Here is a 72,089-nt window from a genome sequence, read left to right as displayed (position 1 = left end):
CAGGAGAACACTGCTAAAGAGTTACAAGTCCTTAAGGACTTGTTTTTCTTTAAAGAAAAACAGGAAAACACAACCAAACAGGTAGAAGTCCTTATAGAAAAACAGGAAAACACATCCAAACAGGTGATGGAAATGAACAAAACCATACTAGACCTAAAAAGAGAAGTAGACACAATAAAGAAAACCCAAAGTGAGGCAATGCTGGAGATAGAAACCCTAGGAAAGAAATCTGGAAACATTGATGCAAGCATCAGCAACAGAATACAAGAGATGGAAGAGAGAATCTCAGGTGCAGAAGACTCCAAAGAGAACATCAGCACAACAATCAAAGAAAATGGAAAATGCAAAAAGATCTGAACTCAAAACACCCAGGAAATCCAGGACACAATGAGAAGACCAAACCTATGGATAATAGGAGTGGATGAGAATGAAGATTTTCAACTCAAAGGATCAGCAAACATCTTCAACAAAATTATTGAAGAAAACTTCCTAAACCTAAAGAAAGAGATGCCCATGAACATATAAGAAGCCTACAGAACTCCAAATAGACTGGACCAAAAAAGAAATTCCTCCCGACACATAATAATCAGAACATCAAATGCACTAAATAAAGATAGAATACTAAAAGCAGTAAGGGAAAAATGTCAAGTAACATATAAAGGCAAGCCTATCAGAATTACACCAGATTTTTCACAAGAGGCGATGAAAGCCAGAAGAGCCTGGACAGATGTTATACAGACATTAAGAGAACACAAATGCCAGCCCAGGCTACTATACCCAGCCAAACTCTCAATTACCATAGATGGAGAAACCAAAGTATTCCACGACAAAACTAAATTCACCCATTATCTCTCCACGAATCCAGCCCTTCAAAGGATAATAACAGAAAAAAAACAATACAAGGACGGGAACCATGCCCTAGAAAAAACAAGAAGATAATCCCTCAACAAACCTAAAAGAAGACAGCCACAAGAACAGAATGCCAACTTTAACAACAAAAATAAAAGGAAGCAACAATTACTTTTCCTTAATATCTCTTAATATCAATGGACTCAATTCCCCAATAAAAAGACATAGACTAACAGACTGGCTACACAAACAGGACCCAATATTCTGCTGCTTACAGGAAACCCATCTCAGGGAAAAAGACAGACACTACCTCAGAGTGAAAGGCTTGAAAACAATTTTCCAAGCAAATGGTCTGAAGAAACAGGCTGGAGTAGCCATTCTAATATCGGATAAAATCGACTTCCAACCCAAAGTTATCAAAAAAGACAAGGAGGGACACTTCATACTCATCAAAGGTAAAATCCTCCAAAGGAACTCTCAATTATGAATATCTATGCTCCAAATGCAAAGGCAGCCACATTCATTAAAGACACTTTAGTAAAGCTCAAAGCACACATTGCACCTAACACAATAATAGTGGGAGACTTCAACACACCACTTTCATCAATGGACAGATCATGGAAACAGAAACTAAACAGGGACACAGTGAAACTAACAGAAGTTATGAAACAAATGGACCTGACAGATATCTACAGAACATTTTATCCTAAAACAAAAGGATATACCTTCTTCTCTACACCTCACGGGACCTTCTCCAAAATTGACCATATAATTGGTCACAAAACAGGCCTCAACAGATACAAAAATATTGAAATTGTCCCATGTATCCTATCAGACCACCATGGCCTAAGGCTGATCTTCAATAACAACATAAATAATGGAAAGCCAACATTCACGTGGAAACTGAACAACACTCTTCTCAATGACCTCTTGGTCAAGGAAGGAATAAAGAAAGAAATTAAAGACATTTTAGAGTTTAATGAAAATTAAGCCACAACGTACCCAAACCTTTGGAACACAATGAAAGCATTTCTAAGAGGGAAACTCATAGCTCTGAGTGCCTCCAAGAAGAAACGGGAGAGAGCACATGCTAGCAGCTTGACAACACATCTAAAAGCTCTAGAAAAAAAGGAAGCAAATTCACCCAAGAGGAGTAGATGGCAGGAAATAATCAAACTCAGAGGTGAAATCAACCAAGTGGAAACAAGAAGAACTAGTCAAAGAATTAACCAAATGAGGAGTTGGTTCTTTGAGAAAATCAACAAGATAGATAAACCCTTAGCTATACTCACTAGAGGGCACAGGGACAAAATCCTAATTAACAAAATCAGAAATGAAAAGGGAGACATAACAACAGATCCTGAAGAAATCCAAAACACCATCAGATCCTTCTACAAAAGGCTATACTCAACAAAACTGGAAAACCTGGACAAAATGGACAAATTTCTGGACAGATACCAGGTCCCAAAGTTGAATCAGGATCAAGTTGACCTTCTAAACAGTCCCATATCCCCTAAAGAAATAGAAGCAGTTTTTAATAGTCTCCCAGCCAAAAAAAAAGCCCAGGAACAGACAGGTTTAGTGCAGAGTTCTATCAGACCTTCAAAGAAGATCTAATTCCAGTTCTGCACAAACTATTTCACAAGATACAAGTAGAAGGTACTCTACCCAACTCATTTTATGAAGCCACTATTACTGTGATAACTAAACCACAGAAAGATCCAACAAAGATAGAGAACTTCAGACCAATTTCTCTTATGAATATCGATGCAAAAATCTTTAATAAAATTCTTGCTAACCGAATCCAAGAACACATCAAAACAATCATCCATCCTGACCAAGTAGGTTTTATTCCAGGGATGCAGGGATGGTTTAATATATGAAAATCCATCAATGTAATCCATTATATAAACAAACTCAAAGACAAAAACCACATGATCATCTCGTTAGATGCAGAAAAAGCGTTTGACAAAATCCAACACCCATTCATGATAAAAGTCTTGGAAAGATCAGGAATTCAAGGCCCATACCTAAACATGATAAAAGCAATCTACAGCAAACCAGTAGCCAACATCAAAGTGAATGGAGAGAAGCTGGAAGCAATCCCACTAAAATCAGGGACTAGACAAGGCTGCCCACTTTCTCCCTACCTTTTCAACATAGTACTTGAATTATTAGCCAGAGAAATTCCATAACAAAAGGAGATCAAGGGGATACAAATTGGAAAAGGGCAAGTCAAAATATCACTTTTTGCAGATGATATGATAGTATATATAAGTGACCCTAAAAATTCCACCAGAGAACTCCTAAACCTGATAGACAGCTTCGTTGAAGTAGCTGGATATAAAGTTAACTCAAACAAATCAATGGCCTTTCTCTACACAAAGAATAAACAGGCTGAGAAAGAAATTAGGGAAACAACACCCTTCTCAATAGTCACAAATAATATAAAATACCTCAGCGTGACTCTAACTAAGGAAGTGAAAGATCTGTATGATAAAAACTTCAAGTCCCTGAAGAAAGAAATTAAAGAAGATCTCAGAAGATGGAAAGATCTCCCATGCTCATGGATTGGCAGGATCAGCATTGTAAAAATGGCTATCTTGCCAAAAGCAATCTACAGATTCAATGCAATCCCCATCAAAATTCCAACTCAATTCTTCAACGAATTAGAAGGAGCAATTTGCAAATTCATCTGGAATAACAAAAAACCTAGGATAGCAAAAACTCTTCTCAAGGATAAAAAAACCTCTGGTGGAATCACCATGCCTGACCTAAAGCTTTACTACAGAGCAATTGTGATAAAAACTGCATGGTACTGGTATAGAGACAGACAAGTAGACCAATGGAATAGAATTGAAGACCCAGAAATGAACCCACACACCTATGGTCACTTGATCTTCGACAAGGGGGCTAAAACCATCCAGTGGAAGAAAGACAGCATTTTCAACAATTGGTGCTGGCACAACTTGTTGTTATCTTGTAGAAGAATGTGAATCGATCCATACTTATCTTCTTGTACTATGTTCAAATCTAAGTGGATCAAGGAACTTCACATAAAACCTTAGACACTGAAACTTATAGAGGAGTAAGTGGGGAAAAGCCTTGAAGATATGGGCATAGGGGAAAAATTCCTGAACAGAAGAGCAATGGCTTGTGCTGTAAGATCGAGAATTGACAAATGGGACCTAATGAAACTCCAAAGTTTCTGCAAGGCAAAAGACACCGTCAATAAGACAAAAAGAACACCAACAGATTGGGAAAGGATCTTTACCTATCCTAAATCACATAGGGGACTAATATCCAACATATATAAAGAACTCAAGAAGGTGGACTTCAGAAAATCAAATAACCCCATTAAAAAATGGGGCTCAGAACTGAACAAAGAATTCTCACCTGAGGAATACCGAATGGCAGAGAAGCACCTGAAAAAATGTTCAACATCCTTAATCATCAGGGAAATGCAAATCAAAATAATCCTGAGATTCCACCTCACACCAGTCAGAATGGCTAAGATCAAAAATTCAGGTGACAACAGATGCTGGCGTGGATGTGGAGAAAGAGGAACACTCCTCCATTGTTGGTGGGATTGCAGGCTTGTACAACCACTCTGGAAATCAGTTTGGTGGTTCCTCAGAAAATTGGACATAGTACTACCAGAGGATCTAGCAATACCTCTCCTGGGCATATATCCAGAAGATGCCCCAACTGGTAAGAATTACACATGCTCCACTATGTTCATAGCAGCCTTATTTATAATAGCCAGAAGCTGGAAGGAACCCAGATGCCCCTCAACAGAGGAATGGATACAGAAAATGTGGTACTTCTACACAATGGAGTACTACTCAGCTATTAATAAGAATGAATTTATGAAATTCCTAGCCAAATGGATGGACCTGGAGGGCATCATCCTGAGTGAGGTAACACATTCACAAAGGAACTCACACAATATGTACTCACTGATAAGTGGATATTAGCCCAAAACCTAAGATACCCAAGATATAAGATACAATTTCCTAAACACATGAAACTCAAGAAAAATGAAGACTGAAGTGTGGACACTATGCCCCTCCTTAGAAGTGGGAACAAAACACCCTTGGAAGGAGTTACAGAGACAAAGTTTGGAACTGAGATAAAAGGATGGACCATGTAGAGACTGCCATATCCAGGGATCCACCCCATAATCAGCATCCAAACGCTGACACCATTGCATACACTAGCAAGATTTTATTGAAAGGACCCAGATGTAGCTGTCTCTTGTGAGACTATGCCGGGGCCTAGCAAACACAGAAGTGGATGCTCACAGTCAGCTAATGGATGGATCACAGGGCTCCCAATGGAGGAGCTAGAGAATGTACCCAAGGAGCTAAAGGGATCTGCAACCCTATAGGTGGAACAACATTATGAACTAACCAGTACCCCAGAGCTCTTGACTCTAGCTGCATTTGTATCAAAAGATGGCCTAGTCGGCCATCACTGGCAAGAGAGGCCCATTGGACACGCAAACTTTATATGCCCCAGTACAGGGGAACGTCAGGGCAAAAAAAGGGGAGTGGGTGGGTAGGGGACTGGGGGTGGGTGGCTATGGGGGACTTTTGGTATAGCATTGGAAATGTAAATGAGCTAAATACCTAATAAAAAATGGAAAAGAAAAAAAATACTTTGAGAATTTCCAGGAATACAATTTGGTGTTTTCACCTCCAATATCCTCCCTGGTTCACTATTTCATACTACTCCAACTTTGTGTTCTCTTTTAAGATTATTTTAGTTTCTTAAAATAATTTCTTTTAGTTTTTTGAGATTTTAATATAATTGTACCATTTTTCCTTATCTTTCTTCTCTCTAAACCCTTTTTATACCCTCCTTTCTCTTTTTTCAAAACCATGAACTGTTTCTCATTATTTTTGCATACATATATGCTTATATGATTCTTTTGCACCTGCCAAGTCCAATTTCTCTTGCTTATATATATATATATATATATATATATATATATATATATATATGCTGGAAAGCACCAAATTGTTTCTCTTTGATTTTGTGCTGTCTTATATTGGAGAGAGAGAGAGAGAGAGAGAGAGAGAGAGAGAGAGAGAGAGAGAGAGAGAGAGAGAGAGAGAGGGAGAGAGGGAGAAAGAGAGAATGAGAATGAAGAAAATAGAAAAAAATGTATCAGAGGAGAAAAAGAGACATGGATTCAGGTATTCTTTATAGTGCCTCATTATGCTTGACACAACAGGCTCTGGATACATCACAGCCTCTGAAGTGTTCCTCAGTAGTAGATAGAGACAAACATCACAGTTTAATGAAACTTACAAAAGCATCTTTCCTGTGAACCCTGTGTCCTTCTTGGCTGGAAGTAATGGCCATTCTCCAAAGTTCTAGACTAAGAAGCCACCTTACCTACTTTCTCTTTCCTACTTGTATGTGATGTTTAGAATTAACTGCTCTTCTTTTGGTAAATATATATATATATATGTGTGTGTGTGTGTGTGTGTGTGTGTGTGTGTGTGTGTGTGTGTGTGTGTAGGAGGAGATCTTGGAGACTATTATTTCAAAATTCCAAATCCTTAAGTCTGTAGAATTAGAGGCTAGAAGAAGCAGAATTGGAACTTAAGGAAGGAAATTGGAACTGAAAGGAGAATGCATTGTTGCTTGATTCTATGTATATTCTGAAGTAACACTGTTTGGTTCAAGACATTCTGCAGTCATACCTGTGGCATCTTTGAGCAAAAAGACTGATGACAAGGTCAACAAGTAGCAGCAATGGAACTTGAACTTCATGCTTATTATGGGCAAAAGGGATTGGCACAGCAGACAGGAACACAGTGATGTATTATTAGAAGTTATTTAGAAAAGGTAGTAGCAAGTCATCAAGATGTCATGGGACATACAAATGTATCTTTATGACTTTCTAAAACACATCTATTTTCTTTCTTTAAATGCTTATATGAGGAAAAAATATAATTGTATTTTTCCATTTGGCCCCCAGCTCAGAGGATCTATCTGAACACAGTAGAATACCTTAAGTGACAGTGATTCCTAGCAATGAATCTATAACCAAATTGGGTTAGAAAGGAGAAAACTGACTCCCACTTTTACCTGCAGGTATTTACAAATTGGTGCCTAGCCTAATTATCATCAGAGTGGCTGCCACCAGCAGATAATGGGAGCAGATGCAGAGAACACAGCTAAACACTAGGCAGAGAGAGACAGCCCAAATTGGAGATCCCCATTGAGTCCTTCCTCTTGGATCTTAGAGAATCCCATAAAAGAGGGTAAAGAAGAATTGTAGGAGCCAGGGGGTTAAAGGACACTAGGTGAATAGAGCCCAGAGAATCAAGTAAGTGGGGCCATAGGGGCTCCCAAAGACTGAAGTGGCAATCACAGGGCCTGCATGGTCTGTGCTTGAACCTCTGGGTATGTGTTTTGGTTGTTAGCATGGTATTTTTGTGGGAAACTTATCAGTGGAAGTGGGGTGTCTCTGACTCTTTTGCCTATTCATTTTTTTCTAATGTATTGATATGAGGATTTGTGCCCAGTCTTGTTGTATCTTGTTTTGGCACTGTCAGTTGATATCTTGGTAGCCTGTTCATTTGTGAAGGCAAACAGAGGAGGAGAGGAATTGGGGAAGATGTTAAGGACTGGGAGGAATGGAGGGAGGGGGAAACTGATGTTGAGATGTATTGAAAACAAAACAAAACAAAACAAAACAAAAAAACCAAGAACAACAACAAATGCCAACCTACCAAGTAGCACCAAAATAACAACAAAAACCTGTCAGATGTTTTTGACAAATTCTGAGGATAAAAACAATTGGTATAAAGATAATACTCTATCTGTAGTTCAAATAATCCACACATGGATTTGGAAAACAGAAATATTATTTGTGGAAAATTATAATATGAAATAATAATTATAATCCCACTGGCGACTACTTATCAGTCTAGATAGGATGAATAGGTGTATATTCCTACTGATTCAAAATACATGGAAACCGGAATAGCAGGAATAAAAGTGAAGAGTATAAGAAAGGCAGAAATTGGAGGCGGGAATTTCGAAAGGAGGTTATGATTAAGATGAAAGTTATTTTTTCTTTAAGGTGAATTCCTGCATGACATTCCCTCTCGAGAAGATATTTAAGGGTAGAAAGAGACTCAGAACATCTTGAGACCTCCGAGTTTTAGAAACAGAATGATTATCCCAGGATCCCAGGAAAGTTGTCTGTCATCAATGAAGCATCTCAAGAACTCTCCAAGCCTGAACTCCTGTAAGTGAACAGACAGTTTTCTAAATCAAATGCTGCTTGTCTTCAGGCAGCTCACCATATGTAAAACAATAAAACAGGTCCTGAATGCCGCAGGCCCTCTGGTCCCCTGTGCCTGCGTAGGAAAGAGTCTCTAGAGTAGATGAGCAAAGATTAGGATGTATTGACAAGCAGTCAAACACACAAGAGAGGTGTTGAATCTGAATGTAATGTTCTGGTTGAGCTTCAGACTTATATTACAACGAATTATCAGAGGATACAAATCACAAAAAGACAAGATACACTGAGATTCACCAGTTACAGCAGAAAGGAATTTGCAGGGACTAATTAAATGTTTACATTAGGGATAACAAGCCCTGCCTAGGATCAACCTAAAAGCATCAGGGGGTTGTTAACTCTTGATAGGCCTTAAGAGTAGTGTGTTATCAGGAGCTCTAAATTCTTAGGTCTAGTAAAACTTATCCTGTCTGGAGAGTTCCCCCTTATCAGGGTAGTATATCAACTTATACTTGTCATGGAATGTAGCCTGTAGTAAAAGATTTCTATATCAGTGAGACTTTTAGTCTCTATCTACAGACAGCTGAGTAAATGACAGATGTTTTATTGTTTTATGGTAGAGCTTAATTAGTTACTGAATAGGTTAAGCTCCTTGCTGCTATCTGGAATCTAAGAACACTGGGAAAAGGCTTTAGCTATGTTAGAATACAATCTTAAAAGACATTTACTATAAGGTAATACTATATAGAGTGCACGTGGATCCATACACTAGACTAATGTGGATTTGGAAAATTAATTTTATGGGTTAGGGGAATAGCCAAAGATCCAGGAGTAAGTTTCCTTGAAACGCTTTCCTCATGAGAAAGCTTTCAGAATTTCATTTGACAAGCTGACTCCACCGGAGTCCCGTGACACCTGAACCATACATCATACACAAAATGGAGCATAATTCTATGCTGTTCTCTATTCCTGGAAATGCAAGTTCTGAAACTGTGATGCTGGGAGAGTTGGATGGAAATTTTTGAAATTTGCCTGATAATAGTGGGACAATATCTCTCTAATACCATATTTTTTTTCAAATAAAATCCCAGTTGAATTTTTGATAAATGATCTTATAGACCTCCCTAAATATTACTGGCTGTTGACATTGCTCTTGGTCCCCCCCCCAACACTTGCTAGTAAGACCTTTTGATGTAGTCACTAAGTACATGAGAAATAGTACACAGAGAAATCTAGGTAGTATTTATCTGGGGGCACTTTTATTATTGGATAATTGTCACAGAGCTACAAAGTTCTATACATGATATTTTGTGGTAGCATAATCAAAAGTTTTATGAGGCTATGAATGCTTCAGACTATGATAAGGCTAGCTCAGCAAGATATGCTCACTGTACAATAGTAGCACAAACATTATGGTAATAGTCAACTAATTTCTGTTTGAGCTTTAGATGAAAACACAAACTGGCACTGTCAACTGTGCCAAAAGCTCATGGGTGTGTAAGTTATAAGAGAGAAAATAACATTAAATTTTGCTACATGTACATAATTTAAACTATTGCCTAATTTCTTATCATTACAACTATAAATTAGCTTATCTCTAAACACTCTGAGGGAAGCTTCTTTTTACAGGACGTGGAAATTATTATAGAGCCCCATGACTGGTCAAGAGATAGAGAAATAAAGAAACCATGGACTTCTCAACGCTAAATGCAACATCTATATTTCACTGCTTTGCCTTTTCATCATCATGAAAGAGAGAGTGGAAAGATTGTAAGGTAGTGGGGATGAGCAGTAAAACTTTATTTGTTGGGACTGTGGCCACAGCATTTGTGAACCCATAGTGGTTGGGACTGCTTCTGTAAGACCTGCACAAAATCAAGTTATTGAGCATTCCAGCATAGATGAGGTAGTGACTCAAACACTATTGCTTCTGTCTAAGTGAGATCAGTTTTCTTCACAGATGTCATCTAAGACAGGTGATATTCTAGAAGATTGTCTTACATCAATGCACATACAAACAGCACTAAATGGATTCCATAGATTTATACAAAGTACATGGTGTTGGTGGGGTAAAGTGGTCAGGTTAGGGGAAGAGCTGTGAGAAAACCTAGGGGTCTGAAATTGTTCAGAACATCTTTTATATGAAAATTTCACACAGCATAAAATATAAAACATATTCCAGAGGTAACAACTTATTCCTCTTTCCACAGATTTCCAAGAGACCACATTTGTTTCCTATTTTAGTTATGTGATTTGTCTCAATAGACACAAAAATTGTGCTCAAGAGAGGACAAAATCTCAAACTATGCCATATCCGTGAAGTGTGCAGGGTTAACATGGCAGTGCTGAGGGACCTTGCACAGATGTGTGTTTCAGGATGTCCCAATACTCTTCTCTCCTTAATATTACACCTCCCAAGGGGCTTGTCTACTTCTGAATCTGATGGGTCTCCTGAGAATAGGGCTAACACATTAACAGCCATTGCCACCAACATGATCACTTGTTCTCACCTGCATGAAACAACCTGGTCTCATTTAATATAAGACATTGTTAGAGAGGAGATAAAAAGTCAAATGGGAAGGAAGATCCATGAATATTCCAGTGGTATTACATTTCTAGAATTCAGAACTGAGAATTTGATTGATTTTATTTGTTTGTAAGAATACAAATATTATGGAAGGTTTTACTGCTCAAGGATGAATTTTGACAATTTTGTTGCAGGAGTATATCTAGTTGTGTAAATCATTGCAGAAATAATGTCGACAAAACCCAGTTTATGGAGAAAAGAGAACTGAGAAGAAATTGAAATTTCGTGCAGTAAATCATATCTGTGGAAAGACAAGTGTTTCAGACACAAGGTGGAGAAAAATTTCAGATGCTTCTGAGGCTGAAGAAGATGGTAGAACTTCTGCTCTGTAAGAATTTATTGTATTATTATTGGAATTGTATAAATTCCTTTTGCAGTTATTTATTGACGAATGAGAATGACATCAGACACAAAGTTGAAAACACTTGCAGAATCACAAAGTTTAGAGATTCTTCACTTGTGTTTTCATAACACATTAAGATAAAATGGGCAGTGTATTAAAGGAAAGCTGCATCTAAATTCCCCAGTCTTTCGTATGAGTCATCTGCTCTCAACATGAGAGTTCTAGCAACAGACTGTGCCCAGGACTTCAGAAACAAATAATGTCACTGCTCAGGCCCTATGAGAGAATCAGTATTTTCTGAGTTTAGAAAGATGAAAATTCTGTCACCAAAAGGTAGAGGTTAGAGTAGTCCTGACAACTGCATGTGCTGAACTATAGTGCAGGGGGTTCCATTTAAAGTGAGCCTGGGGGAGAGATGTCTTGAGGGCCAAAGGGGTAAGCAGATCCCACTTCCAGCATTGTCTGCAAATCTGTGATTCCTGGACTCTGCCAAGAATCTTTTAGCAAAGGGAGTAAATTTCCCTTTTTCCAAGGCAGACTTCATAAAAGCAAACTTACTGAAATAATTAAGATTTTAACAACCAGGAAGAATTTTATTTATACACATTTCAAAAGTACCCTTTCTAAACTCTAGGTGATTTTACAATTACAACTTACAACTTAACATCATGTCTTGTAAGCTCCAACCAGGGTTTTATAAGGTTAATTCTTTCCAAATCAGATCAAAAGTAGAACTTTGCTTAATGTCTCTCCCAAGGTAAGTCTTACAAATAGCAGATGTTTGGTACATATATAAAACCATTATGTAATTGAAAGTTTAATGTTCATCGTTTGCCTTAATTTATTATCCCTAAGGCTATAACCTTCAATTGTGCACAGTGATTTCAACTCTAAATTATAGCTTATTGGTAAAAAAATAATTAAGCTATAAAATTTCACTCAATAACATAAACACTTTTTCTTTTTAATAAGAATATTTTAGAAATATTTTTACATCACCCCAGAATAGCAGGTTTTGCTGGTAAGTAAGAAAAAATAGTTTGTCTTTTTAAAAGTCTTAAACTATTAGGCAAGAAAGATTTTGCCCAGGAATATATATCTGAATAAAACTGTGTCATGAAGGGTGCAGGTAATGGTCCAAAATTTTCTGCTAGATTGAGGCTAGATCCCAGGAAGAACGATTCATGATAATTGTAAATGCCAGAAGACACAGTGAGAGCAGAAATGCTTGGGGCTGACAGGAAAGCGCTGAATGGTGAGTATTTCAGCTCTCCCCTCAGCAGGCAGGGAGAGCTGCTGCATTAGAGGAAGGGCTCAGGCTACAGATAAGAGGACATTGATATTTTAAAAAATATTTATGAAATTTTTCAAATAGGACAGTTTCAAGTAAAGTAGTCTCTAGCTGCTGGTAGATACACAGTAATTATTCCATTGAGCTGTGGCTCAGTTGCCACCTTCAGGAAAAACAACTCTGAAATGATCACCTTGCCTTTGCTTCCTTTGTGTTTGAAGCCCCTTTACAGGGACCTCTTCTGTTCAAGAGACTTTTTCTATATTATACACTGAAGATTCACACAATTTTGAAATGGAAATATGTATGATTTTCCTGTTTACAGTATAAAATGTGCTCTAGTTTACTTTTACAAATGATAAAGGATTTATGGCCATAATTTATATTCTTTGTTTTTTTCAGATCCTATTAGTGACTAAGTATTTAGCTACACTCAGGCTAAAATTATAATTTTAAAATGACAGAATATTCTTATATATGTTAAATAATGTGTAAAGTGAGTATTTTCATATCATTCCTGAATCTGATTTCTTTTCTTGAGAAGAAAATAACTGGCAACAATGATATTCATTATCTTATTACATATCTAGTACTGTACACAGAAAATAACTGGAGTTGAAATAAGCATTGAAACTTAGAAAAATAATTTCCTTTTCAGATTGAAATGCTAAACATTAAAGCATAAACCTATTTATTTTAGTATTTTCAGAAGTTTGGTTGAGACAGCCCTTCTTGGAAAGTGTTTTCAAGTGAACCTGGACCATGGAAGAACTTACAATGCTGTTTTCTGTTTATAGAATATTACCCTTGGTATTTTCTACCAAACATACAGCAAGTTGGATTTTAACATGGTAGGCAATATTACTCATCAACAGATTGCATCTTTCTTCCTGGTTGGTATTCCTGGCTTGGAGAATGTTCACTGTTGGATTGGCATCTCTGTTTGCCTCCTGTTTGTCCTGACCCTGCTGGGGAACAGCATAGTCATTGCTACTATCAAGCTGGAGCCAAGTCTCCACCAGCCTATGTATTTCTTCCTTTGCATGCTGGCAATGAATGATATGTGTCTTTCCTCTTCTGCAGCTCTGAAGATGCTTGGCATCTTCTGGTTTGATGCACACTGGATCAACTTTGATGCCTGTCTAACACAAATGTATTTTATCCATACGCTGTGCATCATGGAGTCAGCCATCCTAGTAGCCATGGCATTTGATCGCTTTGTGGCTATTTGCATCCCTCTTCATTATGCATCAATCCTGACAACATCTATGGTGATTAAACTAGGTCTAGTTGGCCTGATGAGATGTGTGCTCATGGTTTTGCCATGCCCTATTCTGATTAAGAGGCTGCCTTACTATACAAAATATGTCATCCCTCATACTTACTGTGAGCACATGGCTGTGGTGAAGTTGGCAAGTGCCAACACTCTCATTAACAGAGCATATGGAATTTCAGTGGCCCTTTCAGTGATAACCGTGGACCTAGGACTCATAGCAACATCTTATGTAAAAATCCTCCAGTCAGTGTTTCGGCTCTCTTCCCAGAATGCTCGTTCTAAAGCCCTGGGCACATGTGCTGCACATGTCTGCACTATCCTTGTCTCCTATATACCTGCACTGTTTAGCTTCCTATCTCATCGTATTGGCAAGAAGGTCCCTCCAAGCGTTCACATCATTTTTGCAAGCATGTACCTTTTAGTACCTTCTGCGGTTAATCCAGTGGTGTATGGTGTCAAGACCAAGCAAATTCGTGATCGAGTGATAGATCTTTTCTTTACACACAAGAAATTTTCTGAAAAGTAAAAAGTACCAAAACCCTTATTTTAGTAGATTATGTTTTGTGCAGCCAGGATACATTAACAATAATTAACTTTGTTTTCAAATTTTAATTTTATTTATCTAATATTTCTTTTTTTCTTTTCTTTTATTGTATTTTTTCTTTATTTACATTTCAAATGATATCCCATTTCCTGGTTTCCCCTCTGGAAATGCTCTACCCTATGCCCCCTTCTCACTGCTTCTATGAGGGTGCTCCCTCCCCCTCCCCCCCCAACCACTCTCACCTCCCTGCCCTGGCATTCCCCTACACTGGGGCATTGAGCTTTCACAGGACCAAGGGTCTCTCCTCCCATTGATGCCCAACAAGGCCATCCTCTGCTAAATATGTGGCTATAGTCATGGGTCGCTCCATGTGTACTATTCAGTTGGTGGTACAGTCCCTAGGAGCTCTGGGAAGTCAAGGACATAGTTCATGATTTAATATGCTGCTATATTCTCAACTTTATATTATATAAAATATTTATAAAATCGTATAAATTGCTTACCTCACTTTTTTCTCCCATTCCACCTAGATTCAACCCTTTTCCCCCACTTACCTAACTTTGCATCTTTATGTACATGTGTTTATATATATGTATATTTATGCATATGTGTATATATATATGTAAACATTAAGTTCATCTGGTGCTGCCCATATGCTCTTTGTGTGTGCATATCTATTGGAGTGTGGTCAGTGCACTAGGAGCTGTACACTGGACAAATTGTCAAAGAACCAATAAAAAAAGAAAATTCGAAAAATGTGTATAATTTATTTGACAAATTTAATAACTTTCATAAGTTTATCATAAATTGATTTAGAACTATCTACTTTCCATACTTTCTTTATTTCTGAATTTTTCTATAGTAATATTCAGGTCTCTATGAAAACTTTCCCGCCAATATATACATAGGATTGAAGTCATTACTCCTATCCTCAACACCATAAATTCAGTTTGAAAAATTTCTAAATCCAATGATGTTCTTTACTTTACCAGATAAAAATGGTTTTAAATTGCTACCTTAAAACACAGGGATAAGCAACGCAAAGGAATCATAGTCAAGTTTAAACGACAGGAGACAGGCAGCAGACCTGAACCTGAATGTTTTCTGTATATATGATATAAACAGCTGTCTGATATAAGAAACTGTATATTTCAAAAATATGGATCCAGGTTTAGTTAGAAATAAAATAAAAATAAACAAAGCCAGAGCAAAGGTTTGATTTTACTATTTTATTTAGCATGTAAGACATTATTCAAATCAGTCCTTGTCACAAACTATAAGTAATATGAAATGGGTATGAAGGATGAACATCATCAATGTTGTAATAGATAAAAGAGAGGACCTCCATCAAACAGTACCTTCTGGGTTACACTGTAATGGTATATGACTGTAGACTTAGTGATTTTTATCTGTATGTTAATAATACTAGAGCAAACTTTTAATATTTTAAAATTATAGATGATATTCAAATGCTAAATGTTAAAAATGTGGCAAAAAGCCCTAGGGATAACAAAAAAGAGAAAGGAAAATTTAATAAATTAGTATGTAGAAACATGTTTCAAATATTGCAGTAATTATTCAACTCTAAGGATAATCACAGTTAAAAAGAATTATCTAAATATACCTGAAAAGACAAGTATGTTTTCGGAGTGTATAAAATACAATACAAGCTGTGTAGACTGTACAGAGGACCCACTTTGTTTTTGAAAACTCTGTCCCCATTTTTAAAAGTTTTTATGAAACTATTGTGAAACATTAAATGCATGTGTAGTAGGGAAGGATACACATTCTGTGTGTGTATTTTTAACCTCAACTCTTTGTCCCCGAAAAAAATCCAATTTTTCTAAATCAAAGCTTTCAGAATCAACATGGTAAAAATAAGCAATGAAGGAAATTCTGCTTTCAATTTAATATTGTTTACAACAGATGTGGTGTAGAAGAATGCTCTACAATTTTGCATTATAGTAATTAATTCAAATCAATTGTACATGCTAATCTGAATATCCCAGAACATTTTAAAAATATATGATATATTAAAATAACCTATGTAATTTGGACTTATAATGTAGCTATTTGGCAGTATATGATAGGAGATTCACAAGTTCAAGATTTGTTTCAGCTACACAGTGTGTTCAAAGGTCAGCCTGGGCAAATGAGTGAACTCTTGTCTCAATAAACAGTTAAAAGCCTGGCTGAACTATGGAACCAGCAGTTAAGAGCACTTGTTGATCTTTCAGAGGATTCAGGTTTGATTCCCAATATATACATAGTGGCAGAAAATCATTAGTAACTTCAATGTCAGAGAATCTGATACTCTCATTGGAACTCTGAGGGCATTGTGCACACATAAACATACATGCAGGCAAATACTCATATATAAAGTAAGATGAATAAATTCAAATGCTTAAGGAAAAATAGATCACCAATACTCAGTTATTATATTAAAATGTTCATTAATTCCTAGGTAAGGAGTGACTGGCAGTTAATACCTTCAAGAGAGGAAGTGTCAGTTTTCATAATGGTGTGGTCCTCAAAAGGGTGACTAGGATCTGGTGGAAGACCAGATTATCTAAGAGTGTATGCACAGCACAAACTGTACTTGATGGGTTTAAAATAGAAAAGGGAATGATATTGGCTGGGCATGGATCTGTGAAGAATTGTGGTAAGGAGGTAAGTAAGATCAAAATACATTGTATGAGTTCTCAAAGAACCCAAAATAAAAGGTAAATGTAGAGATCATGGGGAAATGGCCACATGGATAAAATTCTTGCTAAAGGATGAGCATGTATCTGTTTCAAATACTTCTATGGATTTTGTACTGGGTAAGAAAATGCACCATAGAAACACACTTTCCTAAAATGTATGTCTTTGTTAATCCTAAATATAGCTTCTATCAAATTAGAACTAAAGATACTCATAGAGATACATTTGCGATTACAATTATGCATCTGATATGAAAACAAGGATGGATAATTTATATGATGTTAAAGCCAAAGTCAAAGAAGCAATTAATACAGATTACACTCACAGTAAAACCTCTTAGCAGTTTGGAGATTGCTTTTCTTAAGAGAATATTATAGGTTTTTATGAATTTGGGATTATGAATGACATTAATTTAAGGTATAGTTTTGTTAGTTTATTAGCATTAATTGATATTCTTGTTCTTGTAAAACCTGCTTGAGTATCATTCCACATTCTTTTTGTTTGTTTGTTTTGTTTTGTTTGCTGTTTTTGTTTTTTTGAGACAGGGTTTCTCTGTGTAGCCCTGGCTGTCCTGGAACTAACTTTGTAGACCAAGCTGGACTTGAACTCAGAAATCTGCCTGCCTCTGCCTCCCAAGTGCTGGGATTAAAGGCATGTGCCACCACTGCCCGGCTCATTCCACATTCTTATGTGCTCTTTTTTTTTTTTTTTTTTGAAGTATTTTTAGTGGATATTTTATTTGTTTACATTTCAAATGTTTTCCCTTTTCCCAGTTTCCCCTCTGCAAACCCCATATCCCATCCCCTCTTACCCTGATTTTATGAGGGTCCTCCCCCACCCATCTACTTCTGCCTCGCCACCCTAGCATTCCTTTACACTGAGACATCAAGCCTTCACAGGATGTGGCAGAGCCTCTCAGGAGACAACTGTATCAGGCTCTTGTCAGCAAGTACTTCTTGGCATCCACAATAGTGTCTGGATTTGGTGTCTGCATGTGGGATGGATCCCCAGGTGTGGCAATCTCTGGATGGCCTTTCCTTCAGCCTTTGTTCCATTCTTTGTCCCTGTATTTACTTTAGAAAGGAGCAATTCTGGGTTAAAATTTTGGAGATGAGTGGATCACTCTTTGGTCTTCCTTCCTCTTGAGCTTCATGTGGTCCATGAGTTGTATTGTGGGTATTCCATGCTCTTTGCCTAATATCCACTTATGAGTGAGTACATACCATGTGTGTTCTTTTGTGACTGAATTACCTCACTCAGGATGATATTTTCTAGATCAATAATTTGGCCAAGAATTTGGTCAAGTCATTGTTTTTAATAGCCGAATAGTACTCCATTGTGTAAATGTACCACATTTTCTGTATCCATTCCTCTGTTGAAGGATATTGGGTTGTTTCCAGCTTCTGGCTATTATAAATATGGCTGCTATGAACATAGTGGAGCATGTATCTTTATTACATATTGGAGCATCTTCTGGGTATATATCCAGGAGTGGTATTGCTGAGTTCACAGGTAGGGCCATATCCAATTTTCTGAGGAATCGACAAACTGATATCCAGAGTGGTTGTACTAGCTTGCAATCCCACCAACAATGGAGGAGTGTTCCTCTTTCTTGACAGCCTTACCAGCATCTGCTGTCACCTGAATATTTTATCTTAGACATTCTGACTGGTGTGAGGTGGGATCTCTGGGTTGTTTTGACTTGTATTTCCCTGATGACTAAGGATGTTGAACATTTCTTTACGTGCTTTGCAGCCATTCAGTATTCCTCAGTTGAAAATTCTCTGTCTAGCTCTGTATCCCAATGTTAATAGAATTATTTGGTTCTCTGGAGTCTAACTTCTTGACTTTTTTGTATATATTGGATATTATTTCATAAAATTAACTCAAACAAATCAGTGGCCTTCCTCTATTCAAAAGATAAACTGGCTGAGAAAGATAATTTCTTTCTTCACTCTTCACAATAGTAACAGATAATATAAAATACCTTGGTGTGACTCTAACTGGGCAAGTGAAAGATCTGTACGACAAGAACTTCAAGATTTCAGAAGATGGGAAGATCTACCATGCTCATGGATTGGCAGGATTAATATAGTAAAAATGGCCAACTTATTAAAAGCAATCTACAGTTTCAATGTGATCCCCATCAAAATTCTAACTCAATTCTTCATAGAGTTAGAAAGAGCAATTTATATGTAGCAGACAATGGCCTAGTCTGCCATCAATGGGAGGAGAGGCCCTTGGTCTTTTGAAGATTCTATGCTCCAGTATAGGGGAATGCCAGGGCCAGGAGGCAGGAGTCAGTGGGTTGGGGAGCAGGGGAAAGGGAAAGAGGATAGGGGATTTTTCAGAGGGTAAACTAGGAAAGAGGATAACATTTGAAATGCAAATAAAGAAAATATCTAATAAAAAGAAAAGACAAAAAAAGAAAGAGAAATTTGTAAATTCATCTGGAAAAACAAAAAACCCAGAATAGCAAAACTATTCTCAACAATAAAAGAATGTCTGGGGGAATCACCATACCTGACCTCAAGCTATACTACAGAGCAATTGTGCTAAAATCTGAAAGGTTTTTTACATTGTCAGGCATGTAGATGAATGAAATAGAATCAAAGACCCAGAAATGAACCCACATACCTATGGTCACTTGATCTTTGAAAAAGGAGCTAAAACCATCCAGTGGGAAAAAGACAGCAATTTCAACAAATGGTACTGGTTCACCTGCAGTCAGCAGGTAAAAGAATACAAATTTATCCATTCTTTTTTTTTTTCTTTCTCATTTTTCATTAGATATTTTCTTCATTTACATTTCAAATGCTATCCCAAAAGTCCCCCTATACTGCCCCACCTCCCGGGCCCTGCTCCCCAACCCACCCACTCCTGCTTCCTGGCCCTGGCATTCCCCTGTACTGGGGCATACGATCTTCGCAAGACCAAGGGCCTCTCCTCCCATTGATGGCTGACTAGGCCATCCTCTGCTACATATGCAACTACAGACACAGTTCTGTGGGGTACTGGTTTGTTCATATTGTTGATCCTCCTATAGGATTACTGACCCCAGAGACAAAGTTCAGAGCTAGACTATCCAGAGACTGCCCCACCCGGCGATCCATCCCATATACAACCACCAAACCCAGACATTATTGCATATACCAGCAAGATTTTGATATAGCTGTCTTGTGAGAGATATAGCTGATATAGCTGTCTCTTGTGAGGCTATGCCAGTTCCTGGCAAATAGAGAAGTGAATGCTCATAGTCATTCACTGTATTGGATGAAACACAGGGTCCCTAAAGTAACCGATCCAGTCTCATATCCTTGTAAAAAGTTCAAGTCCAAGTGGATCAAGGACCTCCACATAAAACCATATAAACTGAAACTAATAGAAAAGAAAGTGGGGAAGAGCCTGGAGTACATGGGCACAGGGAAAAATTTCCTGAACAGAACACCAATAGCTTATGCTCTAAGATAAAGAATTGACAAATAGGACCTCATAAAAATTGCAAATCATCTGTAAGGCAAATGTATCTTTAGGAGTATATGTATTTTCTGTACTTATAGCTGCTATATTTACAATTATAAAAGATGGTCAAATTTACTTCTACAGTGGAAATACATTTAATGCTTATAATTGTTTTAAGATAAAGTATATAATGTACTGAAAGGGAAGACAGGGCAGATTATTATTCAGCCAACTTCATGTTTACCGAAAGCTATAGGTCAGTTCCCAACACTACCAAGGTAAAATTGAAGATTAGAACATATCCTTAAAGCTTCATTTCAAAGCAGTAAGTGGATTTTAAAATCTCTCTCTCTGTCTCTGTCTCTGTCTCTCTGGAATAGTGGGAGGAATTGGAAGAATGGAAAACATGACTATAATATATTGCATGAAACATTTAAATTCAACACAAAATATTAACTAGAGAAAGTGCATAAAATAAAAGGTAAAATCACAGCAGAAAAATCAATTTCTTAGGCTGGCAAGATAGCTAAGCTAGGCTAAGCATTTGTGGGGCATGTCTGCCCACCTGAGTTTGACTTGTGGGAACAGAACAGGTTCCCAAAAGTCATCCTCTGATTCTCACATGATTTCTCTCTCTCTCTCTCTCTCTCTCTCTCTCTCTCTCTCTCTCTCTCTCTCTCTCTCTCTCTCTCACACACACACACACACACACACACACAGGGGCGCTGATGATGGAAACCCGAAGGATCCTGTGTCAGGCTGCTCCTTGGTTCCTGTGTTCTGATGGCTTCTGGAGGGTCCCTCTTGGGCCAGGATTTTGAGCAAAAGTGGTGGTCTTACCTGTGTTCTCAGATTTGTCAGCACTCCCAGGAGACCAGCTCTCTCCTGGTGGGATTTGGGTACTGAGAGCTATGGCACAGGGTCAGCTTCATGGTGCAGACAGAAACTGGAAGCCCAAGGCAACTCTTATAAAGTACATTTAATTAGGGCTGGTTTACAGGTTCTGAAGTTGAGTCCATTATCATTTAGCCAGGAATCATGGCACCATCTAGACAGGGGCAATGGTGGAGAAGCTGAGAGTTCTAAATCTTCATTCAAAGAAAGCCAAGAGCAGATGGTCTTCTTTTTTTCTTTTCTTTTAAAAAAATTTTTAATATTTTTTATTACATATTTTCCTCAATTACATTTCCAATGCTATCCCAAAAGTCCCCCATACCCCCCCACCCAATTCCCTACCCACCCATTCCCATTTTTTTGACCCTGGTGTTCCCCTGTACTGGGGCATACAAAGTTTGTGTGTCCAATGGGCCTCTCTTTCCAGTGATGGCTGACCAGGCCATCTTTTGATACATATGCAGCTAGAGTCAAGAGCTCCGGGGTACTGTTTAGTTCATAATGTTGTTCTACCTATAGGGTTGCAGATCCCTTTAGCTCCTTGGGTACTTTCTCTAGCTCTTCCATTGGGAGTCCTGTGATCCATCCAATAGCTGACTGTGAGCATCCACTTCTGTGTTTGCTAGGCCCCGGCATAGTCTCACAAGAGACAGCTATATCTGGGTCCTTTCAGCAAAATCTTGCTAGTGTATGCAATGGTGTCAGCGTTTGGAAGCTGATTATGGGATGGATCCCTGGATATGGCAGTCTCTAGATGGTCCATCCTTTTGTCTCAGCTCCAAACTTTGTCTTTGTAACTCCTTCCATGAGTGTTTTGTTCCCAATTCTAAGAAAGGGCACAGCGTCCACACTTTGGTCTTCATTCTTCTTGAGTTTCATGCGTTTAGCAAATTGTATCTTATATCTTGGGTATCCTAAGTTTTTGGCTAATATTCACTTATCAGTGAGTACATATTGTGTGAGTTCCTTTGTGATTGTGTTACCTCACTCAGGATGATGCAGATTGTCTTCTTTATGTGTTCTTTATAACAATATTTCCTTCATATTTTGATATTATACTAAAATTGAATTATTTCCTCTTCCCTTTTATCTTTGTAATCACTATCAAATAACCCTCCCTTACTTTATCAAATACATGGACTCATTTAATATCAGTGTTTGTGATACTCAGTGATGGTGATAGATTGGATATGCTTAATTTTTTAAACTACTTCCCAATTAGGAAGTTCTCAGAGATACTTTGGTGAATGTATATAAAGCAGGGTTCATATATACTTTATTACTGTTGAACTATTCAATATGTGCCACATTCTCAAAATGCCCAATTTGTTCAAAATAGACATCACAGAGATAGATAATACTATATTTTTTCAGAAGCACTTAATTTAAAATCCTTGCCAAATATTTTATGCTACAAGTCAGGACATAAAATTTAACAATAATGTGAATTTGTTGAAAGGCTTACATCTCCCATAGATTAGTAAGAAATACATTCATATAGATGAATAATTTACACAAGAGTAACACTGTGATGACCACCAAAAGCATTCAGATTCTACTAAAATTTCTTTGTTTCCTTTTCTCGTGTAGTTCATATTCTAAAAAAGATGTGTCGGGGGAATGGGAGAAGAACTTGAGAGGGGTGCAGCATTTGGGATGTAAGTAAACAATTAATCAATAAAAACAGATGTGTTATTTCAATCAGTCTATTTCCATAGGGATCATTTTAAAAAGTGAATAGACTGAATGCTCCTCTGAAGTACCAGAGAGGAAAATTCCCCATGCTTTTTACACTCTCCTGAGGGGTGTACCACCCAGGATATCACTTTGTGCCTGTGAACAATGTTGTCCTTTAGAACAGACTCTCAGCAGTACTGCAGACAATATAAATCCCCTGAGTCCATAGACATTATTATTTCAACATAAATCTGCCTGCTTTCCTGGTATCTGTTAAAGCAAGGTCTGAATGGTCTATGTTTATGTCTAGACAAGAGGTTTCCACGATGAAACACAACCAAGGATCAGGTTTCTATTTCTTTGCTTACGGAAATTGAAAATTTATTCCCAAACCAGGTAGATATTATTAGAAATTAGAATATAGAATATTTAATATAGAATACATTTTAAGAAATATATATACTTTCCATCAATGTCTATTTTCTTGATGTCAAACTTAAGTACCTCTAGATTTGTTCTCACTGGATTTCCGGGCCTGGAATTCTACTACATCTTGCTTGCCATTCCTTTCTCAACCGTCTATGCAATGGTGTTCCTGGGAAACTGCATGATACTTCATGTGATCCGAACAGAGTCAAGCCTGCACCAGCCCATGTTCTATTTTCTGGCCATGCTAGCCCTCACAGACCTATGCATGGGGCTGTCCACTGTGCACACAGTGCTGGGCATCCTTTGGGGCTTCCTTCAAGAGATCAGCCTTGATGCCTGCATTGCACAGTCTTACTTCATCCATGGTTTGTCCATCATGGAGTCCTCCTCGCCATGTCCTTTGATCGCTACATTGCCATTTGCAACCCTCTACGCTATTCCTCCATCCTAACCAATGACAGAATCCTGAAAATCGGAGTGGCCATCTTATGTAGGAGTTCTATGCTCATTCCTCCAGTTATTATCCGCCTGAAGTTCTTAAATTACTGCAGGCCTCATTTCCTCTCCCACTCTTTCTGCCTGCACCAAGACTTGATTCGAATGGCTTGTTCAGATATCTGCTTTAACAGTTTCTATGCTCCGTCTGTGGTGATTTGCACCCTGTTACTGGATGCAGTGCTCATTCTTGCCTCCTACGTGATGATCCTGCACACAGTTCTATCGATTGCATCCAGGGAGGAGAGAATCAAGTCTTTGCAAACATGTGTATCTCACATCTCTGCTGTTTTGGTTTTCTACATCCCCATCATTGGTCTGACTATGGTTCACCGCTTTGGGAAGCATCTCTCTCCTCTGGTTCAGGTCCTCATGGGCAACATTTATATCCTTTTCCCACCCTTTATGAACCCCATTATATACAGTATCAAAACTCAGCAGATTCGAGTGAGAATTGGGAGACTGTTTACTTTGAAAGGAACCCAAGTCCTCAGATCCACAGTGACTTTTAAAAGTAAAGTGTACTCTCAGAAGAAGACTGCAATGGAGTGGAACTTAACACTCTAACTCATCTTTTATCAACAGTTTACATAGCTTAAATTTTACAAACTCTTTCTTGTATTTTTTACCACAGCCATCAATACACACACACACACACACACACACACACACACACACACACACACACGTATACACACATATCAGAATATAGATTATTTTATGCTGACATGCTGACAATTGTATTAGTTGATGAGTTTGACGTACGAGAAAATTCCTTCCCACTTTGTGGCTAGTGGATTTAGCGTGCATTTATTTCTTTGTAGTCGGATAAAGGTAAGTTTTTATGGATATATCCCTTCATGAAATTACTCAGTTTTATTTTCCCATTCTTATTACTCAAGTCAGTATATTAAGTTTGCATGTATGATCTCTAATCCCAATATTTGTTTAATGACATTACAATGTGTGGACATGTGAAGAGTTTATGATTTTTAATAATATTTATTTTATATTTATTTATGTGTACATGTGTGGGAGAATATTCTCATATGAGTACAGGTGCTTCCTGATGCTAGAGTGACCTGATCTCCCTGAAGCTCGAGGTACAGAAAGCTGTGAATAGGTCAACATGTGTGCTGAGGGCTGAGCCATCTCTTTTCTTTGAGAGATTGGTCATTTTAAATCAATTAGATCATAATGCAATAAACACCAATAAATATCTTGCTTGCTGTGTCTCATCCAAATATCTACCTAATGTTACCATATCAATAGTAATGAAGCTGGATATATAAGCCTCTGCTTAAATTGTAATAAATGATAGATTAGGACAGAGTAGACATTTGTGATATTATCATTACCAATATATAATAGTGACATCATAGTTACTATAAATAGAGGAATATTTAAGTGACTAGAAAAAGTTTAACTTTAATTCATCTTTGTTTATTTCATTTGATTTTTGAGTGAATTTATATAAAGTGCCTTGATTATTCTTCATTTAAAACGTTTATTTGTACCTCTCCTAATACCTCCCTCAAAGTTTTGATGTAGATAATATTCAAATATTTATATGTTTCTGGTATAAAATCTCCTCCAAGTTTTTGATGCTGAAAGCATTTTATTTTGTATAATTTGATTTAAATGCCAAAGTGCCATATAATATCAGATTTTAGGAAATATTTTATGAGTTTTACATACATTGTATGTTTTATTATCAGGCAAATTGTGGTTCTTTCCTACTTTTTATTGACTTTGTTTAACAGAATTTTTAATTGGACAGATGACCAATGTAAAATATAGAGTAAAGAGAATAGAGAGATGACTCCAAAGTAGAAGGCAGTTGCTGCACTTGTAGTTGACTTTTGTTCCTTTCCTAGCACTGACATAATGGCTCTCATCCTTTAACTCCAGTTCCAGGATACCCAATGCTATATTCTCATCTCTATGGGCACTGTACATACATGAGGTTCCCTTAAATGTGTGCAAGCAAACACTCAAGTACATACACTGAAATTAAAATTAAATAAATAAAATATATGGTAAACATAAAAGAAAAGTCACATCATTCAGAGATGGTTAAAATATGGTATGTACTTAGTTTAATACATAATTGACAGTTTATTGATGCACAATCGCTAACAGTAGTTCATCCTTTTTAGATAGATTTCATTCTCTGGTGAAATTGAAAAGACACTTATAGGGATGGAACCATTACCAAAGTGAAAATAAACATATTTTCCTATTATTGCAAGCAACTTTGTCAATGATTTTGTTTCATCAGATTCCACATCCTCAAGCCCTTTAACACCTGGTATCTTATTTCTACCTTGTAGATTTGTCATTGTGAAGCACCATATAAATTTAATTTAACTAGCTATCTTTACTTATAAGGATAATTTTCCATTCAACAATCCTTTTGAGATTCTTTTCTAATATTGTGTTCATTGTTTTATACTTTTAAAGCTCCATTTTCTCTTAATATTCCACTGCACTATTAAAGAAAAACATTTTTTCTGGGTACTCAGCTTGGTTTTACTTATCACTATGATTTTCAATAAAGTCATGATAAAAACTTGTACCAAGAAATTTCTGTACTTGGTAGAATGTATTATTTTGTGCATGCTTATTTCCTTCTGTGATTCTGCTGAGACAAGAACTCATCACTGTAGCCCCAGTAATAACAAAGTAAACTCCTGCTTTAGTACTTTCTACCCAATCCCCCACACCCAAATATTTGGAAAGGTGTGATAGACCAGGCTTTTCTTTGGACTTCTTCCCTTGTGTTTGTTTTGCTCAACTATGATGTGTTAGTTTCTGATTCATCCTATTTTATTTTCTATACAGAATTTTTAATTGAGCAACATGGTTCTCTGTCAAGGGATCATATCCAAAGGTATGACCTAGCGAAATGCAAACATGACCCACACTTTTAGTCCTTTTGACTGCAGTAACTTCCTTTGATTCCTCTTGCTGGAACACAGATGTACCTTTAATATGCATTGTTAACCTCAAACAATGAAATCTAGATTAGGGGCAGACAAAGTGAAGAATGTGAGAAAGAACTGACAGAATGTGTCAAAGATAGGATATGCCCAACTCTCAGGAGAATAGAAATGGGCAGTGAGGAGAATAGAAATGGGCAGTGAGGGAGAGAGAGCAATCAAATTCTGGTCAGATCAGTTCAGTTCAGTTCAGTTCAGTTCAGTTCAGTTCAGTTCAGTTCAGTTCAGTTCAGTTCAGTTCAGTTCAGTTCTGAGCAGTTCCGCTTGTTATAGTTCAGTTTTGTGCAGTTCAATTTGACTCAATTGAGGTCTGTTTGGTTTGAAGCAGGGTGTAAAGAAGTTCACTTCATGGAGTTTAGAGGCAGTTTCCACCCAGAACTTTTCAGTCAGAAGTCAAGAGAAGTCAATTAAATCAGTCAGCTTGGAGTGGAATTTGAACCAGGACAGCTGAGTTGAAACAGCCAACTGAACTTCAGAATATGCTAAAAAGAATGAGTTTATCCAGCAGTAATTCTTTAAGGCTGAAACATTTTAGGCCTACATATATTAGCAGATAGAGGCAGAAGCTGAAGCCTTCAAGGCTAGGGCTTATAGAAGAATAGATTGTATGGAGGCTAGAAACTTCCAGGCCTATGTCTGGGGATAGTCAGACAGACTCTGGGCTCAATCTAATCCATGTATTGGAACAGCTTGGGTTCAACTCTCATCTCATCACTTGACCTAAGAAAATAAAAGTGACATTTATATTGAAATTTGTTTTTTCTTAGAAGCCTGTTTGTTTTATACTGAGAGACAGAAAGGGGGTAGATCTGAATGGAAGAGGAGATGAGGAGAAACTGGAAAAGGAGAAGGGGAACTATAATCAAGATTATTATGTGAGGAAAAAACTACTTTAAATAAATTTTAAAAGATATTTAAAAATTAGAAAATGATATATTCTTTATCTGTACTGAATTGGATCTTTCTATCTATTAGAAAGGCATATAGTAGTAGGTATATTTAGGATGGGACATACAGGATCATCCTGCTCTGAGCACTAATATTTACTATGTTGATGTCAATTATGCCCAATAAACTCATTATAATAAGTACAAAATATATATAGTTTGTTTGTTTGTTTTATTTGCATTTCAAATGCTGTCCCCCTTCCTGGTTTCCCCATGCAAATCCCCGTATCCCACCCCTCCCCCCTGCTTCTATGATGGTGCTCCCTCTCCCACCTTCTCATTTCAGCCTCACAACCCTATACCATTCCCCTCCCCTTGGGCATCGAACCTTGAAGAAAGAAGGACCTCTCCTCCCCTTGATGCCAGATAAGGCTATCCTTTTCTATATATGCAGCTGTAGCCATTGCTCCCTCCATGTGTACTCTTTGGTGGTTTTGTCTGGTAGCTCTGGGGTGTCTGGTTGTTTGATATTGTTGTTCTTCTTATAGAGTTGCAATCCCTTTTACCTTCTTCAGTCCTTCCCATAACTCCTCCACTGGGGTCCCAGTGCTCAATCAATAGGTGGCTGCAAACATCCATATCTGTATTGATCAGGCTCTGGCAGAGCCTCTCAGGAGACAGTTATATCAAGCTCCTGTCAGCAAGCACTTCTTGGCATCCACAATAGTGTCTGGGTTTGCAAATGGGATGGATTCCTAGGTGGGGCAATCACTGGATGACCTTTCTTTCAGTCTCTGCTCCACACTTTTTCCTGTATTTCCTTTAGGAGCAATTCTAGGTTAAAAATTTTTGAGATGTGTGGGTGGCACCATCCCTCAACCTGGGACCATGCCTAACCTCTGGATATGGTCTCTACAGGTTCTCTCTCCCTTTTGTTGGGTATTTCAGCTAATGTCATCCTCATGGGGTCCTGGGAGACCCTTGCTTTCCCAGTATCTGGGACTTTCTGGGACTTTCTGGTGGCTACCCTCAGTTCTCTATCTCCCATTGGTGCATGCCTCTGTTCTAGTTCCTGACCCTCAGTACATCCCCCTCATCCCTTCCCACACCTGATCCTTACCCCTTTTCCCATCCCCTCCTCTCTTCCTTCCAAGTTCCTCCAACCCTCTACATCCTGTGATAATTTTGTTCCCCCTTTTACATAATACTGCAGCATCTTCACTTTGGTCTTCCTTTTTTGTGAGATTCATATGGTCTGTGAGTTGTACTGTGGCTATTCCACATTCGAGCTTTTTGCCTAATATCAGTGAGTACATACCATGTGTGTTCTTTTGTGTCTGGATTATCTTACTCAGGATAATATTTTGTAGTTCCATCCATTTGCCTTCAAATTTCATTAAATCATGAATTGCAATAATATTGAAATAATTCATTGAAATCATTAATTGCAACGAGTAGTACTCCATTGTTTAAATGTACCACATTTTCTATATCAATTCATCTGTTGAGGGACATCTGGGTTCTTTCCAGCTTCTGGCTATTATAAATAAGGCTACTGTGAGCCAACATCAAAGTAAATGGAGAGAAGCTGGAAGCAATCCCACTAAAATCAGGGACTAGACAAGGCTGCCCACTTTCTCCCTACCTTTTCAACATTGTACTTGAAGTATTAGCCAGAGCAATTCGACAACAAAAGGAGATCAAGGGGATACAAATTGGAAAAGAGGAAGTCAAAATATCACTTTTTGCAGATGATATGATAGTATATATAAGTAACCCTAAAAATTCCACCAGAGAACACCTAAACCTGATAAACAGCTTCGGTGAAGTAGCTGGATATAAAATTAACTCAAACAAGTCAATGGCCTTTCTCTACACAAAGAATAAACAGGCTGAGAAAGAAATTAGGGAAACAACACCCTTCTCAATAGTCACAAATAATATAAAATATCTCGGCGTGACTCTAAGGAAGTGAAAGATCTGTATGATAAAAACTTCAAGTCTCTGAAGAAAGAAATTAAAGATCTCAGAAGATGGAAAGATCTCCCATGCTCATGGATTGGCAGGATCAACATTGTAAAAATGGCTATCTTGCCAAAAGCAATCTACAGATTCAATGCAATCCCCATCAAAATTCCAACTCAATTCTTCAACGAATTAGAAGGAGCAATTTGCAAATTCACCTGGAATAACAAAAAACCTAGGATAGCAAAAACTCTTCTCAAGGATAAAAGAACCTCTGGTGGAATCACCATGCCTGACCTAAAGCTTTAATACAGAGCAATTGTGATAAAAACCACATGGTACTGGTATAGAGACAGACAAGTGGACCAATGGAATAGAATTGAAGACTCAGAAATGAACCCACACACCTATGGTCACTTGATCTTCGATAAGGGAGCTAAAACCATCCAGTGGAAGAAAGACAGCATTTTCAACAAATGGTGCTGGCACAACTGGTTGTTATCATGTTGAAGAATGCGAATCGATCCATACTTATCTCCTTGTACTAAGGTCAAATCTAAGTGGATCAAGGAACTTCACATAAAACCAGAGACACTGAAACTTATAGAGGAGAAAGTTGGGAAAAGCCTTGAAGATATGGGCACAGGGGAAAAATTCCTGAACAGAACAGCAATGGCTTGTGCTGTAAGATCGAGAATTGACAAATGGGACCTAATAAAACTCCAAAGTTTCTGCAAGGCAAAAGACACTGTCAATAAGACAAAAAGACCACCAACAGATTGGGAAAGGATCTTTACCTATCCTAAATCAGATAGGGGACTAATATCCAACATATATAAAGAACTCAAGAAGGTGGACTTCAGAAAATCAAATAACCCCATTAAAAAATGGGGCTCAGAAATGAACAAAGAATTCTCACCTGAGGAATACCGAACGGCAGAGAAGCACCTGAAAAAATGTTCAACATCCTTAATCATCAGGGAAATGCAAATCAAAACAACCCTGAGATTCCACCTCACACCAGTCAGAATGGCTAAGATCAAAAATTCAGGTGACAGCAGATGCTGGCGTGGATGTGGAGAAAGAGGAACACTCCTCCATTGTTGGTGGGATTGCAGGCTTGTACAACCACTCTGGAAATCAGTCTGGCGGTTCCTCAGAAAATTGGACATAGTACTACCGGAGGATCCAGCAATACCTCTCCTGGGCATATATCCAGAAGATGCCCCAACTGGTAAGAAGGACACATGCTCCACTGTATTCATAGCAGCCTTATTTATAATAGCCAGAAGCTGGAAAGAACCCAGATGCCCCTCAACATCATGAGGAATGGATACAGAAAATGTGCTACATCTACACAATGGAGTACTACTCAGCTATTAAAAAGAATGAATTTATGAAATTCCTAGCCAAATGGATGGATCTGGAGGGCATCATCCTGAGTGAGGTAACACATTCACAAAGGAACTCACACAATATGTACTCACTGATAAGTGGATATTAGCCAAAAACCTAGGATACCCAAGATATAAGATACAATTTCCTAAATACATGAAACTCAAGAAAAATGAAGACTGAAGTGTGGACACTATGCCCCTCCTTAGAAGTGGGAACAAAACACCCTTGGAAGGAGTTACAGAGACAAAGTTTGGAGCTGAGATAAAAGGATGGACCATCTAGAGACTGCCATCTCCAGGGATCCATCCCATAATCAGCATCCAAATGTTGACACCATTGCATACACTAGCAAGATTTTATCGAAAGGACCCAGATGTAGCTGTCTCTTGTGAGACTGCTGGGGCCTAGCAAACACAGAAGTGGATGCTCACAGTCAGCTATTGGATGGATCACAGGGCTCCCAATGGAGGAGCTAGGGAAAGTACCCACGGAGCTAAAGGAATCTGCAACCCTATAGGTGGAACAACAATATGAACTAACCAGTATCTGGAGCTCTTGACTCTAGCTGCATATGTATCAAAAGATGGCCTAGTCGGTCATCACTGGAAAGAGAGGCCAATTGGACATGCAAACTTTATATGCCCCAGTACAGGGGAATGCCAGGGCCAAAAAGGAGGAGTGGGTGGTTAGGGAAGTGGGGGTGGGTGGGTATGGGGGACTTTTGGTATAGCATTGGAAATGTAAATGAGCTAAATACCTAATAAAAATAGAAAAGAAAAAAAATTAAATAAGGCTACTGTGAACATAGTGAAGCATGTTTCCTTGTTATATATTGAAGTGTCTTTGGATATGGTATATGTCCAGAAGTTGTATAGCTTGGTCCTCAGGTAGTACTGTGTCCACTTTACTGAGGTACCACCAGACTGATTTCCAGAGTGTTTATACCAGCTTCCAATCCCACCAGCAGTGGAAGAGTGTTCCTTTTTCTTCAAATCCTTGCCAACATCTCATGTCACCTGAATATTTGATCTTAGTCATTCTTACTGGTGTGGGGTAAATGTCTTTAGTCCATATGCCCAGGAACTTAGCCTGACTTCCCTGTGTGCTCAGAACATTTCATTGTTGTACCATTAAACAAAATTACCTGGAACAAAGTCCATTTTATAACAAAATGTTCAATGTCCAATTTGACTTATTAAATTTTGCTCTGAAAGTAAACATCTTCTCCCAAAAGACAATTGTGAAATTGAAACATAGTCTCATACAACTAAAACAAAACAACAAAAAAAAAAACTTCAGTACTGCAAAGGATTCCTTAATTCAAATGAAAAGCCAGCCCACAGGAAGGGAAAGTCTTCGCCAGGTATATGCCTGATAGAGGATTGAAATATGCAATATACAGAGCACTTAAAACATTAAACACTGAGAAACATTTCGATTTCATGTACTTACATGTTTATGTATTTATTTTTCAATAACCTTAGCCACTAGAAAATACAAACTGAAACTACTTTCATATTTTATTTTACTCCAGTCAGTATGGCTAAAATTAAAAAAACAAACAAACAAACAAACAAAAAAAAAAAAACCCAATACAAACCAAAACATCACATTCTGCTCCTTGGGTGGCAGTGGTGGGATGTGTTGATACTTTTAGCAAAGGAATTTACCAATGATGTAGATTGTTACCTTTCGCATTTAGGTGTGCTTGTGTGTGTATGTGTCATTTTAATAACCAATAGTATTATATGTATCCCTTGAAACTTTTAACTTTTTAAAAACATTTTCCAAATTTTTTTCCCAAACTCTATTCACAGCCTCTTAAACCTCCTTTTCCAGGAACTAAATACTTTAAGGTACAAAATGTAAATGTCACCAAGGATTGCCTGGCTTACTAAACACGGAACAATGACTTTGTGCTATGTTGACACAAAGTGTCAAGTGATATGTAACATAATATGTGTCATGATGATACACCAAACGAGATTTTCTATTTTAAGCCTAAATAACAATCAATTTTGTTGTGATACATTATTTTCTGTATCCATTTTTCGGTAGTAAATACATTCTGCTTGTATGTCATTGCTATTGCGAGTACCATTTCAGAAGGAAAGAAGTGAAAATAACTTTTTAAAATCTGAATTTTTTATGCCAATATCAATTAATTATGAAGGACTGTGTTTTCAGACAGAATCTTATTAAATTTCTAAGTACTTTTTATTATTTTCTTTATTTTTGTTACCTTTTGTTGCAGGAAATATTAAAAATAACTGCAACTTCCTGCACTATACCCAACTATCCTCTGCCCTGGTGGGATGACTGGTCTGTTGTTATCTCATGGAGACTCTCTGACTCAGAGATCCAAAACCTTTCTACCCAGTTCACTAATTTCCCATTGGTTGGTTGCTACCAAGCCAGCCCCATGTTCCAAAACCCCCAGGGCCTTTGTGCTGCACATCTGCAAACCCATGCTTTGCTGCCTACCTTTCTCTTTGGAACCCAGTCAAACCACTGAGGGAAGGAAAATACTATACAAATTTAGTTCAGAAACAATGGTAACCAAATCTCTGGGCACAACAACTCGAATCCTAATCTTGAAAACCATATTAAGTCTAAATCCTGTGGTGTTGGATCAGCCATAGAAACTGTGAGACTTTAGCAGCTACATCTTGTCCTCTCCTATCCCATTCAAAAAACCCTTCTGCCCTCCCACAGTTCCTCATCCCATTCTTCATCCTTCTGTCTTCAAAGAATCTATCCCCTGCAAGGCCTCCCCATTCCCTGGAGCCTTAAGTTTTTCAAGAGTTAAGTGCCTCTTCTCCCGTTGAGGGCAGACCAGGAAGTCCTCTGTGTTGGAGGCTAGTGTATACTGCCTGGTTGGTGGCTCAGTATCTAAGAAATCTCAGGAGAACAGGTTAGTTGAGACTGCTGGTCTTCCTATGTGGCTGCCCTCTTCCTCAGCTTCTTCCAGCCTTTCCCTAGTTCAACCACATGGATCCCTGGCTTCAGACTAATGTTTGGATATAACTATCTGTACCTATCTCAGTCAGCTTCTTGTTGGTCTCTGAGAGTACAACCATGATGGTCTCCTGTCGATAAGCATGAGATAGTGTGGAGAGCCGTGCAGCCAGCAATCACGTGTGTGCCATGAGCAATCGCCATTATAAGATGGCGCTGGCTTCCACTGCGCCTAACTAGTAAATAAGCCTTATGCACAAGTGCAAGAGTGAACTCACGCCTAGTCACTGCCCATCTTGCTGCGTAGTAATGGGGTGATGGGCGAGCAACGAATCAGGAGCTGTCATGCCACATCAGGTGCTGAAACGTCATGCTGCGGGTTATATAAGCAGAGCCATTTTCCCGGTTCGGGGTCTTCCCTCCTGATAAGTAAGCAATAAAAGCTTTGCCTCAGAAGATTCCAGTTGTCCTGAGTGTGTTCTTGCCGGCGGGGACAAAAGCTCGGGCAATAAGTGGCGCCGAGAAACCCGGGAACTACCATCACACCGGCGCAAGGGAGATCCCTCGTTCGCAGGGCAGAACCAGAACTGCAGGACACATTACAGCTTTATGAGGTATGTCTGGCCTTGAACTTTCTCCAGTGTTAGAAGCCTTTTTGTTCCTTTTCACATGCCAACAAGTGGTTAAGGCAGGGCAGAGAATTCTGGATGAAATTCAAGACAGTCTATCAGAGGTAAAGCAGGGAGAGAGAGTAGGAGCAAAGAGGAAACATGGTACACCAATTAAGCATACAGGCCTTTCCACGGGTCTTGAACCTGAGGAAAAGTTAATGTCAGGGAAGAATACCTGGGGAGAGATTGGAAGGAAGGAGAAGGAAAAAGAAAAGAAAAAAGATCAATCAGCAGAGGTTTCTAGGAGAAGGAACTTATACCCGCCACTAGATGAGTTTAAGAGGCTAGCTCTTAGTAGCTCAGAATCAGATGAAGGACTTAGCTCCTCTGAAGAAACGGACTTGGAGGAGGAAGCAGTTCATTATAAGGGAGAAAGGTACCAGCAAGATAAAAAGCGAGCTACTCAGTCCAGAAAAAGGCAAAAAGTGGCTGGCGAAAGCCAGCTTGCTGCTCGGCCTCCGGACTGTCGGCTTCAGGGTCCTAGTGCACCTCCGCCTTATGTGCAGAGGTTCCATTCAGAATCTTATGTGCAGAGGTACCATTCAGAGCCTTATGTGCAGAGGTATCATTCAGATTCATTCATTCCAAAAGAGGAACAGAGAGAAGTGCAGCAAGCGTTCCCAGTTTTTGAAGGAGCTGAGGGAGGGCGTGTTCACGCTCTGGTAGAGTATATACAGATTAAGGAGCTTGCAGAAGCAGTCCGTAATTATGGAGTCAGTGCTAATTTCACTGTAGCACAAGTTGAAAGGCTTGTGACTCACGCTATGACTCCTGGTGATTGGCAGACTGTAGTAAAAGCTGCAGTCCCCAGTATGGGAATGTATCTTGAGTGGAAAGACTTGTGGCAGGACTCCTGCCAGACACAGGCAAGGGCCAATGTCACCATGGAAGGGGACCAAAGAACGTGGACGTTTGAATTACTTACAGGTCAGGGACAGCATGCTGCTAACCAAACAGATTATCATTGGGGAGTGTACGCTCAGATCTCAGCTGCCGCTGTTAAGGCATGGAAGGCACTCTCTAAGAAGGGAGAGGCAAGTGAGCATTTGACCAAGATTACTCAAGGTGCACAGGAGTCCTTCTCAGACTTTGTGGCCAGAATGACGGAGGCAGCAGGGAGGATATTTGGTGACCCAGAAGCAGCTATGCCTTTAATTGAACAATTGGTTTATGAACAAGCTATGCAGGAATGCAGATCAGCAATTACACCTAGAAACAGTAAGGAGTTACAGGACTGGTTAAAGGTTTGCTGTGAGCTTGGAGGGCCGCTTACTAATGCTGGATTGGCAGCAGCCATTCTGCAGGGGATGAGGCGCTCGGATTCAACTGAGCTCAACTTTGCTTTAATTGTGGCAAACCAGGACATTTAAAAAAGGACTGCAGAGTCCCTATAAAAAGGACAGCACCAGGATTGTGTACTAAATGTGGAAAAGGATATCATTGGGCTAAGGACTGTCGTTCAATTAGAGATATATGAGGCAGGCTCTTGCAGCCTACAAGGTCTTATTGTCCATCCTGGAATTGTAGATCAGGATTATAAAGGGGAACTTCAGGTTCTCTGTTCTTGTCCTCAAGGTGTCTTTTCTATATCACAAGGGGACAGAATAGCTCAACTAATAATTTTGCCAAGCCTACATGGCTGTTTTCCTTCCTCTGGTATTCCTCGAGCTGCCAGAAGGATTGGTTCTACTGGAAATGATTCTGCTTACTTAATAATGCCTTTAGATTCCAGGCCATCCTTGGAGTTAGTTATAGAAGGGAAACAATTTAAGGGAATTTAGATACAGGAGCAGACAAAAGTATTATTTCTTCCCACTGGTGGCCAAAAACCTGGCCCGTAACTCAGTCATCACACTCTTTACAAGGGCTAGACTATCAGTCCTGTTTCACTATTAGCTCCCGTTCATTGAGCTGGCAAATGGATGTCACACATATTTCCTCCTTTGGCAAAAATCAATATTTACATGTTTGCTAATCTGTCTAGGCAGATTTCTTTGTATCTTGCAGGAAATTTGTCTGAAAGAATCAATGAGACCCTTGAGGCCCTGAGAGTGGCTGTTCTCAGGAGCAACTCGACACGAGTGGACCTGTCATTGACAGAGGGTCTCTCCTCCTGGATTTCATCTGCTTTTTCTTATTTTAAGGAATGGGTAGGGGTAGGTTTATTTGGCGTTGCCACCTGCTGTGGACTTGTGTTTATGCTCTGGTTAGTTTGCAAGCTCAGAACCCAACAAACAAATGACAAGGTTGTGATTGCTCAAGCACTTGCAGCCATTGAACAAGGGGCCTCCCCTGAAATTTGGCTGTCCATGCTTAAGACCTAAATGGCATCTGAGTTCTCTGCTATTGCGTCCCACGGATTTGTGGATACATTGTACTGGGATGTAAGAGACTCAACGCTCATTGATCAGCACTTACACCTCGCTGAGGTTTACTAATTTGTTTTTTGGCTGGCCTCTTTTATAGAGTTCGCCCTAGGTCATTTAGCAGTTACTGTCACACAGTACTGTGGTATCCAGAGACAGGCAACTTTCCTCATGCACAGACCAAACTAAGACACGGGACCCGGTGGCGATAGGGTTACCCTATGACAGGAAAGGCTGTGACATTGGAGGAATGACCTAAGACAGGAGCCACAGCAGATGGACATGACTGCAGAGGCCTAGACCAGCCTCAAATTTTAATAAAATAAAAAGGGGGAGATGTGGAGAGCTGTGCCACGAGCAATCGTGTGCGTGCCGTGAGCAATCACGATTATAAGATGGCACTGGCTTCCACTGCGCCTAACTAGTAAATAAGCCTTATGCGCAAGTGCAAGAGTGAACTCATGCCTAGTCACTGCCCATCTCGCTGCGTAGTAATGGGGTGATGGGTGAGCAACGAATCAGGAGCTGTCACGCCACATCAGGTGCTGAAACATCACTCTGCAGGCTATATAAGCAGCGCCATTTTCCCGGTTTGGGGTCTTCCCTCCTGATAAGTAAGCAATAAAAGCTTTGCCGCAGAAGATTCCAGTTGTCCTGAGTGTGTTCTTGCCAGCGTGGACAAAAGCTCAGGATAAGATAGATCCCAAGTTGGGCCAATCACTGGACTCCCTTTCCCTCAGACTCTTCTCTGATTTTGTCCCTGCAGAACCTTTTACACAGGAACAGTTCTGGGTCAGACTTTTTGACTGTGGCATGGCAACCACATCCCTCAACTTGATGCTCTGTCTTTCTACTGGAGGTAGACTGTATCAATTCCTTCTCCCCACTGTTGGACATTTCATCTAAGTTCCATCCCTTTGAGTCCTGAGAGTCTCTCGCTTTCCAGGTCTTTGGTTTATTCTAGAGGGTCCTCCCACCTCCCAACCATCTTGGTTGCATATTTCCATTCATTCTGCTGGCCCTCAGGACTTATCTCTTGATCCCCCCTTATCCTGCTGCCCCATATTGGATCATGTTCCTCTTTTTTCCTCCCCCTCCCCTCTCCCACCCAGATCCTTTTCTCCCTTTGTCTCCTGTGATTGTTTTCTTCTCCCTCCCAAGTGAGATTGAAGCATCCTCCCTTAGGCCCTTCTGCTTGTTAACCTTCTTGAGTTCTGTAGATTGTATCCTAGGAATTCTGTTCTTATTTGGCCAATATCAACTTATTTGTGAATATGTACTATACTTTAAGAATATAATACCAAACATTATTTTTAATCTAATTCAATTCAATTATTAGTAAATTAATCATGAACTATTATATAATTACCTATGCAATATTGCCTTATTTCACTAATGGTGCTTCCCATGGATAATGGTTTAGTAATAGTATGATTGTGTGTTAGTATAAATACTTTTATAATATTATGATTTGTTTAAACATTTCTGTGAGTTGCATTTTGTTACTCTTTTATTAGAGCAGTAATTACTGCATTATTATCCATATTTATTCAAGAATATCTGTGATTTTGCTTGGCTGCTGTTACTCTCTAGATACAATAAACATCATTAAAATTTTTATTAGTCTGTATTTTTCAAGACATTTAATAATAGAAGGAATCAAGCTAGCTATATATTTGACATATACTTACATTTGAAACACAGAAATTAAGCCTCATGCAGGTAGAACAATGTGAAATAGATATAGATAGAGTGTTTCACTAAAATGTGTTAAATTAAAAAATAGATAATCATTTGCATAATATAAACCTTATATACATACAAATCATGTATACAACTTAGAAATTCAAAGCTTATGAACATGTTGAGGAATCAAAGATGTAAATAAAAATATTTTTAGATCTTAATGGGAAATTCTTTAGTGTGTGCCATGCTCATACACTAAAATTCAGGAAATATATGCAAAAACAATAAAGAAGAACTGGAATTTATGGATCAAATTGATAGACATATTGTTAAATCTTTTAGTCAGTTATAGGCATTGTTATAGATGAATTCAAGATATTACATTTTAAATTAAAATAATATAAAGTTATTCATATTTTTAAAAAGATATCTGACCCAGAAAATGTGATAAGAGCTGAATAAAAAATATTATGATATTACTCTAAATAATATTTGCTTAGTATTACAGGTCCACTTCATTGTTCATTTTATTTGGATAGGAATAAACACAACCTTCATTAAAACAAAGGAGTTTACAATGTAACAAAGAGATACTGTTTCATAATAGATGCCTATACATCTGTTAGGAACCTGCATAAAACATTACAAAATGGAAAGATTCATCCTGCCACTGGTGTCTTGGAGGAGATTTATAAAGCAATGGGATTTTATCCCATACTTAAGACAAATTTTATGATCCTAGTAACTAAGCCTTATATCTGAAAAAAACTTGCATTAATCACTGATATTTTGACTTGGTCCTTGTTAAAAGAATACATAAAGACAGAAGATTGTTGATTTTCACTTTTTTTGTATTTATAAGCTGCATCCTTTCAATGATAGTAAGTACATAATGAGCTTTATCCTGAGGGTGAAGCCAATATATGTGAATGTTAGATTTAAATATTTCTTACTATTTAAAACTGTTGAACTCGTTCAAAATTTAAATCATTAAACTTTGGAAAGTTTTAATTCCATAACCATAAAAAATTTTTTGATAATTATCAATGGAATTCCTATTGTGCTCTGAAATCTCAAATTATTTTTCCAAATTGTAATAATGTATTAAACTTCATAATCAAAGAATTGCCTGTGTGTAAATTCATCAACATGCAGAGTCATGTGTGTTCTACTCTGATATGGGAGATATATATTAGATAGATAGATAGATAGATAGATAGATAGATAGATAGATAGATAGATAAATAGATATGCATGCAAGCATGTGTGTGTGCATACAGATGATCAGGTACAAACTATCATATATTTTGTTGTTCCTATTTTGTTTTCTTTTGTGGTTGCTTTATTCTATATACTTATGTATTTTTCCTTGAACAGATAACAAAGACACAGCTAAGATAAATATTACAAAATACTTGTTTCAAACTATACAGTTTAAAATGTGGAACAACTATGTTATCTTATAAGTGAAAATTTACCAATTGACAATACCATGATGTTCAGGAAATGCAAAAATCTCATATAGCAAAGAGTTGGACAATAAATAGATAAAAAGTAAATTAAGTAAAATTTATGTAGGTGAATAATTTAAAGCAGATTTGATAACTATTTTACAAGCCAGAAATTTTAGATTCCACTAAGATTTCTGAAATGTATTATAGACAATATTATGTATAGTTTTATATATAAGATAGTATTACATATAGTTATATATAGTACAGTATATATAAGATAATATTACATATAATCATAAATAATATATGATCAGATATACAATATTCTGAAAAATACATTAAATAGTCCAATTCTATTGAGATCATTTGCATCTGGGAAGATTTGAAAGACCCAGATGTCATAGCAGAGAGAACAATTCTCATGAGCATCATAACAAATTAGTGAATGAACACTGTTATCCTTTAGGACTGGGCAGACTCCTAGAAGACTGTTCTACAAGCTAAATCCCATAAGCCCGTGGGTGTTACTGATCCTGCATAAAACTCACAGGTTTCATGGCATCCCTCAACCCTAGTACTGAAAGGTCTGTATCGAGAAAACAGGGTTTCTCCATGATAACATCAAAGGAACATGTATGTATCTTGTTGTTTATGGAAATTGTACCATATTTTATTTTCTTTTAAAAACCAAGTAGACATTATTAGAAATTATAGTATTGAAAAGTTATATCCAAAGTTTTTTCCAAAGGAATTTTCAATCTTCTACCAATGACTGCTCTCTCTGTCACAAACTACACTAGTTCTAGGTTTGCTCTGACTGGTTTCCCTGGTTTAGAAATTTATTACTTCTGGATATCTGTCCCATTCTTTATAATCTATGTGACGGTGTTCCTGGGAAATTGTATGGTACTTCATGTGATTCGGACTGAGCTGAGCCTGCACCAGCCCATGTTCTATTTCCTGGCCATGTTAGCCCTCACAGACCTATGCATGGGGTTGTCCACTGTGCACACGGTAATGGGTATCCTTTGGGGCTTCCTTCAAGAGATCAGCCTTGATGCCTGCATTGCACAGTCTTACTTCATTCACGGTTTGTCCTTCATGGAGTCCTCTGTCCTCCTCGCCATGTCCTTTGACCGCTACATTGCCATTTGCAACCCTCTACGCTATTCCTCCATCCTAACCAATGACAGGATCCTGAAAATCGGAGTGGCCATCTTATGTAGGAGTTCTATGCTCATTCCTCCAGTTATTATCCGCCTGAAGTTCTTAAATTACTGCAGGCCTCATTTCCTCTCCCATTCTTTCTGCCTGCACCAAGACTTAATTAGAATGGCCTGTGGAGATATCCGCTTCAATAGCATCTATGGTCTAGCTCTGGTGATCAGCAACTTGTTAGTGGACTCAGTGCTAATATTAATATCATATATTATGATCCTGTACACAGTTCTGTCTATTGCATCCAGGGAGGAGAGAATCAAGTCTTTGCAAACATGTGTATCTCACATCTCTGCTGTTTTGGTTTTCTACATCCCCATCATTGGTCTGACCATGGTTCACCGCTTTGGGAAGCATCTCTCACCATTGGTTCATGTCCTCATGGGCAATGTCTACATCCTTTTCCCACCTTTGATGAACCCCATTATATACAGTATCAAGACTCAACAGATACGAGTGAGAATTCAGCGGTTGTTCTTGAAGGGAACCTAAAACCTTACATCTGCTGTGAATATGTTTGAAAGTCAACATGCAGTTTTACAAAAGGTGAAATTCAGTAAGTAAATGTAACTATATGTATTAGCTACTGTTTAACAATGCTTTCCATATTGTAAATTCTCTCCTTTAGCTCTTTTAAGACATTGAAATTGACTTCTATAGTACTGTACTTAATGTCACAAACTAGGGTATGCAAATAAAAATGTAATGTACTCAGAATCATCTTTTAAACCTGATTTAAGCTTTTTTAAAATTTTAAGTGAACATTTCCCAGTTTCTTTAAGTATCAAATTTATTTATTTATTCCTAAAATCTATATCTAAATATAGTTTCAAAAATATAAATCTATAACTTTTGTGGCTACTTAGATATGTATTTTTCCTTTATTCATTATGAAGCTGATATCTTTGTTTAAAAAGAATTTGATGATTACTATTGATCAATATCTCAATATATTTTTGTTTATCTAAACAACATATTTATTGTATCCACAAAGTCTTGCTATTGGGTCAGCCACTTGTAACATAAGAAAAGAGAAACCTATGAGATTGGACTGTTTAGCTACTTAACAGTAGTAAAATAAACAAAAGAATTAATTTCAGTGCTGTGTTGACCAACATCCTACAGCTTTCAAAGTCCCCACACTACGGATAACAGAGACCCTTGTGTCAATACAAGTAATGACTACCATAGGAAAACCTTTCAAATCATATGAAAATATTTGTTTTTATCTTCTGTCACTTAAATCCCCAGTGACAGTTAAAACATTACTGTGACTATGTAACAGAAATAATTTTGTAACTTAATAACTCCATAAAAATTCAGAGGTAGATATTATTCTTTATTCTGTCAATAGATTTTCAACCAGCCAATGAATGATCTCTCAAATTTTTAGGGTGCATTTTATGATGAGATTTGAATGTATTTTCTGCTTCATTTATCTTCAACAACTGTGCTTTCCTGCCTCCCTTGTGTTTCTTTTGCTTTAAACTGGTCTGACGTTTGCTGAAAGTTAAAAAAAAAAAACATTGAACAATAAGCAGAAAACAAAACATCAAAATGAACCACATACGATAAGGCTTGCACCATCTCTTTGCTAATGTAACTGTCTTTAGAATATTTATATAATTTATAATAAAAATATAAAATGTTATGTACAACATTCATTCACTAAGTTAAAGCAGGATTATGGAGGTATAATTAATTTCAAACAATCTGATTACTATAAGATGTACATATAAGATTTGATGAGAAAGGAGAATATATTTAGGAAAATATTTATTATCATGAATCTATTGGCATAGCTGAGATGATGAGAATTTCTTTCATATTCCAGTGTTTGCCATATATTATTGTACTCACTCAAATTCACACCAAATGCTTATTTCTGTTGTATAGTTTTGGTGTTAATCAGGTCATATAAATTACATAGTACCAGTTTACATTTTTGGCATCCTTTATTTCACTTACAGTAATGTTATTCAGATAATTATGACACACACTTACTAACAGCTCTGATTTTAAATATTTGTGTATAAATGAAAATAGCTTCACAAAAGAATAAAATTACATTCTTAATAACAAAATGTACAAAGCATATTTCTTAAAGCCACAACTTATAATTCCTAATATTAATCTTCAGTCAACATCTCTACAGAAAAACGTTAAGAAAACGAGTTTTAAGTGTGTCAAAAATAATTGTGAGACAATTTAGTTTGCAGTTAACATTTTACCTACAGCTGCTATTGTATTTTACAGCATAGTTAATTTTTTACAACTCTTATACTTTATTTAAATGTTCTTCATCTTATAAGTTAAAAATTGAAAGTTTTTAAGCAACTTGAGAACATTATTTTTGAACAAATATTATAGTACAACCACTTCTGCTGTAGTAATATTTTCAAGTTATTATTTGAAGTTTGCTAAGGAGAACTTTTTTGTTTTTACTTGCTTTTGTAGTGCTAACTCTACTTCAATATTCTATTTAAATAGAATATGTCTAAAACTCCAACCTTTCCTGTAAGAGTCAGTCATACTTTAATTTTAAAGGGTATCTTGGCTATGTTATAATGTAAATTAAAAAAAATTCTGCACACTGGAAGTTGATAATCTGTACTAAATGATTCCTTTCCTCCACAGGTCTCTCTAGTTCACACCTACCCGCATCGCTTGTCAAAAACACCAAAGTAAAAGATGGTCTATCTCTAGGATCCTGTGAGGGGACCAGGGAAGCCTGCATCTTAGTTTTGGAATGGCCTAGATTACCCAGTTGACATTTACACATTGTTTCTTTCCTCTGTGATAGGCTGCTTCTGTAGCCTCTGTTGAGCTGTAATAGGCTTTTTTCTCCTGTATTCAATGACTCATGTGGCCTTCAGCCATAGTCCTCAAGTTTTGAAGCCTGCTCTCTCTCCCTCTGAAGACTATGATATATATCAGGAATATTGCACAAATACTCACCTGCCCAAAGCCTTCAGAGCTTGGCAAGTTCAGGGGTAGGAAGTGAGATCATGGTTTGTGAGTTTCTTGCAGTGGGATGAGGAACTCTGATGCCCCTTACACTTTAGAAGAAATGCAGGCCTCTTTCACCCTTTCTTATACTAGTCATGCTACATGGGCATCAGGACTCCATTGTCTCTCTGTCATGGTTGATATGGTGTGTCAGGGACTTTTCTTTAGATAGTCAAGCAGAAAATGGGATATTTCCATCTGTATCATTAATGCACATTGGGTGTTTATCATAGCCCAACAATGTGAAAAATGACAATAAATGCCCAGCTAAGACTTAGAAATTGAGTCTATGGTCTCCATTACCTTTCTGTGCCTCTCTCTCTCTCTCTCTCTCTCTCTCTCTCTCTCTCTCTCTCTCTCTCTCTCTTTCTTTCTTTTTCTTTCTTTTTTTTTTTTTTTTTTTTTTTTTTTTTTTTTTTTTTTTTTTTTTTGGTTTTCGAGATAGGGTCTCTCTGTGTAGCCCTGGCTGTCCTGGAACTCACTCTGTAGACCAGGCTGGCCTCAAACTCAGAAATCTGCCTACCTCTGCCTCCCAAGTTCTGGGATTGATTAAAGGTGTGCACCACAACTGCCTGCCTTTCCTCTTTTCATGACAGAAAGATTCTGCTGGGTTTCTTTTCTTTCCTTCTTCAACAGTTTTCTCCCTCATTATCCAAGCTCTAGCTTTTACTGCAGTAGAAACTAAAGACAGCAGGACTCTAGAGAAAAAGAAAGGAAATTTAATTACATTCAAAGATCAAAATATACTTACAGTTAACAAGTACATGGGATGTGTATCAGCTTTATACATAATACACGTATATGCAACGTCTGCTCTCAATCTGTAGTGTGTGACTATGGCGCTTTCATAACTGTGACAATTCTTATTTACAAAGCAAAGCCAAGCAATGTTCATTATTTATTTTAGTTTTGAGGTTACAATATGATTATATAATTTCCCCTTTCCTTCCTTCAAACCCTTCTGTATACTCCTCCTTTCTCTAGTTCAAATTGATGGCCTCTCTTTTTAATAATTGTTAAATGCATGTATGTGTCTGTGCATGCATACAGACTCCTAAACATAACCTGCCCACTTTCTGAAATGTTACTTGTATGTACATTTTCAGGGCTAAACACTTGGTTCTGAATAAGCAATTAGTGTGCTCTTCCCTGGGGAAAAATAAATTTTCAGTCTCTCAGTATTTCTTATCTACTTTTACTTCTTCATGAGGCTGAGACCTCATGAGCTTTCCCACATCCTCTTCAGCGTGTGGATTGCGGTTATCCATGTTTGAAAAATTATTTGGTGAGACCTAATGGGTGTGGTTTCTGACATGACTAATAGATAATGCCTCATACACAAGCTTTCTGCCCCATCTTCTGCAATGTTCACTGAGCCCCTTTAGGTGTAGGAGCTGTTTGCAGATGTATTTATTAGTACTGAGCTCCACAGATCTGCTTTAAAGTTGGACATAGTTTTCTGTGTTTATCTCTGTTTGTCTCTAAGACAAATTTATTTGATGAATGACAAAAATCCCACTTATTTGTAAATATAAGGAACATTCTGGGATTATTCTGGTTTAATGAGGTGGTGGTTCTCCTCCAAGGTTCACAACATGACTAGTACTTCTAAGTCATTTATGACATGTGTAAAACTTCCATCAAATGTACAGCTTTTAAAACACCCACTGAGTCCAACATGAACAAGAATAATTGAAAGTTAAATGCATTTAATACTATATTACAATACGTGATTATTAATACTTATAGAATGTTCATAATGTCACAGTCACTAATATTACTGTTTAATATACAGGTTTGCAACTAAAAACAAATAGAAATATAAAGTAGCTTCACACTTTATTTTATTTTATTTTTTAAAGTTTTCATCTTTAATGAAATGACTTTAGAAGTAACATATATTTCCATGACACCAGTACTATAGTCTTCAGACCTTCCTATAATAAAAACCTACTTTAAAATAGGTTTCAAAGTAGAAGTAGATTTTTGATTCTTAGTAATGTAATGCTTAGGCATAAGCCCACATTATATCCTAGAAACTATATGTTCTGATAAGTGATTATTAGATAAATAAATTATTCAAAGTCACAGGATTCTTGTCATCAATTTAAAAATCAATTTATTAACGTGTTTTTTTCTTTTATTTTAAGGCACTTTTATTAGATATTTTCTTCATTTACATTTCAAATGTTATCCCAAAGCCTCCTATACCCTATCCCCACCCTGCTCCCCAACCCACCAATCATTTCTTTATTTTTATGTTTATGAGTACATTTTCACTGTCTTCAGACACACAGAAAAGGTGCATCTGGTCACATTGGTTTCTGGGAATTGCAACCTCTGGAAGAGTAGCCAGTGCTCTTAACTTCTGAGCCTTCTCTCCAGCCCCTCTATTCATCATTTTTACTTTGTCTAATTTTATTTTCTGTATAATTTTGGCATAGTTTCCTCTAATAAGTTCACTTTTACATCCTTTAAAAACAGCTACTCTTTTCAAATCAACTTTCCAAGTTCCTTTTGATATGGATGATGCACATCATAATTTTAAGTTTCATGACATATGTGAAATAGATTCCTAATCAAGGAAAAGCAATGATCCAGAGTCACCACAGTCTGTAAAAGTCCATCATTTAGGCTCAGAATTCAATTGTTATCTCTCATGATGATTTCTCAGGGTTTATTTTCTTCATCTTGAAAAAGAGAAGTAAAAAGACAAACAACAAAAACAAAAGACAAAAGTAGACATACACACACACACACACACACACACGCTCACACACATATTCACACACATAGACACACATACTCCTACACACACACACACACACACACACACACACACACACAGAAACATATGACCGCGCACGCACACATGCACACATGCCCACATGCCCACACACAGACTGTTTTTTCTCTTTGTGTAAGTTCTGACTGAACCATTCAGTCATTGGCTGTCAAACCCCTTCCTGTACCTGGACTCAGAGCCACTCCTTTTCTTTTGTCTCTTGCATTGCCAATGCAACTGTTCTGAAGGTCAATAGTTGTTAAGAATGTCTGTTACGGAAGCCTGTTTTTGTAAATAGAAGTATTCATTTTTAAACCAGATTGATTTTATCTTTACTTATATGGATGTGTTCGTGTGTGTGGATGTGTTTGAGTGTGTGCTTATCCCAGTGTATATGGGTACTTGTGGAGGGTTCTGGACCTCTTGGGGTTATAAACAGCTTTAATCCATTTAACATGGGTGCTGGGAACCAAACTCAAATTCTCAACAAGTGTAGAAAGTGCTCTTCACTTCTGAATCATCTCTCTAGCCTATTGCCATCTACCTGAAACTACACTAACATGGATATTCAAGAAAATACTGAAAACAAAGCAGAAGTCTCAGGTGAACATTTAGACCAAAACGATCAATAGTTATGTAAAACTGAAACAATCATTGTAAGGTTAATTTCTCTTCTTCACTGTGAGCATTTAAAACAAAATTTAAATCATATCTATCAAATTTGTTAACAGAAAATTTGTAACAGAATTTAAGCATTTCTGGTAAGATATTATTTCAAAGTTCCTCACTAATACCTTATATAAGTTAAGATGGCTAACATAGGGCATAATGTCATGTACTGTGTTGTAAAAAACATAGTCAAGTAGGCATATATTTGCAAAAGTATCATAATAGAATGACCTGTCAAGTATATTAGTTTTGCTTGATATGATAATTTACTTGGTGGCATTGATGGCAATAAGAAATTAATTTTAATGATATAAAATTTATGATATTAAAATAATTTTGTCTTAAAATTTGTTTTACATTTGTTGATCAGGGTTAACCATTCTGTAAGGAAATGCATATCACAATTGGCAAGGCTGAACTAATTAAAAAGTTCACTATCTATGTACTTTGCATTATTGTACAGTAGAGAAACTGTGAGAAGGTAACTAAACATATAACAATTATATACTTAGAACAATTATATAAAGGAAAATATAATAAAATGGAGATGTAAATAGACATAATAATGTATTATTAATTTATGAGTTCTGTATAATTTATTGGAATTTATAATTTGATTATAGTAAACAATAATAATACTGACTTGAACCAAAGACACATAATCTATAAGAATTTAACATTGTCTCTTTTACTGAAATTGTAACTTTTTATTAAGTTACCAAAATATTTCCACAATATCTTCAAGTGCTCTTAACTTTTAGAGATTTTATAGAAAAACTGGAAAACTAATCTGTTTTATGTCTACATGGTTTGTTTTATATCAACAAATTACCTTGTTTAAAGAAAATAACTGAACAACTCTCTCCTGAATTTGCTTGGTCTTTACTCCATAAATGATGGGATTGAGGGAGGGTGGTAGAACAACATAGAGGTTAGCAAGGAGGATGTGAACATGCAGTGGTATGCTGTCACCTCCAAAACGGTGACCAAGAGAAGAAAAGAAAACTGGCATATAAAATAACAGGATGACACAGACATGGGAGCCACATGTACTCAGAGCTTTGAGTCTGGTATCTTGGGAAGGTATTCTGTACACAGCACAAAGTATGCGAGCATATGAGACAATAATAAGTACTACGTCTAGAAATATGGAAAATAGAGCTACAATCAATCCATAGTAAATATTGACTTTGATGCTGTCACAGGCCAACCTGGCAATGCCCATGTGTTCACAGTATGAGTGACGAATGATGCTCTTCCCACAATAGGTGAGCCTATAGACAAGAAAGATCAGGGGGAAGCAGATGAAAAAACTTCTAGTCACAGCTGCAATGCCCATTTTGATGATGACAGATGGGGTTAGAATGGTGGTGTATCTTAGTGGATAGCAGATAGCAACATAACGGTCAAATGCCATGGAGAGTAGTATACCAGACTCTGTCACAAAGATGAAGTGGAGGAAAAACATCTGAGACACACAGCTAGCAAAAGAAATGCTTCTATCTTGGAACCAGAAAATTGCTAATACCTTTGGAATGGTCACTGTGGACAAGAAGATATCGGCCAGGGCCAACATAGTTAGGAAAAAGTACATGGGTTCATGAAGACTATGCTCAATAGAGATCAGCAATATTAGGAATGTATTGCCTATAACAGCTACTATATACATAGAAAAGATGGGGATGGAGAGCCAAATGTGTGCATCTTCTAGTCCTGGGATCCCAATCATAGTGTACCAGATGTCTCTGAGAATGGTGTGATTTAAATATGTTGATGATGTCATCTTTTACTCTCTTTTCTGATACTGGAAAGAATCAAGAGTCATGGTTATCTTTGGCTTCATTTCTTGAGAAAGTAATTCAGAAATAACTTGAGAAAATTATTTTAAAAGAAAAATAATAAAATAGACAATGAGGTTTCAATCAATCATAATATATAGATAACAAAGAGGAGCATTTTATGAACAGGAAAATAAACCTAAATTTTATAACACTTATAATAGTGGCAATAGTGAAAACTGTAATAATTGTACAAAACATAAATTTGTTTGAATTGGATTCTAGAAACTGTTCTCAAAACTACTATGTTAGCATCAAAATGAAAGTCTGTGAAATGCTTTTACCTGATTGAGGACTTCTAATGTTTATCCCATTTCTCTTTTCTGGAATGTTTGAGATGTAGTCAGGATACTACTGTGGTCTTTTGGAAGATGAGCTATAGGCCATTTCCTTAGACCACTTGGCCATCCTGACGTCCCAAATTATAATCTTTTGGTTAGGAATACATTGTTTCAATGACAACTAAACTACCATCCTTTAATGTCCAACACATCATTGAGGAATTTGCTCCTTTTTATTCTTTTATCAATTTGTATGGAATAAAAGAAAACCAAAACTATAGGTAGTCCTCAATGTGTACAATGCCCCATTATCTTAGCATTTTGATTTCACAGTTATGCTCTTATATTTCATGATTGTAATCTGCATGCGTTTCTGCTAAACAGCCATTAATGTTATTCTAACTCAGCACACCTTACCTTTCTCACTTGCTAATATCATATTTGTACCATATATCCCACATTCCATTTTTCTCAAATCATTTTGTACATTCTACCATGTGTTCTCATTTTAATACTGATATGATAATTTTACTTGATGACACAATATTATTATTACTATCATTAACCAATGTCAACATTATTGTTGTGTTGAATAAGAGTTGAAATAAAAGTCACCATGAGAAAAATTCAAAAAAAAAATAATGAAAGGCAAGTCATTTTGTGTTGACAAGTGTTGGTAACATAAGCCTGTCAACAACAGAAAGTTACCAGATAGGTAACTCTCAAAAGGATCATCTCTCAAGTATAGCAAAACATAACTGGGGAAAATAAATGAATATCAGGATTTTTTTCTTTTAGTTTAGTCCAGAGGAATGAGATATTCATGACTTGAAGGAGCAATACAATCAGACATCTATAGAATTATAATTCTATTGTGATAAAAGAAATTCAACAAAAATGATTTTTGTACTTCTTCTATTGAGACAAAACAAAATTCAGAAAATTACAATAGACTGTATGGAAGATTTCAAAATCTTTATATTTGTTCGACATCTGTTAATACAAGAAAAGCAAATACTAACTTCAAAACATTTTTAAAGTACTATAGCTTCTGAAAAAGGTAAAATTGATTTTAAAAGTGTTATGCAGCACAGGAGGATGTCAGTAAATATTTATTTGTTATAAAAGATCTCGAAGACATGATACAGAAGAACCTAAATTATTTTGTTTTAGTAGAAATAAAGACATTTCAACAATGAGAGATATTGTACAAGTTCATCTAAGAGTCAGCAGTTTTCTCACTTGGTTAGTTATTCCCTTCAGGATCCAGGAATAGTTCAGGATAAAGACAATGGGTTTCATCACAGGAGAAGGGCAGCTTTCTTGTAGTTAGAGGGTATACTGGGTGGTAAATGACTCTGTAAGATGGTAGCAATACACATGAGAAAGCAGGTTTGGATAGAAGACACTTTTTCCTACTTTTTGCTAGTATTGACTTTACATAATTCTAGGTCTTGATCTTTCCAATCAGTTTAATTTTGTGGTCCATAGCCAAGTTATTGCAATCTTACCTTCATATCTTATGTACACCTTTATAACTTATACTCAAAGAATTACATTTCTAAATGTGTATTCCTATTAAAATATATCTTCAGAGGACACAGGCATTTTAGCATAGAGAATGGCTTAGATAGCCAGTGGTTATTAAATAGAGATGGCATGGTACTCACACTACTTATCTGGGCTCCATTTTCAATCCCATTCATTAAGTCCTTACCTGTGAATCATCAATATACTGTAATGCACATCATTTCTCTTTCCTCCCTAATAATCAATGCTTACCCTGATCAAGAAAATAGTCCATGAAAAAAAGTCTTTGGATTCTACTGATTCTGCAACTATCCAGAAGAGTCCATAAACCACCATTAACAAATCTGTATTATACTATAAATCCTATTGTGCATGGATTTGTTACTTAAATGTACATACATTTAACGTTTCATCCTCTTTCAAATTATATCACTACAAAGAGCTTGTCTCTATTTTACATCTCCTTTTACTTTTAGCCCACATCAAAACTATGCTATCTCCAAAACCTTATAATACAAGTGCAAAAAAATGCATAGTGAAGAGTCCAATAAGTAAAATACACCATGAGAAATTCTGGCAACGCCAGGTCTTTCTTTGCTGGAACTCAGGCTTCCTTGCCCACCACACCAAGGCCCCTTATGTGTTTTTATTTCATTTCTGTCTTAAAATACTGAGGGAAGCTTCTGTTGAACTGAAAGCAATAAAGAAAAGCACACAGAAAACTGGGGTAGGGGGTTGGAATCTAAAACCAGATATTATTCCTCACAGAGATACCTATCCAGCAATTGAGTAGTGATGGAGTTATCAATAACCTTATGTTTGTTTGTATCTATATTGAAAATTATACATCATTAACATTCTTAGCTAATTATCCCTCATCAAAAAAACATCTGTTTGAAATGGTATTAAGCAACTTCAATGACACTTTGGTTGGATCAAAGCATATTGTCTGACTTCTGTTAAACTATACCCATTGATAGTATATATAACGGCAATAGTCAAAGATAGACTTCTCCCCGAACCTTGGATCATTAGAAGTTCTCATGTTAAAGTGTAATATTATGAAAAGACATGAAGTAACAGACCCATAGTATCTCTAATTTGAATTAGGATGCTCTTAATCTAAGATATCAGAAAATATCCTATGAAGGTAGTAACCATCAGCTCTTCAACTGTATGTTGTTACCTCTTTTATGCTGCAATGTTGGGTTCTGTGAGATAGGTTGTATCTCCTTAATCTAGGCACCCAGGACTCACCTCAGGACTGGCCTTATAGCTTTTATAATGCCAAGGGATTCAAGACTCAGTGGAGTTGAGGAAAAACAAGAAAGAGTTTATAGTCCCAAGGATACTTTTATTAAAGCAAAAAATCAAGCAATTGAACAATCTAGCTGAAAACCAAAGGCACATTGAATGTGTAGTGTGAGAATAACATCATTCTGAGACAACATGTTAGACAGATTCATAAAAACTCTATCAAAGGCAACAACACACACTATGACTTCTTAGACAAAAATATTAAAAAGCAGGCAGATAATGATGAAATCTCTCTCATAGCATGGGGTGTTTAGTGTCTTGGTTCTCTAGTTATTTGCTCATAGAAATACAAAGAATTGGCATCCTCAGAATTGAGATAATGTAGTATGCATCTCTTTGGTGTAGCCTCTTTTTCTCCACTCTTACACACTCAGTCTTCTTAAATTCACAGCAATGATGGTGGTGACCAGAGAAATTCTATTCTTTATAAAATTTTCTTGTACCGAATAATTTCTAAGTAGATGTGAACTTTATTGATAGACATTAATAGGTACATTTCATCTTTAGAGTTGTTAGTTTTGATTATGTACATTTGAATTTTGAAACATATACTTTGTGAACTAATAATTATATGTATTCTTGTCCATTGATAACTTCTACCTAGAGTTAGATATTGTCAGATAGCCACCATAACACTCTGTCAATGCTTCTGACAAAGAAAGTCTTAAACTACTCCTTTCAATGATGAAACACTATAATCAGAAAGCTAAACACACTTGATAAGATAGTAAGGAATGAAATGATAGAAAGGAAATCTAAAGTCTTATATATTTTACTGGATGAATGGATATTTCATACAATATATAACATGACAATAATTGTATTTAAGACTATACCACATGAAGAAAACAGGAGTAGCTACCTATATAATCACAAAATAATGCGATAGTGCAATACACCTTTCTTGTAAAAGAGATATTGATAGAGCATTTAGTTTTAAATTTTTTTTTGCTAAAGTCTTTCCTTACACATTTCTACACTATAATTATATTTTATTTGTTCTTCTTTAATTTTATGCAAACATAACTCATTTCTCTGTAAAAGTTTTAAAGCTTTATTTCTGTATAAGGCCTTAATTGCAACTTTTCCTGTGACAGTTCTACCACAGCACAATTTTAAGATGAATTTTTAACAAATATACCTAGGACATTCATGGAATTATTCTTTAGTTCACCATCACCCTCAATGCTGTGTGTATGTATAAACACTAGAGAAATACATAAGTTCTTGTTTAAGTGACTAATTGGAATCTTTTCATATTTATTCACTTTATTTGTTTTATGCCCTGACATTCTATTATGATATTTACTTCCTAATGAGTATTTGTTATCACTGTCATTAATTGCAAATATGAAAAAGGTTGGAATCCAGAAGTTCACACTGTTATCTATAATGACCAAGAGAAGAATTGATCTTTAATTTAAGGAAAAAGAAATTTTATTAATTTCAATAGTTTAATTAACACATGTGCTAATGAGGTTGAATCCTCTCTATATTATACTCCTGTTCTGACTCTGAATATTTCAATTTTGCATGTCCTAGGATTTCCTAAGAAGGGAAGAGAAATGAAAATTTCTTTCTTTCTGGAAAATTTAGTATTAATGAAATGCACACTAGTGTTCAATTCATAGTAAAATAATACACAGGTTATTTTCACTTTATGCTTGGCACTTTATGGATTATTATGCAACTCATTGTATTTAAGCTTTCAAATCATAGAATGTGCATACTCATATTTTTCATATATATAGGTTGCAGCTAAATATTCAAGAGCTCAGGAAGAGTAATAGGACCATAACTGAACAAGATCTAAAGTTCTCATCCTGAACTCAACATAAATGATCAGAGTCAAAGCCATGGGGAAAATACATAACTTAAACTTTCTCTGAAGTATAATATCTTTTTCTATTTTGCACAAACTATAGGATGAATATTTTACAGGTTGATATGATTTTTACTTTCAATTGCTTGGTTTGAGAGTATGGGCTCTTTCTTAGTTCTCTGGGGAATGTTAAAAGTGACCTGAATATGGAACAGATATTAAGCCATCCTCAGACAACTAAGAACTCAACATTATCCCTTTGACTACAAAATGACTGTCATTCTCATGCTGCCATGACATAAGATTCCAGGAGCAACTTCTGATGCTCTTTAGTTTTTTAGTTTCTATACATTAAGATCAAGCTTACAAGATTACATCAAAAACACGCCTTAGTGAAAGAAAACAGCTGGAAAAACCTGTCTTGAATTTGCTTTGTCTTCACTCCATATATGATAGGGTTGAGTGCAGGAGGTACCACCACATAGAGGTTAGCAAAAAGAATGTGCATGTGACGTGGTATGGTGTGGCCCCCAAAACGGTGAGCAAAAAAGGTAAAGAGAGAAGGTGTATAGAACAGAAGGATGACACAGACATGGGAGCCACATGTACCCAGAGCCTTGCGTCGAGCATTTTGAGACGGGATTCTAAATACTGTATTAAGTATAAGGGTGTAGGAGATGATGATAAGCATAATGTCTAGGCCTATGGAAAATAAAGGCACAGTCATTCCATAGTAAATATTGACTTTGATGCTGTCACAGGCTAACCTAGCAATGCCCATGTGTTCACAGTATGAGTGACGAATGATGTTCCTCCCACAATAATTGAGTCGATAAACTAGAAAGACCAAGGGGAAAATGATTAAGAAGCTTCTAGTCACAGATGCAATGCCCATTCTGCAGATTACTGAAGGGGTTAAAATGGTAGTATATCTTAGTGGAAAGCAGATGGCTATATAACGGTCAATTGCCATAGCCAGCAGTATGGCAGACTCGGTTACAAACATGAAGTGCAGAAAAAACATCTGAGACACACAGCTAGCGAAAGAAATGCCTCCAGCTTGAAACCAAAAGATGGCAAGAACTTTTGGCGTGGTCACTGTAGATAGAATGATATCAGCAAGGGCCAACATGGAGAGGAAAAGGTACATTGGTTCATGAAGACTGTGTTCTGTGAAGATCAGAAATATTAATAGGGTATTGCCTATTAGGGCCACTATGTACATTGAACAGATGGGGATGGAGAGCCAAACGTGTGCATCTTCTAATCCTGGGATCCCAATCATGGTGTACCAAATGTCTCTAAGGTTGGTGTGATTTGAAGACATTGTCATCTCTTCTCTGTCCTCAGACACTAAATCTTGGAGCTGAAGGAAAACAGGAATTATAAAAATTAATGATTATTTTTATCATATTATTATGAAATAACACTTTATGGACTTACTAAATTAACAATGAGCTGGCACTCATGATTCAGTGACACCCAGGCAAAGTTTATTAACAGGAAAATACAAACTTGAAAACACACACTGTTGTCAAAGATGATGATTATACTTAAAAGAACTGAACTTTAAACATTAAAGTGAAGACTAGATACTGTGCTAAATGTTTTGTTTTGTTTTGTTTTACAGCAAACGTGCCAATCCATGAATGAGGAGAAGGTTTTGCATATCATAGTTGGCTTTATTTTGCTGTTCATTTTTTTGATTCTTAATAAAGGTACTCTTCATTGAAGTTCTATAACTGTAGTGTTCAGGATCCTCTTATTGTCTTTTTAGGAGCCCAGTATTACTACGATCGATGTAAATCCTACACTCTAATGTAAACCTTTCCATAAAGCAATATGTTTGTCTCTATTCTAACAAAATATTCTTAGAAAGTAAAAATGTTCAAAATCTTTTCTTTCAAGAGTCTTGTATTTATTAAGTATAATACTGGAAATATGTTCTTGTTACTTGATCACAGTACACAATTTTCCAGCTAAAGCAATAAATTAATATTCCTTTAGAGCTAACTCAGAATATATTGAATATGTTGTCCTATTATTTCCTATATCTCATTTTCTCTTACTCCAGTGTTTTCCACTTATACTAATACTTATTTCCCCCTTAAATCTTGTAGACTGCTCCTTCAGCCCTTCCAGGAAGAACAGCAATATCAATTAACCTGACCTCCCAGGGACTAAAATACTAACCCAAGGGTATACATGGAGGGATCAATGGCTCCTGATATATATATATATGTATAGCAGTGTATTCCTTCATCTGGCATCAGTGGGAGGTGAAGCCCTTGGTCCTGTGGAGGCTTGATGCCCCAGAGAATGGGGATCCTAGAGGGGTGAGGCTGGAGTGGGTGGATGGGTGGGAGCACCCTCTTAGAGGCAAAGGGGAAAAGGGGATAGGTGGGAGGTTCATGGAAGGGAAACCAGGAAGGGCGATAACATTTGAAATGTAAATAAATAAAATAACTAATATATGAAAAATCGTAAAGACTGTTTAAACTTCAGTGTTTTTCTTCATTTTCATTTCTGATCCAGTATAATCTTAGAGAAAGAGGAATTATCTCAGAGAGAACAAAGTGACAAAGTAAGTCACAAAAGTGAAAAATTATTGATTGAACTAGGATCATCTTATGCTGTATAAATAAGCAAATATAGGTCATGCACATAGTGTAGATCAGAGACTGTCTCCAGTGAATCACTTTAATATATGAGTGTAAGCCACCACCTTTCAAATCAGATCAGGACAGGAGTGGTGAGATACTTTCGTTTTTATAGAATATATTTATTGGGAAAATGGCTTACAAAAAAGTTAGTTTTGGAAACAATAACAAAGATGAGTAAAAGTCTTCTATCACTAGTACATATCACTTTACACATGAAGACATCTAGCATAGTGAAAGCTTTGAGAAATAAGATGTCAGATTGGATAAGTAAACTATGACATTTAAGTTTCATAGTATGAAAGATCAACTTTTTTGTTTTAGTTTTCTATGTTAATAAACACTAAATTAAATTTTTATTTTATAATACCCAAGGTGGTGTTGGGATAACCTACCTGCCCACATATTGTATTAATTGGCTATGAAAGTGTGTCCCTGTATTCTCCACTGTTGATTGTTGTCTGACACCACAAAGTAGGGCACCACTTGGTACTGGCAGGATATGTAAATATGTATTCCTTCCTCACCTACATAATGCATTCTCTGATTGGCTTCAATAAAAATCTGAAAGACAGTATCTAAGCTGGAAGCCAGGTGTGTGGGGGAGAAAGACTTCCAAGCAGAAAAAGGAATGCTGGGGAAAAAAGAGGTGGGAGTTTCTCCAGCAGACAAGGAGGGAGGGACTGCAGTGGAGAAGAAAGGTACAGAGGTAGGCAGGTGGCAGGCCATTGGCTAGTTAGTCACATTAAGTTTAGATAGCTGGCTAGGAGCCTGCCCTAGCTAAAATGCCTAAGCATTAAAATATTTAAAAAGACTCTGTATCACTACTTGTATAGCTGGTGGGTCGGTGAAAGTCCTGTTATAATTGGCTTCTTATGTTTTATCATTTCACAGAAGCCTCCTTTTTTTATTTTTTGTTTTTTGTTTTGGTTTTTTTTTGTTTGTTTTTTTTTTGTTTGTTTGTTTTGTTTTGTTTTTTTTCCCCTTGAGGCAGATTATACTATCTGCACTTGACTGGCCTGGCACTCACTAAGTAGATCCACCTGTTTCTGTTTCCTGAATGCTGGGATTAAAGACCTGTGATCTTATCCTTGCACATGGATCTATTCTAATGGAAAATATGCTCATTTTTAAATCTGCCTTCTCAATCACTTCTAAAAGACTTCCTAAAAAAATGTTTGGTTCTTTTTCAATAAACATTGCATTCTACAATGGCATGAGTATGTTTTCAGCATGTGGCACAATACTTTATTGGGAAAAAAAGGCATCAGTCAGCATTGAAGAGAGATGTGATGACTAGCATTTATTTTTCTTTGCTAAGATGGGTTGCTAGCTAGATGAAGACTAAACAGAACCAGAAACATAACATTACCAGCAAAATGAGGTAAAAAAAAATAGTCTATATAGTCAGATGAAATAATGAATTTTATGTGATAGGTAAATCCAAAAAAAGAAATAAATTATCTTGACATAAATCATCTAGAAAAATAATAAGAAGAAATAAAGTAAGATTTTCAGAAATTAGAAAATAAACATGAATGTATTTTTATTTATAAATGGTAGACATATATTTTGTTTCTAAAGAGACCTAGAGGGATGAATTCAGAAGGCTGTTTCAAGCCTTCACACTGCACTGGAAAGAGAACCCTTCCTTAAGTATTCTACCTTAGCTTTCTTAAACCATCACAATCATACCTTCCTAAATTAGTCTTACAGTTCTATCTTGAAGTGGAATTGCTATTATTTTTGTTATTCTACTGCTGTAATCATCACCACCATTATAGTAACCATTAACAGATTCATCTTCTATATCATCGTATTAAAATAAGAATGAAAGGAAATATTAAACCATGGTCAATGTTTCTAAAACTTCCAATGGATTAGTAAGGGCCAAACTTCCTTGAACTACCAAGTGTTTGAAATGTTGCACAGACAACAAGAGTAAGTTGCCATTACTGGTGACAGTGAAAAGAGAGTCATTCATGGAAAGAAAAACTACAGCTTGAAGGCTTAAAGAATATTGGGATTTTTTTTTTCTTTTAAATGTAAAAGAGACAAAGGCCTCAGATTGGTCTATGTCAGAAAAGTTAAATGATAAAGAAGTTAAGGGAAAGATCTGAGTAGGCACATTTTGGAATTAAATGTATACCATGATGAAAGACAGGTCAATGAATGTGGGCATTTTACCCTGCTCTCCATGGACACAAAATGAAACAAAGAAATATACTAAGGTACATGTGCAAGATTTTTGTAAATACTAAGCTGGAAACATATCTTTATAATAAAATAAAAGCAGATACTTATTTGTTCTAGACCTCATATAAAAATAGATAAAAATTGATCTCTCAGAAGGCTTAGCTATACTACTTACTTTGGGCACACACCCAAATGATTCTATATCTTACTACAGAGACACTTGTTCACCCATGTTCATTGCACTCTATTCATAATAGCCAGATTGAAAACAAACTAGATATCCATCGATTTATAAAGGAATAATGAAAATGTGATGCATTTACATAGCATTAAATTACTATTTGACTATTTAGGAGAATGAAGTTATGAAATTTGCAAGTAAATTGATAGAGTTAAAATCAAGTATCCTGAGTGAGGTAACTCTTTACAATAAAGACACCAAAACAGGAAAATTAAGTGAAGAGGAAAATTTCAGTACAGGGTAAAGTACGGAACATGGGGAGGTTCAACTGAATCGAGAGACATTTTAGAAAAGTAAGACTGCAGATTTTCCTAAATAGTTGGTATATGAGAGAAATTTAAATAGAGTCACCATATAATGGGGTAGTAAGTACATCAACTAGACATTTTATGCCACCAAGTTAAACATTCACACAGAATGGGTTGCATATTGACCTGTTGACCAAAGAGGGCCCATAAGCCAATCCTTTAAAACTCACAGGCTATTGCCAAGGCTGTTAGTTACTCTCTACAACCTAAAAGCAAGGCTCTATTTGTAAAAACATCACTCACTTATGTCATCAAACATAGAGAAACTAAGCTGGTGTCCAAGTGGAAGCCCCACCCTCACTCACTAGGTTTCATGCTACTATTAGAGGGTACTCTCCATGCTACTGGAGTAGAAAGATCATCAGGTATATCACCTAGGTATACTCCCTATGACTAACAATATCACCTGCCTTCTAGATATATGAGTATAACAGTGTCATAAATGTTATGGGAGTAACCAAACATGTTTGGTTGATTTTAAGGCACACTCTATGAAATGAAAGTCACACTTAATATTGTCAAAGTATCCAAGAACCTGAGACAAGATAGGTTATAGGCATTAGGGGAAAATGTGTGGCTATTTTCTGATACAGAAACATGGTAATAAAAAAATGAGTACTAATGACATATTGTTATATCCACAGATCAATATTTCATTACAACCTACATCAGAGGAGCTTTTTTGGGGTTGATGGAAATTAACAGAGACTCACAACTTGACAGTGTTCAGAGTAAGAAATTTTTAACATTCTGACCTAAATAAGAAGTCTTTATAAAACTGGCCCTTTAAGGCTCAGGAATCTGTGACGAAAGGGAGTTGTTAAGACTGTAAGAACTGGGAGTGGTAGATGACTACATGAAAATAATATCATACAGAGGCAACAGGACTGAAACACAGATGAGAAGACAGAGACTGTTATAGGATACACAGACCTGAGAGCTGAGAAGAATAAATAGACACCAAGTTCTACCCATAACCAAGAAGCATCTGCTTTTGATATATACTGGGAAAGGAAAAAATCATTTTTTTTCAAGGCAGTAACACTGTATATATCAGTCACACTCTATGGCATTCCTCTTGCCCAGAAGTTGTACAACAGAAAACAGACCACATGTATTTTTGTGTGTATCATAGTTTAGTTTAGTTTTGGACTCAAGTTTGTGTGTGTCCATGCATGCATGTGTGTGTGTGCACATGTGTACATGTGTCTTATTGTTTTTATTTCATTTTCATTTTTTGTTTTGTTTAGCTTCATTTGAGAGAGAGAGAGAGATAGAGCATAAAGTTAGGTAATGAGGGAACTGGGGACAATACAGGAATAGATTGGGGAAATAGTAAAGACTATTAGAAAATACACTGCATAAAATTTTTAAGTACATTAACAAAAACTGAAAAATTCAATGCTTTTAGAAGATGCCTAATTACAAAAAAAAAAAGTGTTGTAAATCACAGAAAGTTATCCATTAGAAACGAGGGGCTTATAGTGAGACGATAAAAAGAAAGATTTTTCTAGATAATGTCTGGATAATTATATATATATATTATAATAATTGTATATATATAATTATTACATTAATTATATATACACAATAATCCAGAAGTCAAGGAACAAATCATCAGAGGGACAGAATACTACAAAAAGAACATAATTATCTAGCAGAGTAAGGTTATGTGGTTAGATGGGCCAATGATTCTCCAAGATGGAAACAATGCCTAGAATTCAAATGAAAAAGTGCACCTTTGGTTAAGAAAATATGTTACCATTTAAATTTGATTCCGGTTAGGTAAGGGGTTCTGTTTTTCCTCCTTTCAATTTGTTTACTGTTGTTTATAGTCAAGTCTCCTTATTTAGAGTTTCATCTTTTATACTCATTCTAGTAATTTCCTCTCAAATTTGCAGGAAATCCTACATTTAAATGAATGTGTGTTTAAATACTACAATGAAACTATTGGGTTTGCAAAAAATAACTTGATCATGGAGAGTGTCTTCGATACTGCTGATAAAATTGGATCCTGTAAACTTAGCAGAGATAGCATGACTCTCTGAGGCTGTAGTTCTCATCTCCAGTCATTTAATGCTGGCGATCTACAAAGATCTCCATACCCTTATGGAAAGTCACATTAATTCTCTCTCCCCCTGTTTTACTGCTTACCCCACACCATTTATACCAGATACTGTGTCATGATGATGAGACAAGTTCTCATTGCTTATACTGGGTCAGCTAAAGTCACTATCCTGAAGAAATGTCATAGCAGGCATGGCTTTAAAAAGTGACCTATCAGGAGCTAAAGAGATCTGCAACCCTGAAGGTGCAAAAAAATTATGAACTAACCAGTACTCCGGAGCTCTTGACTCTAGCTGCATATGTATCAAAAGATGGCCTAGTCGGTCATCACTGGAAAGAGAGGCCCATTGGACTTGCAAACTTTATATGCCCCAGTACAGGGGAACGCCAGGGCCAAAAAATGGGAATGGGTGGGTAGGGAAGTAGGGGGGAGGGCATGTGGGACTTTTGGGATAGCATTCTAAATGTAATTAAGGATAATACGTAATAATAAAAAATATTTTTAAAAACCAGTAAATATTTAAGTAGGTAAATATCAGTACAGTAAAAATAAAAGCAGGTGTGTGTGAAGACACAAAGAAAAGAAGTTATAGGTGCAGAAAAGATAACTGAGCACATCCTACTTGAAATTACATATGGTAAAAATTAAGTGCATATGGTTAACTGGTTATATATTAAAATGATAAAAACCAATAAAAACCACAAAAAATGTGAGCAATCTGGAAGGGGAATTAAAATTAATGTACTTAGAAAACATAGGAAAGTATTTGAGTCTGCTGAGAATAAAACAAATACAAAGTAAAAACCAAAAAAAAAAAAAAAAAAAAAAGTGACCTATCTCTTCCTAGGAATTAGGAACGTACTTACCTTGAAAGGACACACAGGATACTGTGGAAAAGTAGCAACTCTATAATCTGAGATCCTATGTGTTCTTACCTCTTTTTTGCTTAGCAACTGTGGGCTCTCTGATGCTTTGTGAGATGGGGTGTCTGTCCTGGATTTAGATGCATGCTCACCCAGATGCAGGTTATATAGCATTGTCCCTAGAAGCCCGACCCTGGTAGAATTGAGGTATCTAGGAAAATGAGAATGGTCTTTTGAGCCCTGGATCCTTAATTAAAGCCTAACCACAACCAGCCAATGAAAAATAAAGCAAGCAAATGACAAAAGAGGCCCACTAAAGGTTGGAAAAAGTTCACAGGAAGACTATCATTCAGAGGGAGGTCATTTCATGGATTAATCCAAAAATCCTACCAGCACTAACAAGTCACACTGTAAATATTCTGATAGAATGACCTAGAAATAGTTTAACCTGTAATATCTTTTTTAAAAACACACTTATCACGAGTAACCAGAGACCAATTACTTAAGGGCTGCTTCCTAATTCTTTCTCACATCTAGGGGGCTTTTAAAAAAATACCCCCTACATTGTTTCTGTAAAACTATTGTCTGCCTTGTGTTGAAAGTTATTTCTATCTAGTTGGGGAAACTGACTGACTCAGGCCATTTAGAATTGGGTTCTTTTCTTCTCTTAACCATAGAGTGGGAGAGAGAGAGAGAGAGAGAGAGAGAGAGAGAGAGAGAGAGATCACAGTATACTGTATATTCTTTTTTAATATTTTTATTAGGTATTTTCCTCATTTACATTTTCAATGCTATCCCAAAAGTCCCCCATACCCCCCTACTCCCCTACCCACCCACTCCCACTTTTTGGCCCTGGCATTCCCCTGTACTGGGGCATATAAAGTTGGCATGATCAATGGGCCTCTCTTTCCAGTGATGAACGACTAGGCCATCTTTTGATACATATGCAGCTACAGACAAGAGCTCCGGGGTACTGGTTAGTTCATTTGTTGTTCCACCTATAGGGTTGCAGCTCCCTTTAGCTCCTTGGGTACTTTCTCTAGCTCCTCCATTGGGGGCCCTGTGACCCATCCATTAGCTGACTGTGATCATCCACTTCTGTGTTTGCTAGGCCCCGGCATAGTCTCACAAGAGAGAGCTATATCTGAGTCCTTTCAGCAAAATCTTGCTAGTATATGCAATGGTGTCAGCATTTGGAAACTGATTATGGGATGGATCCCTGCATATGGCAATCACTAGATGGTCCATCCTTTCGTCACAGCTCCAAATTTTGTCTCTGTAACTCCTTCCATGGGTGTTTTGTTCCCAATTTTAAGAAGTGGCAAAGTGTCCACACTTTGGTCTTCATTCTTGAGTTTCATGCGTTTTGCAAATTGTATCTTATATCTTGGGTATTCTAAGTGTCTGGGCTAATATCCACGTATCAGTGAGAACATATCATTTGAGTTCTTTAGTGATTGGGTTACCTCACTCAGGATGAAGCCCTCCAGGTACAACTATTTGCCTAGGAATTTCATAAATTCATTCTTTTTAATAGCTGAGTAGTACTCCATTGTTTAAATGTACCACATTTTCTGTATCCATTCCTCTGTTGAGGGGCATCTGGGTTCTTTCAAGCTTCTAGCTATTATAAATAAGGCTGCTATGAACATAGTGGAGCATGTGTCCTTCTTACTGGTTGGGACATCTTCTGGATTTATGCTGAGGAGAGGTATTGCAGGATCCTCTGGTAGTACTATGTCCAATTTTCTGAGGAACCTCCAGACTGATTTCCAGAGTGGTTGTACAAGCTTGCAATCCCACCAACAATGGAGGAGCATTCCTCTTTCTTCACATCCTCGCCAGCATCTGCTGTCACCTGAATTTTTGATCTTAGCCATTCTGACTGGTGTGAGATGGAATCTCAGGGTTGTTTTCCCTGATGATTAAGGATGCTGAACATTTTTTCAGGTGCTTCTCACCCATTTGCTATTCCTCAGGTGAGAATTCTTTGTTTAGCTCTGAGCCCCATTTTTTAATGGGGTTATTTGATTTTCTGGAGTCCAACTTCTTGAGTTCTTTATATATATTGGATATTAGTCCCCTATCTGATTTAGGATAGGTAAAGATCCTTTACCAATCTGTTGGTGGCCTTTTTGTCTTATTGACGGTGTCTTTTGCCTTACAGAAGCTTTACAGTTTTATGAGGTCCCATTTGTCAATTCTCGATCTTATAGCACAAGGCATTGCTGTTCTGTTCAGGAATTTTTTTTCCTGTGCCCATATCTTTGAGGCTTTTCCCCACTTTGTACAGTTCTTTTTATTATTCTCAAGAACAATATTTTTCTTCTATCTACAGCAATAATATTGGTTGTCAAAATTTGTGTTTGTAAATATCAATTTCAAACTTCATTCTCTTTGCCTCTGAGGTAGTGTCTGTTTTTTTACAATGGAGTACTACTCAGCTATTAAAAACAATGGATTTATGAAATCCTTGGACAAATGGATATATTTGGAGGATATCATCCTTAGTGAGGTAATCCAATCACAAAAGAAGTCATTAGATATGCACTCACTGATAAGTTGCTATTAGTCCAGAAACATAGAACACCCAAGATACAATTTGCAAAACACAAGAAAATCAAGAAGAGGGAAAACCAATGGGTGGATACTTTGTTCCTCCTTAGAATATGGAACAAAATACCCATGAAAGGAGTTACAAAGTTTGGAGCTAAAATGAAAGGATGGACTATCCAGAGACTACCCCACCCAGGGATCCATCCCATAATCAGCCACCAAACCCAGACACTATTGCATATGCCAGAAAAATTTAACTGAAGGGACCCTGGTATAGCTGTCTAGTATGAGACTATGCCAGTACCTGGCAAATACAGAAGTGGATGCTCACAGTCATCTATCAGATGGAACACAGGGCCCCCAATGGAGAAGCTAGAGAAAGTACCCAAGTAGCTAGAGGGGTCTGCAACCCTATAGGTGGAACAACAATATGAACTAACCAGTACTCCCAGGGCTCATGTCTCTAGCTGCATATGTAGCAGAAGATGGCCTAGTTGGCCATCACTGGGAAGAGAGGCCCCTTGGTATTGCAAACTTTATATGCCCCAGTACAGGGGAATTCCTGGGCCAAGAAGTGGGAGTGGGTGGGTAGGAGAGCAGGACCAGGGGAGTGTATAGGGAACTTTCAGGATAGCATTTGAAATGTATATAAAGAAAATATCTAATAAAAAACAAGATTGGTCTGTAACTTTGTCGGAGGCAGTGTGAAGGATATAAGTACACCTTTGAATTGAAATTTCATATAAGGTATAATGTTAAAATTTAATTTACAACTTATTTTCTAATCATTATAAATTGTGAGAATAATATACCTGATAATAAACTCCCGAGTATATTTAAAAAATAAAAAAGAAAACTTCATTCTCAATCTACAAAAGGTAAAAATCTTTTTAAGACACTTTGGAAAATATTTGGTATACATAAATCTTGAATTATGAAAAAATAACTTGTTAAATAACTATAATTCTGTAGAGATAAATGCATTTTCTTTTCTTATCATTGACAATAAACTGACAATAAATATAGTCTACAGGAGCATTCTGTCTGTTGTCACAAAATCAACAATCCCCAAATATCACTTCTTCAGTGAGAAACAACCTCAATTATTAGTTAAAACATGATTTTAATATGTGAGAAAACAAGCAAATAGGTATCTTGGATGATATATTAGGTGATAATTTGACAAGAATGATATCACATGACAATGAATGTATATAAAAATCTAATATATGAAGAAAATAAAGGAATATATGAAGAAAATAAAGGAAAGTCTACAGGCTAGTGGGATAGAGTAATAATAACCCTAGGTATCCACTCTAAAGAGGGAAAGACTTCATGGAGCTTAAAGTACTAAATATAGTTTTTCACTAAAACTGGTTCCTTAAAAATTCTCAGTTAGCAATGAAATCTTATTTATTCTTTCTTATTTTATGCAAACATAATAAACACACTGTTTCAAGTGGATATATGTATTCTAAAATAAACCTAATTTTATTTATATTCTCTTGATTATCTATAAAAAAGTATTTTACTTCCTTGTGAATACTTAGCTGTGATTTATATTGTAACCTTTTTACTGTCCTATAATTTCGGATGTATTGTTAAAAAACTAACCATGAACATTTATGATAGTTCTAAATCATGCACATCATTACTGATGTGAACAAGTACACAGAGGCTATCAATTTTGCTAACAGTATTTTAGAAGTGAGTATGTGAGTCTCCTCTGTATATAATTGCTTAGAATTTTTAAATGTTCTCTGACATTCCATCATACTTTCTCTCTGATAGATATCATACTGTTACCACTAATTGTATGTATTGCTCTATGAGAATTCTGCAGTTTGCAGTGCCATCACACAATGGCCAAAAGAATAGCTGCTACCATCACATTTAGTTACAGAGAAAATTAAGGACTTTATAACATTTCAATTGTTGTAATAAGTATAAATGATAACATGGCTAAAATCTCTCTCTGGTAGTTTTTCTGCTATATGTACAGTGAAGAAATGTAACATTTGCATACTATAGTATTGTCTTCTGTGAAAGAGTGAATACAGTAAAAATTAAATCGCTAGGATTATCAGGTCATTTATATGTTATTTCATATCATTTTCAATTGCTAAAATAATAATAATAAACAAAGTTAATGTTTTCATTTTATACCTGGCACTAGATTAGAAGTTTTATGTAGGACATTCTTGTCTGTTTGTCTACCTACCCATCCATCAATGCAAATTGTAGATCAATCTGCAAGAATGAAAAAAGACTAAATACTCTTGACCCAAACCAAATACCTTAAATATGAAACTTGATTTTAAAACCCAAATGATCTGTGACTGATATATTGTGATATCCAGAAAGAAATAATGTTTTGTATATGCAGTTTTTCCATTTCCCAGTTTTGGAAAAATGGAATGCATTGGCAAAATTATATAGGAATCTTTCTCTACTTGTTTGGTTATATGAACAAGGCTTGTATCTCTTTCCCCCTGATTTATATGTCAACATAAAATTGAAAGTTTTTGAAATATTATGAATTATGTATGCTGAAACAAAGATGAAAGTAGTACATAAAGCAATGTGTCCATGTTCTAAACAAAATATTTGCTGAGTATGATTCATTCCTTTTTTCTTTGCTCAAAATTGCTATAATTGCCCTCAGAAATAATGACTTGCTTTAACATTTACATTGTAAATTCAGATACTCTTGAGTTGTATAATGTATGGGGAAAATATAAAGAAGAGAATCAATCTGTTTAGATTAGATGAACAAAATTACTTGCCCAAAGAAAAGACTTGGATAACCCTCTCCTGAATTTGTTTAGTCTTCACTCCATAAATGATGGGGTTGACAGAGGGTGGTACTACCACATACAGATTGGCAAGAAGAATGTGCACATGCAATGGTATACTGTGACCCCCAAAACGATGAGCAAAGAAAGAAAAGAATGCTGGTGTATAGAACAGAAGAATAACACAGACATGGGAACCACAAGTACCTAGAGCCTTGAGTCGGGCATCTCGAGAAGGAATTCTAAACACAGCACAAAGGATAAGGGCATATGAGACAATGATCAGCACTGCATCTAGGCATGTGGAAAACAGAGCCACTATCACACCATAGTAAATATTGACCTTGATGCTGTCACAGGCCAACCTGGCAATGCCCATGTGTTCACAGTATGAGTGACGAATGGTGCTCTTCCCACAATAGGTGAGCCTATAGACAAGAAAGATCAGGGGGAAGCAGATGAAGAAGCTTCTAATCACAGCTGCAATGCCCATTTTGATGATGACAGATGTGGTTAGAATGGTGGTGTATCTTAGTGGATAACAGATGGCCACATAACGGTCAAATGCCATAGCTAGCAGTATGGCAGACTCTGCCACAAATATGAAGTGGAGGAAGAACATCTGAGATACACAGCTAGCAAAAGAAATGCCTCCAGCTCTAAACCAGAAGATTGCTAACATTTTTGGTGTTGTGACTGTAGACAGAAAGATATCAGCGAGTGCCAACATAGACAGGAAAAGGTACATGGGTTCATGAAGGCTGCGTTCAGTGATGATCAGGAATAATAGCAGTGCATTGCCTGCAATGGCCACTATGTACATTGAACAGATGGGGATGGAGATCCATATGTGTGCATATTCTAGTCCTGGGATCCCAATCATGGTATACCAGATGTCTCTGACATTGGTGTAATTTAAAGTGGTTGAAGATGTTGCCATGCTTATTTTGCCTACTAGTTCTGGACCTGCCAAAGCAAAACCACAAGAACACAAAAACAAAAACAAGAAGAAAAAAATATGATTATTTGATTAGAATCAATGTGAATACTTGCAGTTGGCTAAGATTAAGACTATACTCTTCATTACATGTCTTATATACATTTCTTTTGCTTCAGACCTCAGATGCTCTGGAGTGTGTGTCTATGACCATTCACCTCCCCTATTAAGTTCTGATGTTCCAACACAGGCCTCTTCTTCAAGGTTTGGAGATGTAGTTGTTAGAAATCTACTGTTTTTGAGAAACCATAGCTATTGACTCAATGTTAACCATTACCTATAGACTATTTTAATATAAAGGTATAGTTTAAAGAGCCCTTTGCCTCATTTGAGTAATTTATTTGACAAATCAAGGATATAAATATAGGTGTTTCCTGTTTTGAAGGATGCTATATCAGTTTTGTGTTTTGATACTGGATTTCTTGTTTTTTTGTTTTGATATTAGTGCAGTTAACAATGTTCCAGCTAACCAGACAGCTAACATTTTGTTTTCTCTGGACTATATTTTGATCTAAAGAGTTCATCATTGTATGCACCAAGTTACAATAAATTACACAGAACTCTGTTAGTATTTTAGGTAAGATTACAACTGCAATTGGACCCCATTCACTGCTGCTTTTGGCTATCTGCAGATTGTGAATCATGGTTCTGGTTCACCAAAGAACCACCACTGACCTAATGAGTGCTTATGCCTCATGATCATGACATGATTAGATGTCAGCATACATACTCTTTATCTTTCACACAAAGACATTCTTTTCCTTACTCTATTCTGACCTACCTTGACTTCTATTCATACATATGACATATGTCTTCAAGTTTCTGTTTCTATTTGAGGTTTCTTTTTTACTTTATTCATTTTATGAACAAATTTCAATGATGCTGGGGAAGTACTATAGAAAATGAAGACATTAATGAATTGTTAACAAATCAAAGAAACAAGATGAAAACCTTAAATTCACTCTAGTATTTGTTAAAGATAATCAGATAAAGATCATAGATACATTGTATTTTGGATATTCTATGTTTCTGGGCTAATATCTGATTATCAGTGAGTGAGTGCATACCATGTGTGTTCTTTTGTGATTGGGTTACCTCACTCAGGATGATATCCTCCAGGTGCATCCATTTGCCTATGAATTTCATGAATTCATTGTTTCTAATTGCTGAGTAGTACTCCATTGTGTAAATGTACCACATATTCTGTATCTATTCCTATTTTGATGGACATCTGGGTTCTTTCCAGCTTCTGGCTATTATAAATAGCTTTGTGTCATTATTACCAATTGGAACATCTTCTGGGTATATGCCCAGGAGAGGAATTGTTGGATCTTCTGGTAGTACTATGTCCGCAAATACAGAAGTGGATGCTCACAGTCATCCACTGGATGGAACACAGGGCCCCTAATGAAGGAGCTAGAGAAAGTACCCAAGGAGCTAAAGGGGTCTGCAACCCTATAGGAGGAACAACAATATGAACTAACCAGTAGCGCCCCTCCCCAGGGCTGTGTCTCTAGTTGCATATGTAGCAGAGGATGGCCTAGTCAGCCATCAATGGGAGGAGAGGCCCTTGGTATTGCTAAGATCATATGCCCCAGTACAGGGGAATGCCAGGGCCAAGAAGCAGGAATGGGTGGGTTGGGGAGCAGGGCCGGGAGAGGGTATAGGGGGCTTTGGGGATAGCATTTGAAATGTAAATGAAGAAAATATCTAATAAAAAGATCATAAATACATTCAATTAGATTTCATTCTTTCTGATGACTTAAAGCATGGACAAAGAACCATCTCTCAAAACAGGCCAGAATAGAAATGTTTAAAGAATTTCAATGTGTGATTAACATAGTAGACAATAGGTCTATAAAGGAGTAAACATTCATGAAATTAATATCATTATGTCTGTTTATCAGAGATGCATTTAACTCAAAAGAAAACCTGTCCATGGGAATTACAAGAACATAAAATAAAATGTTCAGATAAGGAAGATTTCATTGCAAATGATTCAATCCATCTAGCACATTGAGGGCTAATCAAAATTAGACATATTAATGGACACTTAGATTGTAAACATTGAACTTCACAAAGCAGAATTTATGGAATTTGGGGTAAACACTGATGCTAAGAATGATTTATTAAACCTAGAAGAAAGAAAATATACATGTATGTATATACATACACATATATGTTCATATTCGTACACAATGTATATATGCAAATAATGCTTTATTTTATCAAAGTAAAGTTTTACATGGATGATGTGATTGTTTTCGTTCTTTTTTCATTTACATAACAACAGAATTTACATTTTGCTTCATCAATTCAACTTTACACTCAGTGATAGCTATGAGTATGTTTTCAGCATATAGCATAAGAATTTTTTTGTTGAGGAAAACTGTTAGAGACCATCCCGTGAGAAAGTGAGCCCTTCACAATCTCCCTAACAGGCCAAATGGCCTTGTACTAAGAGCTGGTTATCACCCCTTTTCCTCCCTATTCCTTTCTTGGCACCTGAGGCTGTAAAAGCTGAATTATAGTCCCCTCTTCCCTATCTCTTCCTGAGTTCCCATGCCATCCAAGGACATAAGTCACGCCTGAGCCCAGCCTGACCCCCAAGGCTGTCAAGGAGGATCGATGTTCCAGAGATAAGATCCAGAGTGCCCGCTGCCTGGCGCCTGACTTCGGCCCCCATGTCAGCAGATGCCCACTTCTTTGTTCTTTGTATAATTCTCCCTCGACCC

The 72,089-nt window shown here is 36.8% G+C and overlaps 5 protein-coding genes and 1 pseudogene across 5 annotated transcripts; 3 read left to right on the top strand and 3 right to left on the bottom strand.

The window, feature by feature from the left end:
• The first annotated feature begins 13,182 nt into the window (after positions 1-13,182).
• Positions 13,183-14,136, top strand: Olfr622 (olfactory receptor 622). Its single transcript, NM_147083.1, has one exon. It carries the CDS (start codon positions 13,183-13,185, stop codon positions 14,134-14,136), a length of 954 nt encoding a protein of 317 aa, NP_667294.1.
• Olfr621-ps1 (olfactory receptor 621, pseudogene 1) lies at positions 23,378-24,300 on the top strand (annotated as a pseudogene).
• On the top strand, positions 40,970-41,911 carry Olfr620 (olfactory receptor 620). Its single transcript, NM_146812.2, has one exon. The coding sequence runs from the start codon at positions 40,970-40,972 to the stop codon at positions 41,909-41,911; it is 942 nt and encodes a 313-aa protein (NP_667023.2).
• A 6,697-nt stretch (positions 41,912-48,608) lies between these two features.
• On the bottom strand, positions 48,609-49,732 carry Olfr619 (olfactory receptor 619). Its single transcript, NM_147076.2, has one exon. It carries the CDS (start codon positions 49,663-49,665, stop codon positions 48,703-48,705), a length of 963 nt encoding a protein of 320 aa, NP_667287.2. The 5' UTR covers positions 49,666-49,732; the 3' UTR covers positions 48,609-48,702.
• Positions 49,733-55,046: 5,314 nt separating this feature from the next.
• On the bottom strand, positions 55,047-56,003 carry Olfr618 (olfactory receptor 618). Its single transcript, NM_147047.2, has one exon. The coding sequence runs from the start codon at positions 56,001-56,003 to the stop codon at positions 55,047-55,049; it is 957 nt and encodes a 318-aa protein (NP_667258.2).
• Positions 56,004-68,340: 12,337 nt separating this feature from the next.
• Positions 68,341-69,297, bottom strand: Olfr617 (olfactory receptor 617). Its single transcript, NM_146841.2, has one exon. It carries the CDS (start codon positions 69,295-69,297, stop codon positions 68,341-68,343), a length of 957 nt encoding a protein of 318 aa, NP_667052.1.
• Between the last annotated feature and the right edge of the window lie 2,792 nt (positions 69,298-72,089).

The sequence above is a fragment of the Mus musculus genome, chromosome 7 (assembly GCF_000001635.26).
Source record: "Mus musculus strain C57BL/6J chromosome 7, GRCm38.p6 C57BL/6J".
Classification (NCBI taxonomy): Eukaryota; Metazoa; Chordata; class Mammalia; order Rodentia; family Muridae; genus Mus; species Mus musculus.
This window is presented reverse-complemented; position numbering and strand designations above follow the sequence as displayed.

Bases quoted from the DNA above. Each gene is read 5' to 3' on its own strand.
- Olfr622 (NM_147083.1), top strand. From the start codon at position 13,183: ATGGTAGGCAATATTACTCATCAACAGATTGCATCTTTCTTCCTGGTT.
- Olfr618 (NM_147047.2), bottom strand. From the start codon at position 56,003: ATGACAATGTCTTCAAATCACACCAACCTTAGAGACATTTGGTACACC.
- Olfr619 (NM_147076.2), bottom strand. From the start codon at position 49,665: ATGACATCATCAACATATTTAAATCACACCATTCTCAGAGACATCTGG.
- Olfr620 (NM_146812.2), top strand. From the start codon at position 40,970: ATGACTGCTCTCTCTGTCACAAACTACACTAGTTCTAGGTTTGCTCTG.
- Olfr617 (NM_146841.2), bottom strand. From the start codon at position 69,297: ATGGCAACATCTTCAACCACTTTAAATTACACCAATGTCAGAGACATC.